A 69,884-nucleotide genomic window follows, 5' to 3' on the forward strand; every position below is an offset into this window, starting at 1 on the left:
GGACTGACACATCTGGGGGACTCTTGGAATGGTGGCATGACCCTGGAGTTCCTCTCGCCTTTCCTGTGGAGAGCGCCTCCTCTTGAGATGCGACGGGAACGCCGGGAATTCTTTCCCTACGAAACAGGGAAAGGATCCCTCATCTCGAGCTAGGAGGCGGAAACGGGGCTCCCCTGGATGTGTGCGGGACACCACGTGCTTCCTCTCGAGTGCAGACGGGTATGTCGGGGAACTTCTTGAGTTGCAGCAAGGGTGTGAAGGACCCTTTGGAAGTTCCAGTGGTTAGATGTGATTGGCCTCGAGAAGCCTCAGCGGAAATGGGCCTCATCTCGCCTGGAGGGCAAAACCTCCTGGATTTTCTCGAGTTGCGGCAGGTGCTCTCGACTTACGACGGGGACCTCAGGGACCCGCTCTGGTGGCCTCAGGAAAGGCCAGTCCCCGTGCGAGTTCCTCGGGGGCCTCTCGGGATTCCTCTCCCGTCGATGCCGGGGCCTAAGACCTTGTGTGGAGTCGGGGCCGGAACCTGAGGATTCCTCTCCAGTGCTGACATGGATCTTGGGGTACTTCTGGAGTCTCCCCAGGGGAGTCAGTCCTCGTCTCGAATGCGGGCATGCACTTGCGCTTTCCTCCAGAGCGGTAGCAGCAGTGTCACGCAGTCCGCCGCGTGGATCAAAGGATCTATGGTTTTCCCTCGAGTCTTTCCCCCGAGGCTTTCCCACGAGGCTTTCCCAAAGGGCTGTCCCACGTGCACACGTGGTGGGAGTCGATCCTCGGCTTGAACGTCAAGGCAGTGCAGGGAAAACAGGTTCCTCTGGAATGGACTGACACATCTGGGGGACTCTTGGAATGGTGGCACGACCCTGGAGTTCCTCTCGCCTTTCCTGTGGAGAGCGCCTCCTCTTGAGATGCGACGGGAACGCCGGGAATTCTTTCCCTCCGAAACAGGGAAAGGATCCCTCATCTCGAGCTAGGAGTCGGAAACGGGGCTCCCCTGGATGTGTGCGGGACCCACGTGCTTCCTCTCGAGTGGAGACGGGTATGTCGGGGAACTTCTTGAGTTGCAGCAAGGGTGTGAAGGACCCTTTGGAAGTTCCAGTGGTTAGACGTGATTAGCCTCGAGAAGCCTCAGCGGAAATGGGCCTCATCTCGCCTGGAGGGCAAAACCTCCTGGATTTTCTCGAGTTGCGGCAGGTGCTCTCGACTTACGACGGGGACCTCAGGGACCCGCTCTGGTGGCCTCAGGAAAGGCCAGTCCCCATGCGAGTTCCTCGGGGGCGTCTCGGGATTCCTCTCCCGTCGATGCCGGGGCCAAAGACCTTGTGTGGAGTCGGGGCCGGAACCTGAGGATTCCTCTCCAGTGCTGACATGGATCTTGGGGTACTTCTGGAGTCTCCCCAGGGGAGTCAGTCCTCGTCTCGAATGCGGGCATGCACTTGCGCTTTCCTCCAGAGCGGTAGCAGCAGTGTCACGCAGTCCGCCGCGTGGATCAAAGGATGTTTGGTTTTCCCTCGAGTCTTTCCCACGAGGCTTTCCCACGAGGCTTTCCCACAGGGCTGTCCCACGTGGACACGTTGTGGGAGTCGATCCTCGGCTTGAACGTCAAGGCAGTGCAGGGAAAACAGGTTCCTCTGGAATGGACTGACACATCTGGGGGACTCTTGGAATGGTGGCATGACCATGGAGTTCCTCTCGCCTTTCCTGTGGAGAGCGCCTCCTCTTGAGATGCGACGGGAACGCCGGGAATTCTTTCCCTACGAAACAGGGAAAGGATCCCTCATCTCGAGCTAGGAGGCGGAAACGGGGCTCCCCTGGATGTGTGCGGGACACCACGTGCTTCCTCTCGAGTGCAGACGGGTATGTCGGGGAACTTCTTGAGTTGCAGCAAGGGTGTGAAGGACCCTTTGGAAGTTCCAGTGGTTAGATGTGATTGGCCTCGAGAAGCCTCAGCGGAAATGGGCCTCATCTCGCCTGGAGGGCAAAACCTCCTGGATTTTCTCGAGTTGCGGCAGGTGCTCTCGACTTACGACGGGGACCTCAGGGACCCGCTCTGGTGGCCTCAGGAAAGGCCAGTCCCCGTGCGAGTTCCTCGGGGGCCTCTCGGGATTCCTCTCCCGTCGATGCCGGGGCCTAAGACCTTGTGTGGAGTCGGGGCCGGAACCTGAGGATTCCTCTCCAGTGCTGACATGGATCTTGGGGTACTTCTGGAGTCTCCCCAGGGGAGTCAGTCCTCGTCTCGAATGCGGGCATGCACTTGCGCTTTCCTCCAGAGCGGTAGCAGCAGTGTCACGCAGTCCGCCGCGTGGATCAAAGGATCTATGGTTTTCCCTCGAGTCTTTCCCCCGAGGCTTTCCCACGAGGCTTTCCCAAAGGGCTGTCCCACGTGCACACGTGGTGGGAGTCGATCCTCGGCTTGAACGTCAAGGCAGTGCAGGGAAAACAGGTTCCTCTGGAATGGACTGACACATCTGGGGGACTCTTGGAATGGTGGCACGACCCTGGAGTTCCTCTCGCCTTTCCTGTGGAGAGCGCCTCCTCTTGAGATGCGACGGGAACGCCGGGAATTCTTTCCCTCCGAAACAGGGAAAGGATCCCTCATCTCGAGCTAGGAGTCGGAAACGGGGCTCCCCTGGATGTGTGCGGGACCCACGTGCTTCCTCTCGAGTGGAGACGGGTATGTCGGGGAACTTCTTGAGTTGCAGCAAGGGTGTGAAGGACCCTTTGGAAGTTCCAGTGGTTAGACGTGATTAGCCTCGAGAAGCCTCAGCGGAAATGGGCCTCATCTCGCCTGGAGGGCAAAACCTCCTGGATTTTCTCGAGTTGCGGCAGGTGCTCTCGACTTACGACGGGGACCTCAGGGACCCGCTCTGGTGGCCTCAGGAAAGGCCAGTCCCCATGCGAGTTCCTCGGGGGCGTCTCGGGATTCCTCTCCCGTCGATGCCGGGGCCAAAGACCTTGTGTGGAGTCGGGGCCGGAACCTGAGGATTCCTCTCCAGTGCTGACATGGATCTTGGGGTACTTCTGGAGTCTCCCCAGGGGAGTCAGTCCTCGTCTCGAATGCGGGCATGCACTTGCGCTTTCCTCCAGAGTGGTAGCAGCAGTGTCACGCAGTCCGCCGCGTGGATCAAAGGATCTATGGTTTTCCCTCGAGTCTTTCCCACGAGGCTTTCCCACGAGGCTTTCCCACAGGGCTGTCCCAAGTGCACACGTGGTGGGAGTCGATCCTCGGCTTGAACGTCAAGGCAGTGCAGGGAAAACAGGTTCCTCTGGTATGGACTGACACATCTGGGGGACTCTTGGAATGGTGGCACGACCCTGGAGTTCCTCTCGCCTTTCCTGTGGAGAGCGCCTCCTCTTGAGATGCCACGGGAACGCCGGGAATTCTTTCCCTACGAAACAGGGAAAGGATCCCTCATCTCGAGCTAGGAGGCGGAAACGGGGCTCCCCTGGATGTGTGCGGGACGCACGTGCTTCCTCTCGAGTGGAGACGGGTATGTCGGGGAACTTCTTGAGTTGCAGCAAGGGTGTGAAGGACCCTTTGGAAGTTCCAGTGGTTAGACGTGATTAGCCTCGAGAAGCCTCAGCGGAAATGGGCCTCATCTCGCCTGGAGGGCAAAACCTCCTGGATTTTCTCGAGTTGCGGCAGGTGCTCTCGACTTACGACGGGGACCTCAGGGAAAGGCTCTGGTGGCCTCAGGAAAGGCCAGTCCCCATGCGAGTTCCTTGGGGGCCTCTCGGGATTCCTCTCCCGTCGATGCCGGGGCCTAAGACCTTGTGTGGAGTCGGGGCCGGAACCTGAGGATTCCTCTCCAGTGCTGACATGGATCTTGGGGTACTTCTGGAGTCTCCCCAGGGGAGTCAGTCCTCGTCTCGAATGCGGGCATGCACTTGCGCTTTCCTCCAGAGCGGTAGCAGCAGTGTCACGCACTCCGCCGCGTGGAGCAAAGGATCTATGGTTTTCCCTCGAGTCTTTCCCACGAGGCTTTCCCACGAGGCTTTCCCACAGGGCTGTCCCACGTGCACACGTGGTGGGAGTCGATCCTCGGCTTGAACGTCAAGGCAGTGCAGGGAAAACAGGTTCCTCTGGAATGGACTGACACATCTGGGGGACTCTTGGAATGGTGGCACGACCCTGGAGTTCGTCTCGCCTTTCCTGTGGAGAGCGCCTCCTCTTGAGATGCGACGGGAACGCCGGGAATTCTTTCCCTACGAAACAGTTAAAGGATCCCTCATCTCGAGCTAGGAGGCGGAAACGGGGCTCCCCTGGATGTGTGCGGGACACCACGTGCTTCCTCTCGAGTGGAGACGGGTATGTCGGGGAACTTCTTGAGTTGCAGCAATGGTGTGAAGGACCCTTTGGAAGTTCCAGTGGTTAGATGTGATTGGCCTCGAGAAGCCTCAGCGGAAATGGGCCTCATCTCGCCTGGAGGGCAAAACCTCCTGGATTTTCTCGAGTTGCGGCAGGTGCTCTCGACTTACGACGGGGACCTCAGGGAAAGGCTCTGGTGGCCTCAGGAAAGGCCAGTCCCCATGCGAGTTCCTCGGGGGCGTCTCGGGATTCCTCTCCCGTCGATGCCGGGGCCTAAGACCTTGTGTGGAGTCGGGGCCGGAAACTGAGGATTCCTCTCCAGTGCTGACATGGATCTTGGGGTACTTCTGGAGTCTCCCCAGGGGAGTCAGTCCTCGTCTCGAATGCGGGCATGCACTTGCGCTTTCCTCCAGAGCGGTAGCAGCAGTGTCACGCAGTCCGCCGCGTGGATCAAAGGATCTATGGTTTTCCCTCGAGTCTTTCCCACGAGGCTTTCCCACAGGGCTGTCCCAAGTGCACACGTGGTGGGAGTCGATCCTCGGCTTGAACGTCAAGGCAGTGCAGGGAAAACAGGTTCCTCTGGAATGGACTGACACATCTGGGGGACTCTTGGAATGGTGTCACGACCCTGGAGTTCCTCTCGCCTTTCCTGTGGAGAGCGCCTCCTCTTGAGATGCGACGGGAACGCCGGGAATTCTTTCCCTACGAATCAGGGAAAGGATCCCTCATCCCGAGCTAGGAGGCGGAAACGGGGCTCCCCTGGATGTGTGCGGGACCCACGTGCTTCCTCTCGAGTGGAGACGGGTATGTCGGGGAACTTCTTGAGTTGCAGCAAGGGTGTGAAGGACCCTTTGGAAGTTCCAGTGGTTAGACGTGATTAGCCTCGAGAAGCCTCAGCGGAAATGGGCCTCATCTCGCCTGGAGGGCAAAACCTCATGGATTTTCTCGAGTTGCGGCAGGTGCTCTCGACTTACGACGGGGACCTCAGGGAAAGGCTCTGGTGGCCTCAGGAAAGGCCAGTCCCCATGCGAGTTCCTCGGGGGCGTCTCGGGATTCCTCTCCCGTCGATGCCGGGGCCTAAGACCTTGTGTGGAGTCGGGGCCGGAACCTGAGGATTCCTCTCCAGTGCTGACATGGATCTTGGGGTACTTCTGGAGTCTCCCCAGGGGAGTCAGTCCTCGTCTCGAATGCGGGCATGCATTGCGCTTTCCTCCAGAGCGGTAGCAGCAGTGTCACGCACTCCGCCGCGTGGAGCAAAGGATCTATGGTTTTCCCTCGAGTCTTTCCCACGAGGCTTTCCCACGAGGCTTTCCCACAGGGCTGTCCCACGTGCACACGTGGTGGGAGTCGATCCTCGGCTTGAACGTCAAGGCAGTGCAGGGAAAACAGGTTCCTCTGGAATGGACTGACACATCAGGGGGACTCTTGGAATGGTGTCATGACCCTGGAGTTTCTCTCGCCTTTCCTGTGGAGAGCGCCTCCTCTTGAGATGCGACGGGAACGCCGGGAATTCTTTCCCTACGAAACAGGGAAAGGATCCCTCATCTCGAGCTAGGAGGCGGAAACGGGGCTCCCCTGGATGTGTGCGGGACACCACGTGCTTCCTCTCGAGTGCAGATGGGTATGTCGGGGAACTTCTTGAGTTGCAGCAAGGGTGTGAGGGACCCTTTGGAAGTTCCAGTGGTTAGATGTGATTGGCCTCGAGAAGCCTCAGCGGAAATGGGCCTCATCTCGCCTGGAGGGCAAAACCTCCTGGATTTTCTCGAGTTGCGGCAGGTGCTCTCGACTTACGACGGGGACCTCAGGGACCCGCTCTGGTGGCCTCAGGAAAGGCCAGTCCCCATGCGAGTTCCTCGGGGGCCTCTCGGGATTCCTCTCACGTCGATGCCGGGGCCTAAGACCTTGTGTGTAGTCGGGGCCGGAACCGGAGGATTCCTCTCCAGTGCTGACATGGATCTTGGGGTACTTCTGGAGTCTCCCCAGGGGAGTCAGTCCTCGTCTCGAATGCGGGCATGCACTTGCGCTTTCCTCCAGAGCGGTAGCAGCAGTGTCACGCAGTCCGCCGCGTGGATCAAAGGATCTATGGTTTTCCCTCGAGTCTTTCCCACGAGGCTTTCCCACGAGGCTTTCCCACAGGGCTGTCCCACGTGCACACGTGGTGGGAGTGGATCCTCGGCTTGAACGTCAAGGCAGTGCAGGGAAAACAGGTTCCTCTGGAATGGACTGACACATCTGGGGGACTCTTGGAATGGTGGCACGACCCTGGAGTTCCTCTCGCCTTTCCTGTGGAGAGCGCCTCCTCTTGAGTTGCGACGGGAACGCCGGGAATTCTTTCCCTACGAAACAGGGAAAGGATCCCTCATCTCGAGCTAGGAGGCGGAAACGGGGCTCCCCTGGATGTGTGCGGGACCCCACGTGCTTCCTCTCGAGTGGAGACGGGTATGTCGGGGAACGTCTTGAGTTGCAGCAAGGGTGTGAAGGACCCTTTGGAAGTTCCAGTGGTTAGACGTGATTAGCCTCGAGAAGCCTCAGCGGAAATGGGGCTCATCTCGACTGGAGGGCAAAACCTCCTGGATTTTCTCGAGTTGCGGCAGGTGCTCTCGACTTATGACGGGGACCTCAGGGACCCGCTCTGGTGGCCTCAGGAAAGGCCAGTCCCCATGCGAGTTCCTCGGGGGCCTCTCGGGATTCCTCTCCCGTCGATGCCGGGGCCTAAGACCTTGTGTGGAGTCGGGGCCGGAACCTGAGGATTCCTCTGCACTGCTGACATGGATTTGAGGTAATTCTGGAGTCTCCCCAGGGGAGTCAGTCCTCGTGTCGAATGCGGGCATGCTCTTGCGCTTTCCTCCAGAGCGGTAGCAGCAGTGTCACGCAGTCCGCCGCGTGGATCAAAGGATCTATGGTTTTCCCTCGAGTCTTTCCCACGAGGCTTTCCCACGAGGCTTTCCCACAGGGCTGTCCCACGTGCACACGTGGTGGGAGTCGATCCTCGGCTTGAACGTCAAGGCAGTGCAGGGAAAACAGGTTCCTCTGGAATGGACTGACACATCTGGGGGACTCTTGGAATGGTGGCATGACCCTGGAGTTCCTCTCGCCTTTCCTGTGGAGAGCGCCTCCTCTTGAGATGCGACGGGAACGCCGGGAATTCTTTCCCTACGAAACAGGGAAAGGATCCCTCATCTTGAGCTAGGAGGCGGAAACGGGGATCCCCTGGATGTGTGCGGGACACCACGTGCTTCCTCTCGAGTGCAAACGGGTATGTTGGGGAACTTCTTGAGTTGCAGCAAGGGTGTGAAGGACCTTTTGGAAGTTCCAGTGGTTAGATGTGATTGGCCTCGAGAAGCCTCAGCGGAAATGGGCCTCATCTCGCCTGGAGGGGAAAACCTCCTAGATTTTCTCGAGTTGCGGCAGGTGCTCTCGACTTACGACGGGGACCTCAGGGACCCGCTCTGGTGGCCTCAGGAAAGGCCAGTCCCCATGCGAGTTCCTCGGGGGCGCCTCGGGATTCCTCTCCCGTCGATGCCGGGGCCTAAGACCTTGTGTGCAGTCGGGGCCGGAACCTGAGGATTCCTCTCCAGTGCTGACATGGATCTTGGGGTACTTCTGGAGTCTCCCCAGGGGAGTCAGTCCTCGTCTCGAATGCGGGCATGCACTTGGGCTTTCCTCCAGAGCGGTAGCAGCAGTGTCACGCAGTCCGCCGCGTGGATCAAAGGATCTATGGTTTTCCCTCGAGTCTTTCCCACGAGGCTTTCCCACGAGGCTTTCCCACAGTTCTGTCCCACGTGCACACGTGGTGGGAGTCGATCCTCGGCTTGAACGTCAAGGCAGTGCAGGGAAAACAGGTTCCTCTGGAATGGACTGACACATCTGGGGGACTCTTGGAATGGTGTCACGACCCTGGACTTCCTCTCGCCTTTCCTGTGGAGAGCGCCTCCTCTTGAGATGCGACGGGAACGCCGGGAATTCTTTCCCTACGAAACAGGGAAAGGATCCCTCATCTCGAGCTAGGAGGCGGAAACGGGGCTCCCCTGGATGTGTGCGGGACACCACGTGCTTCCTCTCGAGTGCAGACGGGTATGTCGGGGAACTTCTTGAGTTGCAGCAAGGGTGTGAAGGACCCTTTGGAAGTTCCAGTGGTTAGATGTGATTGGCCTCGAGAAGCCTCAGCGGAAATGGGCCTCATCTCGCCTGGAGGGCAAAACCTCCTGGATTTTCTCGAGTTGCGGCAGGTGCTCTCGACTTACGACGGGGACCTCAGGGAACCGCTCTGGTGGCCTCAGGAAAGGCCAGCCCCAATGCGAGTTCCTCGGGGGCGTCTCGGGATTCCTCTCCCGTCCATTCCGGGGCCTAAGACCTTGTGTGGAGTCGGGGCCGGATCCTGAGGATTCCTCTCCAGTGCTGACATGGATCTTGGGGTACTTCTGGAGTCTCCCCAGGGGAGTCAGTCCTCGTCTCGAATGCGGGCATGCACTTGCGCTTTCCTCCAGAGCGGTAGCAGCAGTGTCACGCAGTCCGCCGCGTGGATCAAAGGATGTTTGGTTTTCCCTCGAGACTTTCCCACGAGGCTTTCCCACGAGGCTGTCCCACGTGCACACGTGGTGGGAGTCGATCCTCGGCTTGAACGTCAAGGCAGTGCAGGGAAAACAGGTTCCTCTGGAATGGACTGACACATCTGGAGGACTCTTGGAATGGTGTCACGACCCTGGAGTTCCTCTCGCCTTTCCTGTGGAGAGCGCCTCCTCTTGAGATGCGACGGGAACTCCGGGAATTCTTTCCCTTCGAAACAGGGAAAGGATCCCTCATCTCGAGCTCGGAGGCGGAAACGGGGCTCCCCTGGATGTGTGCGGGACCCCACGTGCTTCCTCTCGAGTGCAGACGGGTATGTCGGGGAACTTCTTGAGTTGCAGCAAGGGTGTGAAGGACCATTTGGAAGTTCCAGTGGTTAGATGTGATTGGCCTCGAGAAGCCTCAGCGGAAATGGGGCTCATCTCGCCAGGAGGGCAAAACCTCCTGGATTTTCTCGAGTTGGGGCAGGTGCTCTCGTCTTAAGACGGGGACCACAGGGAACCGCTCTGGTGGCCTCAGGAAAGGCCAGTCCCCATGCGAGTTCCTCGGGGGCGTCTCGGGATTCCTCTCCCGTCGATGCCGGGGCCTAAGACCTTGTGTGGAGTCGGGGCCGGAACCTGAGGATTCCTCTCCAGTGCTGACATGGAACTTGGGGTACTTATGGAGTCTCCCCAGGGGAGTCAGTCCTCGTCTCGAATGCGGGCATGCACCTACGCTTTCCTCCAGAGCGGGAGCAGCAGTGTCACGCAGTCCGCCGCGTGGATCAAAGGATCTATGGTTTTCCCTCGAGTCTTTCCCACGAGGCTTTCCCACGAGGCTTTCCCACAGGGCTCTCCCACGTGCACACGTGGTGGGAGTCGATCCTCGGCTTGAACGTCAAGGCAGTGCAGGGAAAACAGGTTCCTCTGGAATGGACTGACACATCTGGGGGACTCTTGGAATGGTGGCACGACCCTGGAGTTCCTCTCGCCTTTCCTGTGGAGAGCGCCTCCTCTTGAGATGTGACGGGAACGCCGGGAATTCTTTCCCTACGAAACAGGGAAAGGATCCCTCATCTCGAGCTAGGAGGTGGAAACGGGGCTACCCTGGATGTGTGCGGGACCCCACGTGCTTCCTCTCGAGTGGAGACGGGTATGTCCGGGAACTTCTGGAGTTGCAGCAAGGGTGTGAAGGACCCATTGGAATTTCCAGTGGTTAGACGTGATTAGCCTCGAGAAGCCTCAGCGGAAATGGGCCTCATCTCGCCTGGAGGGCAAAACCTCGTGGATTTTCTCGTGTTGCGGCAGGTGCTCTCCACTTACGACGGGGACCTCAGGGACCCGCTCTGGTGGCCTCAGGAAAGGCCCGTCCCCATGCGAGTTCCTCGGGGGCCTCTCGGGATTCCTCTCCCGTCGATGCCGGGGCCTAAGACCTTGTGTGCAGTCGGGGCCGGAACCTGAGGATTCCTCTCCAGTGCTGACATGGATCTTGGGGTACTTCTGGAGTCTCCCCAGGGGAGTCAGTCCTCGTCTCGAATGCGGGCATGCATTGCGCTTTCCTCCAGAGCGGTAGCAGCAGTGTCACGCAGTCCGCCGCGTGGATCAAAGGATCTATGGTTTTCCCTCGAGTCTTTCCCACGAGGCTTTCCCACGAGGCTTTCCCACAGGGCTCTCCCACGTGCACACGTGGTGGGAGTCGATCCTCGGCCTGAACGTCAAGGCAGTGCAGGGAAAACAGGTTCCTCTGGAATGGACTGACACATCTGGGGGACTCTTGGAATGGTGGCACGACCCTGGAGTTCCTCTCGCCTTTCCTGTGGAGAGCGCCTCCTCTTGAGATGCGACGGGAACGCCGGGAATTCTTTCCCTACGAAACAGGGAAAGGATCCCTCATCTCGAGCTAGGAGGCGGAAACGGGGCTCCCCTGGATGTGTGCGGGACACCACGTGCTTCCTCTCGAGTGCAGACGGGTATGTCGGGGAACTTCTTGAGTTGCAGCAATGGTGTGAAGGACCCTTTGGAAGTTCCAGTGGTTAGACGTGATTAGCCTCGAGAAGCCTCAGCGGAAATGGGCCTCATCTCGCCTGGAGGGCAAAACCTCCTGGATTTTCTCGAGTTGCGGCAGGTGCTCTCGACTTACGACGGGGACCTCAGGGAAAGGCTCTGGTGGCCTCAGGAAAGGCCAGTCCCCATGCGAGTTCCTCGGGGGCCTCTCGGGATTCCTCTCCCGTCGATGCCGGGGCCTAAGACCTTGTGTGGAGTCGGGGCCGGAACCTGAGGATTCCTCTCCAGTGCTGACATGGATCTTGGGGTACTTCTGGAGTCTCCCCAGGGGAGTCAGTCCTCGTCTCGAATGCGGGCATGCACTTGCGCTTTCCTCCAGAGCGGTAGCAGCAGTGTCACGCAGTCCGCCGCGTGGATCAAAGGATCTATGGTTTTCCCTCGAGTCTTTCCCACGAGGCTTTCCCACAGGGCTGTCCCAAGTGCACACGTGGTGGGAGTCGATCCTCGGCTTGAACGTCAAGGCAGTGCAGGGAAAACAGGTTCCTCTGGAATGGACTGACACATCTGGGGGACTCTTGGAATGGTGTCACGACCCTGGAGTTCCTCTCGCCTTTCCTGTGGAGAGCGCCTCCTCTTGAGATGCGACGGGAACGCCGGGAATTCTTTCCCTACGAATCAGGGAAAGGATCCCTCATCCCGAGCTAGGAGGCGGAAACGGGGCTCCCCTGGATGTGTGCGGGACGCACGTGCTTCCTCTCGAGTGGAGACGGGTATGTCGGGGAACTTCTTGAGTTGCAGCAAGGCGTGAAGGACCCTTTGGAAGTTCCAGTGGTTAGAGGTGATTAGCCTCGAGAAGCCTCAGCGGAAATGGGCCTCATCTCGCCTGGAGGGCAAAACCTCATGGATTTTCTCGAGTTGCGGCAGGTGCTCTCGACTTACGACGGGGACCTCAGGGAAAGGCTCTGGTGGCCTCAGGAAAGGCCAGTCCCCATGCGAGTTCCTCGGGGGCGTCTCGGGATTCCTCTCCCGTCGATGCCGGGGCCTAAGACCTTGTGTGGAGTCGGGGCCGGAACCTGAGGATTCCTCTCCAGTGCTGACATGGATCTTGGGGTACTTCTGGAGTCTCCCCAGGGGAGTCAGTCCTCGTCTCGAATGCGGGCATGCATTGCGCTTTCCTCCAGAGCGGTAGCAGCAGTGTCACGCAGTCCGCCGCGTGGATCAAAGGATCTATGGTTTTCCCTCGAGTCTTTCCCACGAGGCTTTCCCACGAGGCTTTCCCACAGGGCTGCGCCACGTGCACACGTGGTGGGAGTCGATCCTCGGCTTGAACGTCAAGGCAGTGCAGGGAAAGCAGGTTCCTCTGGAATGGACTGACTCATCTGGGGGACTCTTGGAATGGTGGCACGACCCTGGAGTTCCTCTCGCCTTTCCTGTGGAGAGCGCCTCCTCTTGAGATGCGACGGGAACGCCGGGAATTCTTTCCCTACGAAACAGGGAAAGGATCCCTCATCTCGAGCTAGGAGGCGGAAACGGGGCTCCCCTGGATGTGTGCGTGACCCACGTGCTTCCTCTCGAGTGCAGACGGGTATGTCGGGGAACTTCTTGAGTTGCAGCAAGGGTGTGAAGGACCCTTTGGAAGTTCAATTGGTTAGACGTGATTAGCCTCGAGAAGCCTCAGCGGAAATGGGCCTCATCTCGCCTGGAGGGCAAAACCTCCTGGATTTACTCGAGTTGCGGCAGGTGCTCTCGACTTACGACGGGGACCTCAGGGACCCGCTCTGGTGGCCTCAGGAAAGGCCAGTCCCCATGCGAGTTCCGCGGGGGCCTCTCGGGATTCCTCTCCCGTCGATGCCGGGGCCTAAGACCTTGTGTGGAGTCGGGGCCGGAACCTGAGGATTCCTCTCCAGTGCTGACATGGATCTTGGGGTACTTCTGGAGTCTCCCCAGGGGAGTCAGTCCTCGTCTCGAATGCGGGCATGCACTTGTGCTTTCCTCCAGAGCGGTAGCAGCAGTGTCACGCAGTCCGCCGCGTGGATCAAAGGATCTATGGTTTTCCCTCGAGTCTTTCCCACGAGGCTTTCCCACGAGGCTTTCCCACAGGGCTGTCCCACGTGCACACGTGGTGGGAGTCGATCCTCGGCTTGAACGTCAAGGCAGTGCAGGGAAAACAGGTTCCTCTGGAATGGACTGACACATCTGGGGGACTCTTGGAATGGTGGCACGACCCTGGAGTTCCTCTCGCCTTTCCTGTGGAGAGCGCCTCCTCTTGAGATGCGACGGGAACGCCGGGAATTCTTTCCCTACGAAACAGGGAAATGATCCCTCATCTCGAGCTAGGAGGCGGAAACGGGGCTCCCCTGGATGTGTGCGGGACACCACGTGCTTCCTCTCGAGTGGAGACGGGTATGTCGGGGAACTTCTTGAGTTGCAGCAAGGGTGTGAAGGACCCTTTGGAAGTTCCAGTGGTTAGACGTGATTAGCCTCGAGAAGCCTCAGCGGAAATGGGCCTCATCTCGCCTGGAGGGCAAAACCTCCTGGATTTTCTCGAGTTGCGGCAGGTGCTCTCGACTTACGACGGGGACCTAAGGGAAAGGCTCTGGTGGCCTCAGGAAAGGCCAGTCCCCATGCGAGTTCCTCGGGGGCGTCTCGGGATTCCTCTCCCGTCGATGCCGGGGCCTAAGACCTTGTGTGGAGTCGGGGCCGGAACCTGAGGATTCCTCTCCAGTGCTGACATGGATCTTGGGGTACTTCTGGAGTCTCCCCAGGGGAGTCAGTCCTCGTCTCGAATGCGGGCATACACTTGCGCTTTCCTCCAGAGCGGTAGCAGCAGTGTCATGCAGTCCGCCGCGTGGATCAAAGGATCTATGGTTTTCCCTCGAGTCTTTCCCACGAGGCTTTCCCACGAGGCTTTCCCACAGGGCTGTCCCACGTGCACACGTGGTGGGAGTCGATCCTCGGCTTGAACGTCAAGGCAGTGCAGGGAAAACAGGTTCCTCTGGAATGGACTGACACATCTGGGGGACTCTTGGAATGGTGGCACGACCCTGGAGTTCCTCTCGCCTTTCCTGTGGAGAGCGCCTCCTCTTGAGATGCGACGGGAACGCCGGAAATTCTTTCCCTAAGAAACAGGGAAAGAATCCCTCATCTCGAGCTAAGAGGCGGAAACGGGGCTCCCCTGGATGTGTGCGGGACACCACATGCTTCCTCCCGAGTGGAGACGGGTATGTCGGGGAACTTCTTGAGTTGCAGCAAGGGTGTGAAGGACCCTTTGGAAGTTCCAGTGGTTAGATGTGATTGGCCTCGAGAAGCCTCAGCGGAAATGGGCCTCATCTTGCCTGTAGGGCAAAACCTCCTGGATTTTCTAGAGTTGCGGCAGGTGCTCTCGACTTACGACGGGGACCTCAGGGACCCGCTCTGGTGGCCTCAGGAAAGGCCAGTCCCCATGCGAGTTCCTCAGGGGCGTCTCGGGATTCCTCTCCCGTCGATGCCGGGGCCTAAGACCTTGTGTGGAGTCGGGGCCGGAACCTGAGGATTCCTCTCCAGTGCTGACATGGATCTTGGGGTACTTCTGGAGTCTCCCCAGGGGAGTCAGTCCTCGTCTCGAATGCGGGCATGCACTTGCGCTTTCCTCCAGAGCGGTAGCAGCAGTGTCACGCAGTCCGCCGCGTGGATCAAAGGATGTTTGGTTTTCCCTCGAGTCTTTCCCACGAGGCTTTCCCACGAGGCTTTCCCACAGGGCTGTCCCACGTGGACACGTTGTGGGAGTCGATCCTCGGCTTGAACGTCAAGGCAGTGCAGGGAAAACAGGTTCCTCTGGAATGGACTGACACATCTGGGGGACTCTTGGAATGGTGGCACGACCCTGGAGTTCCTCTCGCCTTTCCTGTGGAGAGCGCCTCCTCTTGAGATGCCACGGGAACGCCGGGAATTCTTTCCCTAAGAAACAGGGAAAGGATCCCTCATCTCGAGCTAGGAGGCGGAAACGGGGCTCCCCTGGATGTGTGCGGGACACCACGTGCTTCCTCTCGAGTGGAGACGGGTATGTCGGGGAACTTCTTGAGTTGCAGCAAGGGTGTGAAGGACCCTTTGGAAGTTCCAGTGGTTAGACGTGATTAGCCTCGAGAAGCCTCAGCGGAAATGGGCCTCATCTCGCCTGGAGGGCAAAACCTCCTGGATTTTCTCGAGTTGCGGCAGGTGCTCTCGACTTACGACGGGGACCTCAGGGACCCGCTCTGGTGGCCTCAGGAAAGGCCAGTCCCCATGCGAGTTCCTCGGGGGCCTCTCGGGATTCCTCTCCCGTCGATGCCGGGGCCTAAGACCTTGTGTGGAGTCGGGGCCGGAACCTGAGGATTCCTCTCCAGTGCTGACATGGATCTTGGGGTACTTCTGGAGTCTCCCCAGGGGAGTCAGTCCTCGTCTCGAATGCGGGCATGCACTTGCGCTTTCCTCCAGAGCGGTAGCAGCAGTGTCACGCAGTCCGCCGCGTGGATCAAAGGATGTTTGGTTTTCCCTCGAGACTTTCCCACGAGGCTTTCCCACGAGGCTGTCCCACGTGCACACGTGGTGGGAGCCGATCCTCGGCTTGAACGTCAAGGCAGTGCAGGGAAAACAGGTTCCTCTGGAATGGACTGACACATCTGGAGGACTCTTGGAATGGTGGCACGACCCTGGAGTTCCTCTCGCCTTTCCTGTGGAGAGCGCCTCCTCTTGAGATGCGACGGGAACTCCGGGAATTCTTTCCCTACGAAACAGGGAAAGGATCCCTCATCTCGAGCTCGGAGGCGGAAACGGGGCTCCCCTGGATGTGTGCGGGACCCCACGTGCTTCCTCTCGAGTGGAGACGGGTATGTCGGGGAACTTCTTGAGTTGCAGCAAGGGTGTGAAGGACCATTTGGAAGTTCCAGTGGTTAGATGTGATTGGCCTCGAGAAGCCTCAGCGGAAATGGGGCTCATCTCGCCAGGAGGGCAAAACCTCCTGGATTTTCTCGAGTTGGGGCAGGTGCTCTCGTCTTAAGACGGGGACCACAGGGAACCGCTCTGGTGGCCTCAGGAAAGGCCAGTCCCCATGCGAGTTCCTCGGGGGCGTCTCGGGATTCCTCTCCCGTCGATGCCGGGGCCTAAGACCTTGTGTGGAGTCGGGGCCGGAACCTGAGGATTCCTCTCCAGTGCTGACATGGAACTTGGGGTACTTCTGGAGTCTCCCCAGGGGAGTCAGTCCTCGTCTCGAATGCGGGCATGCACCTACGCTTTCCTCCAGAGCGGGAGCAGCAGTGTCACGCAGTCCGCCGCGTGGATCAAAGGATCTATGGTTTTCCCTCGAGTCTTTCCCACGAGGCTTTCCCACGAGGCTTTCCCACAGGGCTCTCCCACGTGCACACGTGGTGGGAGTCGATCCTCGGCTTGAACGTCAAGGCAGTGCAGGGAAAACAGGTTCCTCTGGAATGGACTGACACATCTGGGGGACTCTTGGAATGGTGGCACGACCCTGGAGTTCCTCTCGCCTTTCCTGTGGAGAGCGCCTCCTCTTGAGATGTGACGGGAACGCCGGGAATTCTTTCCCTACGAAACAGGGAAAGGATCCCTCATCTCGAGCTAGGAGGTGGAAACGGGGCTACCCTGGATGTGTGCGGGACCCCACGTGCTTCCTCTCGAGTGGAGACGGGTATGTCCGGGAACTTCTTGAGTTGCAGCAAGGGTGTGAAGGACCCATTGGAATTTCCAGTGGTTAGACGTGATTAGCCTCGAGAAGCCTCAGCGGAAATGGGCCTCATCTCGCCTGGAGGGCAAAACCTCGTGGATTTTCTCGTGTTGCGGCAGGTGCTCTCCACTTACGACGGGGACCTCAGGGACCCGCTCTGGTGGCCTCAGGAAAGGCCCGTCCCCATGCGAGTTCCTCGGGGGCCTCTCGGGATTCCTCTCCCGTCGATGCCGGGGCCTAAGACCTTGTGTGCAGTCGGGGCCGGAACCTGAGGATTCCTCTCCAGTGCTGACATGGATCTTGGGGTACTTCTGGAGTCTCCCCAGGGGAGTCAGTCCTCGTCTCGAATGCGGGCATGCATTGCGCTTTCCTCCAGAGCGGTAGCAGCAGTGTCACGCAGTCCGCCGCGTGGATCAAAGGATCTATGGTTTTCCCTCGAGTCTTTCCCACGAGGCTTTCCCACGAGGCTTTCCCACAGGGCTCTCCCACGTGCACACGTGGTGGGAGTCGATCCTCGGCTTGAACGTCAAGGCAGTGCAGGGAAAACAGGTTCCTCTGGAATGGACTGACACATCTGGGGGACTCTTGGAATGGTGGCACGACCCTGGAGTTCCTCTCGCCTTTCCTGTGGAGAGCGCCTCCTCTTGAGATGCGACGGGAACGCCGGGAATTCTTTCCCTACGAAACAGGGAAAGGATCCCTCATCTCGAGCTAGGAGGCGGAAACGGGGCTCCCCTGGATGTGTGCGGGACACCACGTGCTTCCTCTCGAGTGCAGACGGGTATGTCGGGGAACTTCTTGAGTTGCAGCAATGGTGTGAAGGACCCTTTGGAAGTTCCAGTGGTTAGACGTGATTAGCCTCGAGAAGCCTCAGCGGAAATGGGCCTCATCTCGCCTGGAGGGCAAAACCTCCTGGATTTTCTCGAGTTGCGGCAGGTGCTCTCGACTTACGACGGGGACCTCAGGGAAAGGCTCTGGTGGCCTCAGGAAAGGCCAGTCCCCATGCGAGTTCCTCGGGGGCCTCTCGGGATTCCTCTCCCGTCGATGCCGGGGCCTAAGACCTTGTGTGGAGTCGGGGCCGGAACATGAGGATTCCTCTCCAGTGCTGACATGGATCTTGGGGTACTTCTGGAGTCTCCCCAGGGGAGTCAGTCCTCGTCTCGAATGCGGGCATGCACTTGCGCTTTCCTCCAGAGCGGTAGCAGCAGTGTCACGCAGTCCGCCGCGTGGATCAAAGGATCTATGGTTTTCCCTCGAGTCTTTCCCACGAGGCTTTCCCACGAGGCTTTCCCACAGGGCTGTCCCACGTGCACACGTGGTGGGAGTCGATCCTCGGCTTGAACGTCAAGGCAGTGCAGGGAAAACAGGTTCCTCTGGAATGGACTGACACATCTGGGGGACCCTTGGAATGGTGGCACGACCCTGGAGTTCCTCTCGCCTTTCCTGTGGAGAGCGCCTCCTCTTGAGATGCGACGGGAATGCCGGGAATTCTTTCCCTACGAAACAGTTAAAGGATCCCTCATCTCGAGCTAGGAGGCGGAAACGGGGCTCCCCTGGATGTGTGCGGGACACCACGTGCTTCCTCTCGAGTGGAGACGGGTATGTCGGGGAACTTCTTGAGTTGCAGCAATGGTGTGAAGGACCCTTTGGAAGTTCCAGTGGTTAGATGTGATTGGCCTCGAGAAGCCTCAGCGGAAATGGGCCTCATCTCGCCTGGAGGGCAAAACCTCCTGGATTTTCTCGAGTTGCGGCAGGTGCTCTCGACTTACGACGGGGACCTCAGGGACCCGCTCTGGTGGCCTCAGGAAAGGCCAGTCCCCATGCGAGTTCCTCAGGGGCGTCTCGGGATTCCTCTCCCGTCGATGCCGGGGCCTAAGACCTTGTGTGGAGTCGGGGCCGGAACCTGAGGATTCCTCTCCAGTGCTGACATGGATCTTGGGGTACTTCTGGAGTCTCCCCAGGGGAGTCAGTCCTCGTCTCGAATGCGGGCATGCACTTGCGCTTTCCTCCAGAGCGGTAGCAGCAGTGTCACGCAGTCCGCCGCGTGGATCAAAGGATGTTTGGTTTTCCCTCGAGTCTTTCCCACGAGGCTTTCCCACGAGGCTTTCCCACAGGGCTGTCCCACGTGGACACGTTGTGGGAGTCGATCCTCGGCTTGAACGTCAAGGCAGTGCAGGGAAAACAGGTTCCTCTGGAATGGACTGACACATCAGGGGGACTCTTGGAATGGTGGCACGACCCTGGAGTTCCTCTCGCCTTTCCTGTGGAGAGCGCCTCCTCTTGAGATGCCACGGGAACGCCGGGAATTCTTTCCCTAAGAAACAGGGAAAGGATCCCTCATCTCGAGCTAGGAGGCGGAAACGGGGCTCCCCTGGATGTGTGCGGGACACCACGTGCTTCCTCTCGAGTGGAGACGGGTATGTCGGGGAACTTCTTGAGTTGCAGCAAGGGTGTGAAGGACCCTTTGGAAGTTCCAGTGGTTAGACGTGATTAGCCTCGAGAAGCCTCAGCGGAAATGGGCCTCATCTCGCCTGGAGGGCAAAACCTCCTGGATTTTCTCGAGTTGCGGCAGGTGCTCTCGACTTACGACGGGGACCTCAGGGACCCGCTCTGGTGGCCTCAGGAAAGGCCAGTCCCCATGCGAGTTCCTCAGGGGCGTCTCGGGATTCCTCTCCCGTCGATGCCGGGGCCTAAGACCTTGTGTGGAGTCGGGGCCGGAACCTGAGGATTCCTCTCCAGTGCTGACATGGATCTTGGGGTACTTCTGGAGTCTCCCCAGGGGAGTCAGTCCTCGTCTCGAATGCGGGCATGCACTTGCGCTTTCCTCCAGAGCGGTAGCAGCAGTGTCACGCAGTCCGCCGCGTGGATCAAAGGATGTTTGGTTTTCCCTCGAGACTTTCCCACGAGGCTTTCCCACGAGGCTGTCCCACGTGCACACGTGGTGGGAGTCGATCCTCGGCTTGAACGTCAAGGCAGTGCAGGGAAAACAGGTTCCTCTGGAATGGACTGACACATCTGGAGGACTCTTGGAATGGTGTCACGACCCTGGAGTTCCTCTCGCCTTTCCTGTGGAGAGCGCCTCCTCTTGAGATGCGACGGGAACTCCGGGAATTCTTTCCCTACGAAACAGGGAAAGGATCCCTCATCTCGAGCTCGGAGGCGGAAACGGGGCTCCCCTGGATGTGTGCGGGACCCCACGTGCTTCCTCTCGAGTGGAGACGGGTATGTCGGGGAACTTCTTGAGTTGCAGCAAGGGTGTGAAGGACCATTTGGAAGTTCCAGTGGTTAGATGTGATTGGCCTCGAGAAGCCTCAGCGGAAATGGGGCTCATCTCGCCAGGAGGGCAAAACCTCCTGGATTTTCTCGAGTTGGGGCAGGTGCTCTCGTCTTAAGACGGGGACCACAGGGAACCGCTCTGGTGGCCTCAGGAAAGGCCAGTCCCCATGCGAGTTCCTCGGGGGCGTCTCGGGATTCCTCTCCCGTCGATGCCGGGGCCTAAGACCTTGTGTGGAGTCGGGGCCGGAACCTGAGGATTCCTCTCCAGTGCTGACATGGAACTTGGGGTACTTCTGGAGTCTCCCCAGGGGAGTCAGTCCTCGTCTCGAATGCGGGCATGCACCTACGCTTTCCTCCAGAGCGGGAGCAGCAGTGTCACGCAGTCCGCCGCGTGGATCAAAGGATCTATGGTTTTCCCTCGAGTCTTTCCCACGAGGCTTTCCCACGAGGCTTTCCCACAGGGCTCTCCCACGTGCACACGTGGTGGGAGTCGATCCTCGGCTTGAACGTCAAGGCAGTGCAGGGAAAACAGGTTCCTCTGGAATGGACTGACACATCTGGGGGACTCTTGGAATGGTGGCACGACCCTGGAGTTCCTCTCGCCTTTCCTGTGGAGAGCGCCTCCTCTTGAGATGTGACGGGAACGCCGGGAATTCTTTCCCTACGAAACAGGGAAAGGATCCCTCATCTCGAGCTAGGAGGTGGAAACGGGGCTACCCTGGATGTGTGCGGGACCCCACGTGCTTCCTCTCGAGTGGAGACGGGTATGTCCGGGAACTTCTTGAGTTGCAGCAAGGGTGTGAAGGACCCATTGGAATTTCCAGTGGTTAGACGTGATTAGCCTCGAGAAGCCTCAGCGGAAATGGGCCTCATCTCGCCTGGAGGGCAAAACCTCGTGGATTTTCTCGTGTTGCGGCAGGTGCTCTACACTTACGACGGGGACCTCAGGGACCCGCTCTGGTGGCCTCAGGAAAGGCCCGTCCCCATGCGAGTTCCTCGGGGGCCTCTCGGGATTCCTCTCCCGTCGATGCCGGGGCCTAAGACCTTGTGTGCAGTCGGGGCCGGAACCTGAGGATTCCTCTCCAGTGCTGACATGGATCTTGGGGTACTTCTGGAGTCTCCCCAGGGGAGTCAGTCCTCGTCTCGAATGCGGGCATGCATTGCGCTTTCCTCCAGAGCGGTAGCAGCAGTGTCACGCAGTCCGCCGCGTGGATCAAAGGATCTATGGTTTTCCCTCGAGTCTTTCCCACGAGGCTTTCCCACGAGGCTTTCCCACAGGGCTCTCCCACGTGCACACGTGGTGGGAGTCGATCCTCGGCTTGAACGTCAAGGCAGTGCAGGGAAAACAGGTTCCTCTGGAATGGACTGACACATCTGGGGTACTCTTGGAATGGTGGCACGACCCTGGAGTTCCTCTCGCCTTTCCTGTGGAGAGCGCCTCCTCTTGAGATGCGACGGGAACGCCGGGAATTCTTTCCCTACGAAACAGGGAAAGGATCCCTCATCTCGAGCTAGGAGGCGGAAACGGGGCTCCCCTGGATGGGTGCGGGACCCCACGTGCTTCCTCTCGAGTGGAGACGGGTATGTCGGGGAACTTCTTGAGTTGCAGCAATGGTGTGAAGGACCCTTTGGAAGTTCCAGTGGTTAGACGTGATTAGCCTCGAGAAGCCTCAGCGGAAATGGGCCTCATCTCGCCTGGAGGGCAAAACCTCCTGGATTTTCTCGAGTTGCGGCAGGTGCTCTCGACTTACGACGGGGACCTCAGGGAAAGGCTCTGGTGGCCTCAGGAAAGGCCAGTCCCCATGCGAGTTCCTCGGGGGCCTCTCGGGATTCCTCTCCCGTCGATGCCGGGGCCTAAGACCTTGTGTGGAGTCGGGGCCGGAACCTGAGGATTCCTCTCCAGTGCTGACATGGATCTTGGGGTACTTCTGGAGTCTCCCCAGGGGAGTCAGTCCTCGTCTCGAATGCGGGCATGCACTTGCGCTTTCCTCCAGAGCGGTAGCAGCAGTGTCACGCAGTCCGCCGCGTGGATCAAAGGATCTATGGTTTTCCCTCGAGTCTTTCCCACGAGGCTTTCCCACGAGGCTTTCCCACAGGGCTGTCCCACGTGCACACGTGGTGGGAGTCGATCCTCGGCTTGAACGTCAAGGCAGTGCAGGGAAAACAGGTTCCTCTGGAATGGACTGACACATCTGGGGGACTCTTGGAATGGTGGCACGACCCTGGAGTTCCTCTCGCCTTTCCTGTGGAGAGCGCCTCCTCTTGAGATGCGACGGGAATGCCGGGAATTCTTTCCCTACGAAACAGTTAAAGGATCCCTCATCTCGAGCTAGGAGGCGGAAACGGGGCTCCCCTGGATGTGTGCGGGACACCACGTGCTTCCTCTCGAGTGGAGACGGGTATGTCGGGGAACTTCTTGAGTTGCAGCAATGGTGTGAAGGACCCTTTGGAAGTTCCAGTGGTTAGATGTGATTGGCCTCGAGAAGCCTCAGCGGAAATGGGCCTCATCTCGCCTGGAGGGCAAAACCTCCTGGATTTTCTCGAGTTGCGGCAGGTGCTCTCGACTTACGACGGGGAACTAAGGGAAAGGCTCTGGTGGCCTCAGGAAAGGCCAGTCCCCATGCGAGTTCCTCGGGGGCGTCTCGGGATTCCTCTCCCGTCGATGCCGGGGCCTAAGACCTTGTGTGGAGTCGGGGCCGGAAACTGTGGATTCCTCTCCAGTGCTGACATGGATCTTGGGGTACTTCTGGAGTCTCCCCAGGGGAGTCAGTCCTCGTCTCGAATGCGGGCATGCACTTGCGCTTTCCTCCAGAGCGGTAGCAGCAGTGTCACGCAGTCCGCCGCGTGGATCAAAGGATCTATGGTTTTCCCTCGAGTCTTTCCCACGAGGCTTTCCCACAGGGCTGTCCCAAGTGCACACGTGGTGGGAGTCGATCCTCGGCTTGAACGTCAAGGCAGTGCAGGGAAAACAGGTTCCTCTGGAATGGACTGACACATCTGGGGGACTCTTGGAATGGTGTCACGACCCTGGAGTTCCTCTCGCCTTTCCTGTGGAGAGCGCCTCCTCTTGAGATGCGACGGGAACGCCGGGAATTCTTTCCCTACGAATCAGGGAAAGGATCCCTCATCCCGAGCTAGGAGGCGGAAACGGGGCTCCCCTGGATGTGTGCGGGACGCACGTGCTTCCTCTCGAGTGGAGACGGGTATGTCGGGGAACTTCTTGAGTTGCAGCAAGGGCGTGAAGGACCCTTTGGAAGTTCCAGTGGTTAGAGGTGATTAGCCTCGAGAAGCCTCAGCGGAAATGGGCCTCATCTCGCCTGGAGGGCAAAACCTCATGGATTTTCTCGAGTTGCGGCAGGTGCTCTCGACTTACGACGGGGACCTCAGGGAAAGGCTCTGGTGGCCTCAGGAAAGGCCAGTCCCCATGCGAGTTCCTCGGGGGCGTCTCGGGATTCCTCTCCCGTCGATGCCGGGGCCTAAGACCTTGTGTGCAGTCGGGGCCGGAACCTGAGGATTCCTCTCCAGTGCTGACATGGATCTTGGGGTACTTCTGGAGTCTCCCCAGGGGAGTCAGTCCTCGTCTCAAATGCGGGCATGCATTGCGCTTTCCTCCAGAGCGGTAGCAGCAGTGTCACGCAGTCCGCCGCGTGGATCAAAGGATCTATGGTTTTCCCTCGAGTCTTTCCCACGAGGCTTTCCCACGAGGCTTTCCCACAGGGCTGCGCCACGTGCACACGTGGTGGGAGTCGATCCTCGGCTTGAACGTCAAGGCAGTGCAGGGAAAACAGGTTCCTCTGGAATGGACTGACTCATCTGGGGGACTCTTGGAATGGTGGCACGACCCTGGAGTTCCTCTCGCCTTTCCTGTGGAGAGCGCCTCCTCTTGAGATGCGACGGGAACGCCGGGAATTCTTTCCCTACGAAACAGGGAAAGGATCCCTCATCTCGAGCTAGGAGGCGGAAACGGGGCTCCCCTGGATGTGTGCGTGACCCACGTGCTTCCTCTCGAGTGCAGACGGGTATGTCGGGGAACTTCTTGAGTTGCAGCAAGGGTGTGAAGGACCCTTTGGAAGTTCAATTGGTTAGACGTGATTAGCCTCGAGAAGCCTCAGCGGAAATGGGCCTCATCTCGCCTGGAGGGCAAAACCTCCTGGATTTACTCGAGTTGCGGCAGGTGCTCTCGACTTACGACGGGGACCTCAGGGACCCGCTCTGGTGGCCTCAGGAAAGGCCAGTCCCCATGCGAGTTCCGCGGGGGCCTCTCGGGATTCCTCTCCCGTCGATGCCGGGGCCTAAGACCTTGTGTGGAGTCGGGGCCGGAACCTGAGGATTCCTCTCCAGTGCTGACATGGATCTTGGGGTACTTCTGGAGTCTCCCCAGGGGAGTCAGTTCTCGTCTCGAATGCGGGCATGCACTTGTGCTTTCCTCCAGAGCGGTAGCAGCAGTGTCACGCAGTCCGCCGCGTGGATCAAAGGATCTATGGTTTTCCCTCGAGTCTTTCCCACGAGGCTTTCCCACGAGGCTTTCCCACAGGGCTGTCCCACGTGCACACGTGGTGGGAGTCGATCCTCGGCTTGAACGTCAAGGCAGTGCAGGGAAAACAGGTTCCTCTGGAATGGACTGACACATCTGGGGGACTCTTGGAATGGTGGCACGACCCTGGAGTTCCTCTCGCCTTTCCTGTGGAGAGCGCCTCCTCTTGAGATGCGACGGGAACGCCGGGAATTCTTTCCCTACGAAACAGGGAAATGATCCCTCATCTCGAGCTAGGAGGCGGAAACGGGGCTCCCCTGGATGTGTGCGGGACACCACGTGCTTCCTCTCGAGTGGAGACGGGTATGTCGGGGAACTTCTTGAGTTGCAGCAAGGGTGTGAAGGACCCTTTGGAAGTTCCAGTGGTTAGACGTGATTAGCCTCGAGAAGCCTCAGCGGAAATGGGCCTCATCTCGCCTGGAGGGCAAAACCTCCTGGATTTTCTCGAGTTGCGGCAGGTGCTCTCGACTTACGACGGGGACCTAAGGGAAAGGCTCTGGTGGCCTCAGGAAAGGCCAGTCCCCATGCGAGTTCCTCGGGGGCGTCTCGGGATTCCTCTCCCGTCGATGCCGGGGCCTAAGACCTTGTGTGGAGTCGGGGCCGGAACCTGAGGATTCCTCTCCAGTGCTGACATGGATCTTGGGGTACTTCTGGAGTCTCCCCAGGGGAGTCAGTCCTCGTCTCGAATGCGGGCATACACTTGCGCTTTCCTCCAGAGCGGTAGCAGCAGTGTCATGCAGTCCGCCGCGGGGATCAAAGGATCTATGGTTTTCCCTCGAGTCTTTCCCACGAGGCTTTCCCACGAGGCTTTCCCACAGGGCTGTCCCACGTGCACACGTGGTGGGAGTCGATCCTCGGCTTGAACGTCAAGGCAGTGCAGGGAAAACAGGTTCCTCTGGAATGGACTGACACATCTGGGGGACTCTTGGAATGGTGGCACGACCCTGGAGTTCCTCTCGCCTTTCCTGTGGAGAGCGCCTCCTCTTGAGATGCGACGGGAACGCCGGAAATTCTTTCCCTAAGAAACAGGGAAAGAATCCCTCATCTCGAGCTAAGAGGCGGAAACGGGGCTCCCCTGGATGTGTGCGGGACACCACATGCTTCCTCCCGAGTGGAGACGGGTATGTCGGGGAACTTCTTGAGTTGCAGCAAGGGTGTGAAGGACCCTTTGGAAGTTCCAGTGGTTAGATGTGATTGGCCTCGAGAAGCCTCAGCGGAAATGGGCCTCATCTCGCCTGGAGGGCAAAACCTCCTGGATTTTCTAGAGTTGCGGCAGGTGCTCTCGACTTACGACGGGGACCTCAGGGACCCGCTCTGGTGGCCTCAGGAAAGGCCAGTCCCCATGCGAGTTCCTCAGGGGCGTCTCGGGATTCCTCTCCCGTCGATGCCGGGGCCTAAGACCTTGTGTGGAGTCGGGGCCGGAACCTGAGGATTCCTCTCCAGTGCTGACATGGATCTTGGGGTACTTCTGGAGTCTCCCCAGGGGAGTCAGTCCTCGTCTCGAATGCGGGCATGCACTTGCGCTTTCCTCCAGAGCGGTAGCAGCAGTGTCACGCAGTCCGCCGCGTGGATCAAAGGATGTTTGGTTTTCCCTCGAGTCTTTCCCACGAGGCTTTCCCACGAGGCTTTCCCACAGGGCTGTCCCACGTGGACACGTTGTGGGAGTCGATCCTCGGCTTGAACGTCAAGGCAGTGCAGGGAAAACAGGTTCCTCTGGAATGGACTGACACATCAGGGGGACTCTTGGAATGGTGGCACGACCCTGGAGTTCCTCTCGCCTTTCCTGTGGAGAGCGCCTCCTCTTGAGATGCCACGGGAACGCCGGGAATTCTTTCCCTACGAAACAGGGAAAGGATCCCTCATCTCGAGCTAGGAGGCGGAAACGGGGCTCCCCTGGATGTGTGCGGGACACCACGTGCTTCCTCTCGAGTGGAGACGGGTATGTCGGGGAACTTCTTGAGTTGCAGCAAGGGTGTGAAGGACCCTTTGGAAGTTCCAGTGGTTAGACGTGATTAGCCTCGAGAAGCCTCAGCGGAAATGGGCCTCATCTCGCCTGGAGGGCAAAACCTCCTGGATTTTCTCGAGTTGCGGCAGGTGCTCTCGACTTACGACGGGGACCTCAGGGACCCGCTCTGGTGGCCTCAGGAAAGGCCAGTCCCCATGCGAGTTCCTCGGGGGCCTCTCGGGATTCCTCTCCCGTCGATGCCGGGGCCTAAGACCTTGTGTGGAGTCGGGGCCGGAACCTGAGGATTCCTCTCCAGTGCTGACATGGATCTTGGGGTACTTCTGGAGTCTCCCCAGGGGAGTCAGTCCTCGTCTCGAATGCGGGCATGCACTTGCGGTTTCCTCCAGAGTGGTAGCAGCAGTGTCACGCAGTCCGCCGCGTGGATCAAAGGATCTATGGTTTTCCCTCGAGTCTTTCCCACGAGGCTTTCCCACGAGGCTTTCCCACAGGGCTGTCCCAAGTGCACACGTGGTGGGAGTCGATCCTCGGCTTGAACGTCAAGGCAGTGCAGGGAAAACAGGTTCCTCTGGAATGGACTGACAGATCTGGGGGACTCTTGGAATGGTGGCACGACCCTGGAGTTCCTCTCGCCTTTCCTGTGGAGAGCGCCTCCTCTTGAGATGCCACGGGAACGCCGGGAATTCTTTCCCTACGAAACAGGGAAAGGATCCCTCATCTCGAGCTAGGAGGCGGAAACGGGGCTCCCCTGGATGTGTGCGGGACCCACGTGCTTCCTCTCGAGTGGAGACGGGTATGTCGGGGAACTTCTTGAGTTGCAGCAAGGGTGTGAAGGACCCTTTGGAAGTTCCAGTGGTTAGACGTGATTAGCCTCGAGAAGCCTCAGCGGAAATGGGCCTCATCTCGCCTGGAGGGCAAAACCTCCTGGATTTTCTCGAGTTGCGGCAGGTGCTCTCGACTTACGACGGGGACCTCAGGGAAAGGCTCTGGTGGCCTCAGGAAAGGCCAGTCCACATGCGAGTTCCTCGGGGGCGACTCGGGATTCCTCTCCCGTCGATGCCGGGGCCTAAGACCTTGTGTGCAGTCGGGGCCGGAACCTGAGGATTCCTCTCCAGTGCTGACATGGATCTTGGGGTACTTCTGGAGTCTCCCCAGGGGAGTCAGTCCTCGTCTCGAATGCGGGCATGCACTTGCGCTTTCCTCCAGAGCGGTAGCAGCAGTGTCACGCAGTCCGCCGCGTGGATCAAAGGATCTATGGTTTTCCCTCGAGTCTTTCCCACGAGGCTTTCCCACGAGGCTTTCCCACAGGGCTGTCCCACGTGCACACGTGGTGGGAGTGGATCCTCGGCTTGAACGTCAAGGCAGTGCAGGGAAAACAGGTTCCTCTGGAATGGACTGACACATCTGGGGGACTCTTGGAATGGTGGCATGACCCTGGAGTTCCTCTCGCCTTTCCTGTGGAGAGCGCCTCCTCTTGAGATGCGACGGGAACGCCGGGAATTCTTTCCCTACGAAACAGGGAAAGGATCCCTCATCTCGAGCTAGGAGGCGGAAACGGGGCTCCCCTGGATGTGTGCGGGACCCCACGTGCTTCCTCTCGAGTGGAGACGGGTATGTCGGGGAACTTCTTGAGTTGCAGCAAGGGTGTGAAGGACCCTTTGGAAGTTCCAGTGGTTAGACGTGATTAGCCTCGAGAAGCCTCAGCGGAAATGGGCCTCATCTCGACTGGAGGGCAAAACCTCCTGGATTTTCTCGAGTTGCGGCAGGTGCTCTCGACTTATGACGGGGACCTCAGGGACCCGCTCTGGTGGCCTCAGGAAAGGCCAGTCCCCATGCGAGTTCCTCGGGGGCCTCTCGGGATTCCTCTCCCGTCGATGCCGGGGCCTAAGACCTTGTGTGGAGTCGGGGCCGGAACCTGAGGATTCCTCTGCACTGCTGACATGGATTTGAGGTAATTCTGGAGTCTCCCCAGGGGAGTCAGTCCTCGTGTCGAATGCGGGCATGCTCTTGCGCTTTCCTCCAGAGCGGTAGCAGCAGTGTCTCGCAGTCCGCCGTGTGGATCAAAGGATCTATGGTTTTCCCTCGAGTCTTTCCCACGAGGCTTTCCCACGAGGCTTTCCCACAGGGCTGTCCCACGTGCACACGTGGTGGGAGTGGATCCTCGGCTTGTACGTCAAGGCAGTGCAGGGAAAACAGGTTCCTCTGGAATGGACTGACACATCTGGGGGACTCTTGGAATGGTGGCACGACCCTGGAGTTCCTCTCGCCTTTCCTGTGGAGAGCGCCTCCTCTTGAGATGCGACGGGAACGCCGGGAATTCTTTCCCTATGAAACAGTTAAAGGATCCCTCATCTCGAGCTAGGAGGCGGAAACGGGGCTCCCCTGGATGGGTGCGGGACCCCACGTCCTTCCTCTCGAGTTGAGACGGGTATGTCGCGGAACTGCTTAAGTTGCAGCAATGGTGTGAAGGACCCTTTGGAAGTTCCAGTGGTTAGACGTGATTAGCCTCGAGAAGCCTCAGCGGAAATGGGCCTCATCTCGCCTGGAGGGCAAAACCTCCTGGATTTTCTCGAGTTGCGGCAGGTGCTCTCGACTTACGATGGCGACCTCAAGGACCCGCTCTGGTGGCCTCAGGAAAGGCCAGTCCACATGCGAGTTCCTCGGGGGCCTCTCGGGATTCCTCTCCCGTCGATGCCGGGGCCTAAGACCTTGTGTGAAGTCGGGGCCGGAACCTGAGGATTCCTCTCCAGTGCTGACATGGATCTTGGGGTACTTCTGGAGTCTCCCCAGGGGAGTCAGTCCTCGTCTCGAATGCGGGCATGCACTTGCGCTTTCCTCCAGAGCGGTAGCAGCAGTGTCACGCAGTCCGCCGCGTGGATCAAAGGATCTATGGTTTTCCCTCGAGTCTTTCCCACGAGGCTTTCCCACGAGGCTTTCCCACAGGGCTGTCCCACGTGCACACGTGGTGGGAGTGGATCCTCGGCTTGAACGTCAAGGCAGTGCAGGGAAAACAGGTTCCTCTGGAATGGACTGACACATCTGGGGGACTCTTGGAATGGTGGCACGACCCTGGAGTTCCTCTCGCCTTTCCTGTGGAGAGCGCCTCCTCTTGAGATGCGACGGGAACGCCGGGAATTCTTTCCCTACGAAACAGGGAAAGGATCCCTCATCTCGAGCTAGGAGGCGGAAACGGGGCTCCCCTGGATGTGTGCGGGACCCCACGTGCTTCCTCTCGAGTGGAGACGGGTATGTCGGGGAACTTCTTGAGTTGCAGCAAGGGTGTGAAGGACCCTTTGGAAGTTCCAGTGGTTAGACGTGATTAGCCTAAAGAAGCCTCAGCGGAAATGGGCCTCATCTCGCCTGGAGGGCAAAACCTCCAGGATTTTCTCGAGTTGCGGCAGGTGCTCTCGACTTACGACGGGGACCTCAGGGACCCGCTCTGGTGGCCTCAGGAAAGGCCATTCCCCATGCGAGTTCCTCCGGGGCCTCTCGGGATTCCTCTCCCGTTGATGCCGGGGCCTAAGACCTTGTGTGGAGTCGGGGCCGGAACCTGAGGATTCCTCTCCAGTGCTGACATGGATCTTGGGGTACTTCTGGAGTCTCCCCAGGGGAGTCAGTCCTCGTCTCGAATGCGGGCATGCTCTTGCGCTTTCCTCCAGAGCGGTAGCAGCAGTGTCTCGCAGTCCGCCGTGTGGATCAAAGGATCTATGGTTTTCCCTCGAGTCTTTCCCACGAGGCTTTCCCACGAGGCTTTCCCACAGGGCTGTCCCACGTGCACACGTGGTGGGAGTCGATCCTCGGCTTGAACGTCAAGGCAGTGCAGGGAAAACAGGTTCCTCTGGAATGGACTGACACATCTGGGGGACTCTTGGAATGGTGGCACGACCCTGGAGTTCCTCTCGCCTTACCTGTGGAGAGTGCCTCCTCTTGAGATGCTATGGGAACGCCGGGAATTCTTTCCCTACGAAACAGGGAAAGGATCCCTCATCTCGAGCTAGGAGGCGGAAACGGGGCTCCCCTGGATGTGTGCGGGACCCACCGTGCTTGATCTCGAGTGGAGACGGGTATGTCGGGGAACTTCTTGATTTGCAGCAAGGGTGTGAAGGACCCTTTGGAAATTCCAGTGGTTAGACGTAATTAGCCTCGAGAAGCCTCAGCGGAAATGGGCCTCATCTCGCCTGGAGGGCAAAACCTCCTGGATTTTCTCAAGTTGCGGCACTTGCTCTCGACTTACGACGGGGACCTCAGGGACCCGCTCTGGTGGCCTCAGGAAAGGCCAGTCCCCATGCGAGTTCCTCGGGGGCCTCTCGGGATTCCTCTCCCGTCGATGCCGGGGCCTAAGACCTTGTGTGGAGTCGGGGTCGGAACCTGAGGATTCCTCTCCGGTGCTGACATGGATCTTGGGGTACTTCTGGAGTCTCCCCAGGGGAGTCAGTCCTCGTCTCGAATGCGGGCATGCACTTGCGCTTTCCTCCAGAGCGGTAGCAGCGGTGTCACGCAGTCCGCCGCGTGGATCAAAGGATCTATGGTTTTCCCACGAGTCTTTCCCACGAGGCTTTCCCACGAGGCTTTCCCACAGGGCTATTCCACGTGCACACGTGGTGGGAGTCGATCATCGGCTTGAACGTCAAGGCAGTGCAGGGAAAACAGGTTCCTCTGGAATGGACTGACACATCTGGGGGACTCTTGGAATGGTGGCACGACCCTGGAGTTCCTCTCGCCTTTCCAGTGGAGAGCGCCTTCTCTTGAGATGGGACGGGAACGCCGGGAATTCTTTCCCTACGAAACAGGGAAAGGATCCCTCATCTCGAGCTAGGAGGCGGAAACGGGGCTCCCCTGGATGTGTGCGGGACCCCACGTGCTTCCTCTCGAGTGGAGACGGTTATGTCGGGGAACATCTTGAGGTGCAGCAAGGGTGTGAAGGACCCTTTGGAAGTTCCAGTGGTTAGACGTGATTAGCCTCGAGAAGCCTCAGCGGAAATGGGCCTCATCTCGCCTGGAGGGCAAAACCTCCTGGATTTTCTCGAGTTGCGGCAGGTGCTCTCGACTTACGACGGGGACCTCAGGGACTCGCTCTGGTGGCCTCAGGAAAGGCCAGTCCCCATGCGAGTTCCTCGGGGGCGTCTCGGGATTCCTCTCCCGTCGATGCCGGGGCCTAAGACCTTGTGTGGAGTCGGGGCCGGAACCTGAGGATTCCTCTCCAGTGCTGACATGGATCTTGGGGTACTTCTGGAGTCTCCCCAGGGGAGTCAGTCCTCGTCTCGAATGCGGGCATGCACTTGCGCTTTCCTCCAGAGCGGTAGCAGCAGTGTCACCCAGTCCGCCGGGTGGATCGAAGGATCTATGGTTTTCCCTCGAGTCTTTCCCACGAGGCTTTCCCACGAGGCTTTCCCACAGGGCTGTCCCACGTGCACACGTGGTGGGAGTCGATCCTCGGCTTGAACGTCAAGGCAGTGCAGGGAAAACAGGTTCCTCTGGAATGGACTGACACATCTGGGGGACTCTTGGAATGGTGGCACGACCCTGGAGTTCCTCTCGCCTTTCCTGTGGAGAGCGCCTCCTCTTGAGATGCGACGGGAACGCCGGGAATTCTTTCCCTACGAAACAGGGAAAGGATCCCTCATCTCGAGCTAGGAGGCAAAAACGGGGCTCCCATGGATGTGTGCGGGACCTTCGTGTTTCCTCTCGAGTGGAGACGGGTATGTCGGGGAACTTCTTGAGTTGCAGCAAGGGTGTGAAGAACCCTTTGGAAGTTCCAGTGGTTAGATGTGATTGGCCTCGAGAAGCCTCAGCGGAAATGGGCCTCATCTCGCCTGGAGGGCAAAACCTCCTGGATTTTCTCGAGTTGCGGCAGGTGCTCTCGACTTACGACAGGGACCTCAGGGACCCGCTCTGGTGGCCTCAGGAAACTCCAGTCCCCATGCGACTTCCTCAGGGGCCTCTCGGGATTCCTCTCCCGTCGATGCCGGGGCCTAAGACCTTGTGTGGAGTCGGGGTCGGAACCTGAGGATTCCTCTCCGGTGCTGACATGGATCTTGGGGTACTTCTGGAGTCTCCCCAGGGGAGTCAGTCCTCGTCTCGAATGCGGGCATGCACTTGCGCTTTCCTCCAGAGCGGTAGCAGCAGTGTCACGCAGTCCGCCGCGTGGATCAAAGGATCTATGGTTTTCCCACGAGTCTTTCCCACGAGGCTTTCCCACGAGGCTTTCCCACAGGGCTATTCCACGTGCACACGTGGTGGGAGTCGATCATCGGCTTGAACGTCAAGGCAGTGCAGGGAAAACAGGTTCCTCTGGAATGGACTGACACATCTGGGGGACTCTTGGAATGGTGGCACGACCCTGGAGTTCCTCTCGCCTTTCCAGTGGAGAGCGCCTTCTCTTGAGATGGGACGGGAACGCCGGGAATTCTTTCCCTACAAAACAGGGAAAGGATCCCTCATCTCGAGCTAGGAGGCGGAAACGGGGCTCCCCTGGATGTGTGCGGGACCCCACGTGCTTCCTCTCGAGTGGAGACGGGTATGTCGGGGAACATCTTGAGGTGCAGCAAGGGTGTGAAGGACCCTTTGGAAGTTCCAGTGGTTAGACGTGATTAGCCTCGAGAAGCCTCAGCGGAAATGGGCCTCATCTCGCCTGGAGGGCAAAACCTCCTGGATTTTCTCGAGTTGCGGCAGGTGCTCTCGACTTACGACGGGGACCTCAGGGACTCGCTCTGGTGGCCTCAGGAAAGGCCAGTCCCCATGCGAGTTCCTCGGGGGCGTCTCGGGATTCCTCTCCCGTCGATGCCGGGGCCTAAGACCTTGTGTGGAGTCGGGGCCGGAACCTGAGGATTCCTCTCCAGTGCTGACATGGATCTTGGGGTACTTCTGGAGTCTCCCCAGGGGAGTCAGTCCTCGTCTCGAATGCGGGCATGCACTTGCGCTTTCCTCCAGAGCGGTAGCAGCAGTGTCACCCAGTCCGCCGGGTGGATCGAAGGATCTATGGTTTTCCCTCGAGTCTTTCCCACGAGGCTTTCCCACGAGGCTTTCCCACAGGGCTGTCCCACGTGCACACGTGGTGGGAGTCGATCCTCGGCTTGAACGTCAAGGCAGTGCAGGGAAAACAGGTTCCTCTGGAATGGACTGACACATCTGGGGGACTCTTGGAATGGTGGCACGACCCTGGAGTTCCTCTCGCCTTTCCTGTGGAGAGCGCCTCCTCTTGAGATGCGACGGGAACGCCGGGAATTCTTTCCCTACGAAACAGGGAAAGGATCCCTCATCTCGAGCTAGGAGGCAAAAACGGGGCTCCCCTGGATGTGTGCGGGACCTTCGTGTTTCCTCTCGAGTGGAGACGGGTATGTCGGGGAACTTCTTGAGTTGCAGCAAGGGTGTGAAGAACCCTTTGGAAGTTCCAGTGGTTAGATGTGATTGGCCTCGAGAAGCCTCAGCGGAAATGGGCCTCATCTCGCCTGGAGGGCAAAACCTCCTGGATTTTCTCGAGTTGCGGCAGGTGCTCTCGACTTACGACGGGGACCTCAGGGACCCGCTCTGGTGGCCTCAGGAAACTCCAGTCCCCATGCGACTTCCTCAGGGGCCTCTCGGGATTCATCTCCTGTCGATGCCGGGGCCTAAGACCTTGTGTGGAGTCGGGGCCGGAACCTGAGGATTCCTCTCCAGTGCTGACATGGATCTTGGGGTACTTCTGGAGTCTCCCCAGGGGAGTCAGTCCTCGTCTGGAATGCGGGCATGCACTTGCGCTATCCTCCACAGCAGTAGCAGCAGTGTCACGCAGTCCGCCGCGTGGATCAAAGGATCTATGGTTTTCCCTCGAGTCTTTCCCACGAGGCTTTCCCACGAGGCTTTCCCACAGGGCTGTCCCACGTGCACACGTGGTGGGAGTCGATCCTCGGCTTGAACGTCAAGGCAGTGCAGGGAAAACAGGTTCCTCTGGAATGGACTGACACATCTGGGGGATTCTTGGAATGGTGGCACGACCCTGGAGTTCCTCTCGCCTTTCCTGTGGAGAGCGCCTCCTCTTGAGATGCGACGGGAACGCCGGGAATTCTTTCCCTACGAAACAGGGAAAGGATCCCTCATCTCGAGCTAGGAGGCGAAAACGGGGCTCCCCTGGATGTGTGCGGGACATTCGTGTTTCCTCTCGAGTGGAGACGGGTATGTCGGGGAACTTCTTGAGTTGCAGCAAGGGTGTGAAGGACACTTTGGAAGTTCCAGTGGTTAGATGTGATTAGCCTCGAGAAGCCTCAGCGGAAATGGGCCTCATCTCGCCTGGAGGGCAAAACCTCCTGGATTTTCTCGAGTTGTGGCAGGTGCTCTCGACTTACGACGGGGACCTCAGGGACCCGCTCTGGTGGCCTCAGGAAACGCCAGTCCCCATGCGACCTCCTCAGGGGCCTCTCGGGATTCCTCTCCCTTCGATGCCGGGGCCTAAGACCTTGTGTGGAGTCGGGGCCGGAACCTGAGGATTCCTCTCCAGTGCTGACATGGATCTTGGGGTACTTCTGGAGTCTCCCCAGGGGAGTCAGTCCTCGTCTGGAATGCGGGCATGCACTTGCGCTATCCTCCAGAGCAGTAGCAGCAGTGTCACGCAGTCCGCCGCGTGGATTAAAGGATCTATGGTTTTCCCTCGAGTCTTTCCCACTAGGCTTTCCCACGAGGCTTTCCCACAGGGCTGTCCCACGTGCACACGTGACGGGAGTCGATCCTCGGCTTGAACGTCAAGGCAGTGCAGGGAAAACAGGTTCCTCTGGAATGGACTGACATATCTGGGGGACTCCTGGAATGGTGGCACGACCTGGAGTTCCTCTCGCCTTTCCTGTGGAGAGCGCCTCCTCTTGAAATGCGAAGGGAACGCCGGGAAATCTTTCCCTACAAAGCAGTGAAAGGATCCCTCATCTCGAGCTGGGAGGCGGAAACGGGGCTCCCCTGGATGTGTGCAGCATCCTCGTGCTTCCTCTCGAGTGGAGACGGGTATGTCGGGGAACTTCTTGAGTTGCAGCAAGGGTGTGAAGGACCCTTTGGAATTTCCAGTGGTTAGATGTGATTAGCCTCGAGAAGCCTCAGCGGAAATGGGCCTCATCTCGCCTGGAGGGCAAAACCTCCTGGATTTTCTCGAGTTGCGGCAGGTGCACTCAACTTACGACGGGGACCTCAGGGACCCGCTCTGGTGGCCTCAGGAAAGGCCAGTCCCCATGCGAGTTCCTCGGGGGCCTCTCGGGATTCCTCTCCCGTCGATGCCGGGGCCGAAGACCTTGTGTGGATTCGGGACCGGAACCTGAGGATTCCTCTCCAGTGCTGACATGGATCTTGGGGTACTTCTGGAGTCTCCCCAGGGGAGTCAGTCCTCGTCTCGAATGCGGGCATGCACTTGCGCTTTCCTCCAGAGCGGTAGCAGCAGTGTCACGCAGTCCGCCGCGTGGATCAAAGGATCTATGGTTTTCCCTCGAGTCTTTCCCACGAGTCTTTCCCACGAGGCTTTCCCACAGGGCTGTCCCACGTGCACAAGTGGTGGGAGTCGATCCTCGGCTTGAACGTCAAGGCAGTGCAGGGAAAACAGGTTCCTCTGGAATGGACTGACACATCTGGGGGACTTATGGAATGGTGGCACGACCCTGGAGTTCCTCTCGACTTTCCTGTGCAGAGCGCCTCCTCTTGAGATGCGACGGGAACGCCGGGAATTCTTTCCCTACGAAACAGGGAAAGGATCCCTCATCTCGAGCTAGGAGGCGGAAACGGTGCTCCCCTGGATGTGTGCGGGACCCCACGTGCTTCCTCTGGAGTGTAGACGGGTATGTCGGGGAACTTCTTGAGTCGCAGCAAGGGTGTGAAGGACCCGTTGGAAGTTCCAGTATTTAGACGTGATTAGCCTCGAGAAGCCTCAGCGGAAATGGGCCTCATCTCGCCTGGAGGGCAAAACCTCCTGGATTTTCGCGAGTTGCGCCAGGTGCTCTCGACTTACGACGAGGACCTCAGGGACCCGCTCTGGTGGCCTCAGGAAAGGCCAGTCCCCATGCGAGTTCCTCGGGGGCCTCTCGGGATTCCTCTCCCGTCGATGACGGGGCCTACGACCTTGTGTGGAGTCGGGGTCCGAACGTGAGGATTTCTCTCCAGTGCTGACATGGATCTTGGGGTACTTCTGGAGTCTCCCCAGGGGAGTCAGTCCTCGTCTCGAATGAGGGCATGCACTTGCGCTTTCCTCCAGAGCGGTAGCAGCAGTGTCACGCAGTCCGCCGCGTGCATCAAAGGATGTATGGTTTTCCCTCGAGTCTTTCCCACGAGGCTTTCCCACCAGGCTTTCCCACAGGGCTGTCTAACGTGCAAATGTGGTGGGAGTCGATCCTCGGCTTGAACGTCAAGGCAGTGCAGGGCAAACAGGTTCCTCTGGAATGGACTGACACATCTGGGGGACTCTTGGAATGGTGGCACGACCCTGGAGTTCCTCTCGCCTTTCCTGTGGAGAGCGCCTCCTCTTGAGATGAGACGGGAACGCCGGGAATTCTTTCCCTACGAAACAGGGAAAGGATCCCTCATCTCGAGGTGGGAGGCGGAAACGGGGCTTCCCTGGATGTGTGCGGGACGCTTGTGCTTCCTCTCGAGGGGAGACGGGTATGTCGGGGAACTTCTTGAGTTGTAGCAAGGGTGTGAAGGACCCTTTGGAAATTCCAGTGGTTAGATGTGATTAGCCTCGAGAAGCCTCAGCGGAAATGGGCCTCATCTCGCCTGGAGGTGAAAACCTCCTGGATTTTCTCGAGTTGCGGCAGGTGCTCTCGACTTACGACGTGGACTACAGGGACCCACTCTGGTGGCCTCAGGAAAGCCCAGTCCCCATGCAAGTTCTTCGGGGGCCTCTCGGGATTCCTCTTCCGTCGATGCCGGGGCCTAAGACCTTGTGTGGAGTCGGGGCCGGAACCTGAGGATTCCTCTGCACTGCTGACATGGATTTGGGGTACTTCTGGAGTCTCCCCAGGGGAGTCAGTCCTCGTCTCGAATGCGGGCATGCACTTGCGCTTTCCTCCAGAGCGGTAGCAGCAGTGTCACGCAGTCTTCCGCGTGGATCACAGGATCTATGGTTTTCCCTCGAGTCTTTCCCACGAGGCTTTCGCACGAGGCTTTCCCACAGGGCTGTCCCACGTGCAGACGTGGTGGGAGTGGATCCTCAGCTTGAACGTCAAGGCAGTGCAGGGAAAACAGGTTCCTCTGTAATGGACTGACACATCTGGGCGTCTCTTGGAATGGTGACACGACCCTGGAGTTCCTCTCCCCTCTCCTGTGGAGAGCGCCTCCTCTTGAGATGCGACGGGAACGCCCGGAATTCTTTCCCTAAGAAACAGGGAAAGGATCCCTCATCTCGAGCTAGGAGGCGGAAACGGGGCTCCCCTGGATGTGTGCGGGACCCCACGTGCTTCCTCTCGAGTGGAGACGGGTATGTCGGGGAACTTCTTGAGTTGCAGCCAGGGTGTGAAGGACCCTTTGGAAGTTCCAGTGGTTAGATGTGATTAGCCTCGAGAAGCCTCAGCGGAAATGGGCCTCATCTCGCCTGGAGGGCAAAACCTCCTGGATTTTCTCGAGTTGCGGCATGTGCTCTCGACTTACGACGGGGACCTCGGGGACCCGCTCTGGTGGCCTCAGGAAAGGCCAGTCCCCATGCGAGTTCCTCGGGGGCCGCTCGGGATTCCTCTCCCATCGATGCCGGGGCCTAAGACCTTGTGTGGAGTCGGGGCCAGAACCTGACGATTCCTCTCCAGTGCTGACATGGATCTTGGGGTACTTCTGGAGTCTCCCCAGGGGAGTCAGTCCTCGTCTCGAATGCGGGCATGCACTTGCGCTTTCCTCCAGAGCGGTAGCAGCAGTGTCACGCAGTCCGCCGCGTGGATCAAAGGATCTATGGTTTTCCCTCGAGTCTTTCCCACGAGGCTTTCCCACGAGGCTTTCCCACAGGGCTGTCCCACGTGCACACGTGGTGGGAGTCGATCCTCGGCTTGAATGTCAAGGCAGTGCAGGGAAAACAGGTTCCTCTGGAATGGACTGACACATCTGGGGGACTCTTGGAATGGTGGCGGGACCCTGGAGTTCCTCTTGCCTTTCCTGTGGAGAGCGGCTCCTCTTGAGATGCAACGGGAACGCCGGGAATTCTTTCCCTACGAAACAGGGAAAGGATCCCTCATCTCGAGATAGGAGGCGGAAACGGGTCTCCCCTGGATGTTTGCGGGACCCTCGTGCTTCCTCTCGAGTGGAGACGGGTATGTCGGGGAACTTCTTGAGTTGCAGTAGGGGTGTGAAGGACCCTTTGGAAGTTCCAGTGGTTAGATGTGATTAGCCTCGAGAAGCTTCAGCGGAAATGGGCCTCATCTCGCCTGGAGGTCAAAACCTCCTGGATTTTCTCGAGTTGCGGTAGGTGCTCTGGACTTACGACGGGGACCTCGGGAACCCGCTCTGGTGGCCTCAGGAAAGGCCAGTCCACATGCGAGTTCCTCGGGGGCCTCTCGGGATTCCTCTCCCGTCGATGCCGGGTCCTAAGACCTTGTGTGGAGTCGGGGCCGGAACCTGAGGATTCCTCTCCAGTGCTGACATGGATCTTGGGGTACTTCTGGAGTCTCCCCAGGGGAGTCAGTCCTCGTCTCGAATGCGGGCATGCACTTGCGCTTTCCTCCAGAGCGGTAGCAGCAGTGTCACGCAGTCCGCCGCGTGGATCAAAGGATCTATGGTTTTCCCTCGAGTTTTTCCACGAGGCTTTCCCACGAGGCTTTCCCACAGGGCTGTCCCACGTGGACACGTTGTGGGAGTCGATCCCCGGCTTGAACGTCAAGGCAGTGCAGGGAAAACAGGTTCCTCTGGAATGGACTGACACATCAGGGGGACTATTGCAATGGTGGCACGACCCTGGAGTTCCTCTCGCCTTTCCTGTGGAGAGCGCCTCCTTTTGAGATGCGACGGGAACGCCGGGAATTCTTTCCCTACGAAACAGGGAAAGGATCCCTCATCTCGAGCTAGGAGGCGGAAACGGGGCTCCCCTGGATGTGTGCGGGACACCACGTGCTTCCTCTCGAGTGGAGACGGGTATGTCGGGGAACTACTTGAGTTGCAGCAAGGGTGTGAACGATCCTTTGGAAGTTCCAGTGGTTAGATGAGATTGGCCTCGAGAAGCCTCATCGGAAATGGGCCTCATCTCGCCTGGAGGGCAAAACCTCCTGGATTTTCTCGAGTTGCGGCAGGTGCTCTCGACTTACGACGGGGACCTCAGGGACCCGGTCTGGTGGCCTCAGGAAAGGCCAGTCCCCATGCGAGTTCCTCGGGGGCGTCTCGGGATTCCTCTCCCGTCGATGCCGGGGCCTAAGACCTTGTGTGGAGTCGGGGCCGGAACCTGAGGATTCCTCTCCAGTGCTGACATGGATCTTGGGGTACTTCTGGAGTCTCCCCAGGGGAGTCAGTCCTCGTCTCGAATGCGGGAATGCACTTGCGCTTTCCTCCAGAGCGGTTGCAGCAGTGTCACGCAGTCCGCCGCGTGGATCAAAGGATCTATGGTTTTCCCTCGAGTCTTTCCCACGAGGCGTTCCCACGAGGCTTTCCCACAGGGCTGTCCCACGTGCACACGTGGTGGGAGTCGATCCTCGGCTTGAACGTCAAGGCAGTGCAGGGAAAACAGTTTCCTCTGGAATGGACTGACACATCTGGGGGACTCTTGGAATGGTGGCACGACCTGGAGTTCCTCTCGCCTTTCCTGTGGAGAGCGCCTCCTCTTGAGATGCGACGGGAACGCCGGGAATTCTTTCCCTACGAAACAGGGAAAGGATCCCTCATCTCGAGCTAGGAGGCGGAAACGGGGCTCCCCTGGATGTGTGCGGGACACCACGTGCTTCCTCTCGAGTGGAGATGGGTATGTCGGGGAACTTCTTGAGTTGCAGCAAGGGTGTGAAGGACCCTTTGGAAGTTCCAGTGGTTAGATGTGATTGGCATCGAGAAGCCTCAGCGGAAATGGGCCTCATCTCGCCTGGAGGGCAAAAGCTCCTGGATTTTCTCGAGTTGCGGCAGGTGCTCTCGACTTACGACGGGGACCTCAGGGACCCGCTCTGGTGGCCTCAGGAAAGGCCAGTCCCCATGCGAGTTCCTCCGGGGCCTCTCGGGATTCCTCTCCCGTCGATGCCGGGGCCTAAGACCTTGTGTGGAGTCGGGGCCGGAACCTGAGGATTCCTCTCCAGTGCTGACATGGATCTTGGGGTACTTCTGGAGTCTCCCCAGGGGAGTCAGTCCTCGTCTCGAATGCGGGCATGCACTTGCGCTTTCCTCCAGAGCGGTAGCAGCAGTGTCACGCAGTCCGCCGCGTGGATCAAAGGATCTATGGTTTTCCCTCGAGTCGTTCCCACGAGGCTTTCCCACAGGGCTGTCCCACGTGCACACGTGGTGGGAGTCGATCCTCGGCTTGAACGTCAAGGCAGTGCAGGGAAAACAGGTTCCTCTGGAATGGACTGACACATCTGGGGGACTCTTGGAATGGTGGCACGACCCTGGAGTTCCTCTCGCCTTTCCTGTGGAGAGCGCCTCCTCTTGAGATGCGACGGGAACGCCGGGAATTCTTTCCCTCCGAAACAGGGAAAGGATCCCTCATCTCGAGCTAGGAGGCGGAAACGGGGCTCCCCTGGATGTGTGCGGGACCCCACGTGCTTCCTCTCGAGTGGAGACGGGTATGTCGGGGAACTTCTTGAGTTGCAGCAATGGTGTGAAGGACCCTTTGGAAGTTCCAGTGGTTAGATGTGATTGTCCTCGAGAAGCCTCAGCGGAAATGGGCCTCATCTCGCCTGGAGGGCAAAACCTCCTGGATTTTCTCGAGTTGAGGCAGGTGCTCTCGACTTACGACGGGGACCTCAGGGACCCGCTCTGGTGGCCTCAGGAAAGGCCAGTCCCCATGCGAGTTCCTCGGGGGCGTCTCGGGATTCCTCTCCCGTCGATGCCGGGGCCTAAGACCTTGTGTGGAGTCGGGGCCGGAACCTGAGGATTCCTCTCCAGTGCTGACATGGATCTTGGGGTACTTCTGGAGTCTCCCCAGGGGAGTCAGTCCTCGTCTCGAATGCGGGCATGCACTTGCGCTTTCCTCCAGAGCGGTAGCAGCAGTGTCACGCAGTCCGCCGCGTGGATCAAAGGATCTATGGTTTTCCCTCGAGTCGTTCCCACGAGGCTTTCCCACGAGGCTTTCCCACAGGGCTGTCCCACGTGCACACGTGGTGGGAGTCGATCCTCGGCTTGAACGTCAAGGCAGTGCAGGGAAAACAGGTTCCTCTGGAATGGACTGACACATCTGGGGGACTCTTGGAATGGTGGCATGACCCTGGAGTTCCTCTCGCCTTTCCTGTGGAGAGCGCCTCCTCTTGAGATGCGACGGGAACGCCGGGAATTCTTTCCCTACGAAACAGGGAAAGGATCCCTCATCTCGAGCTAGGAGGCGGAAACGGGGCTCCCCTGGATGTGTGCGGGACCCCACGTGCTTCCTCTCGAGTGGAGACGGGTATGTCGGGGAACTTCTTGAGTTGCAGCAAGGGTGTGAAGGACCCTTTGGAAGTTCCAGTGGTTAGATGTGATTGTCCTCGAGAAGCCTCAGCGGAAATGGGCCTCATCTCGCCTGGAGGGCAAAACCTCCTGGATTTTCTCGAGTTGCGGCAGGTGCTCTCGACTTACGACGGGGACCTCAGGGACCCGCTCTGGTGGCCTCAGGAAAGGCCAGTCCCCATGCGAGTTCCTCGGGGGCCTCTCGGGATTCCTCTCCCGTCGATGCCGGGGCCTAAGACCTTGTGTGGAGTCGGGGCCGGAACCTGAGGATTCCTCTCCAGTGCTGACATGGATCTTGGGGTACTTCTGGAGTCTCCCCAGGGGAGTCAGTCCTCGTCTCGAATGCGGGCATGCACTTGCGCTTTCCTCCAGAGCGGTAGCAGCAGTGTCACGCAGTCCGCCGCGTGGATCAAAGGATCTATGGTTTTCCCTCGAGTTTTTCCACGAGGCTTTCCCACGAGGCTTTCCCACAGGGCTGTCCCACGTGGACACGTTGTGGGAGTTGATCCCCGGCTTGAACGTCAAGGCAGTGCAGGGAAAACAGGTTCCTCTGGAATGGACTGACACATCAGGGGGACTATTGCAATGGTGGCACGACCCTGGAGTTCCTCTCGCCTTTCCTGTGGAGAGCGCCTCCTTTTGAGATGCGACGGGAACGCCGGGAATTCTTTCCCTACGAAACAGGGAAAGGATCCCTCATCTCGAGCTAGGAGGCTGAAACGGGGCTCCCCTGGATGTGTGCGGGACACCACGTGCTTCCTCTCGAGTGGAGACGGGTATGTCGGGGAACTACTTGAGTTGCAGCAAGGGTGTGAACGATCCTTTGGAAGTTCCAGTGGTTAGATGAGATTGGCCTCGAGAAGCCTCAGCGGAAATGGGCCTCATCTCGCCTGGAGGGCAAAACCTCCTGGATTTTCTCGAGTTGCGGCAGGTGCTCTCGACTTACGACGGGGACCTCAGGGACCCGCTCTGGTGGCCTCAGGAAAGGCCAGTCCCCATGCGAGTTCCTCGGGGGCGTCTCGGGATTCCTCTCCCGTCGATGCCGGGGCCTAAGACCTTGTGTGGAGTCGGGGCCGGAACCTGAGGATTCCTCTCCAGTGCTGACATGGATCTTGGGGTACTTCTGGAGTCTCCCCAGGGGAGTCAGTCCTCGTCTCGAATGCGGGCATGCACTTGCGCTTTCCTCCAGAGCGGTTGCAGCAGTGTCACGCAGTCCGCCGCGTGGATCAAAGGATCTATGGTTTTCCCTCGAGTCTTTCCCACGAGGCGTTCCCACGAGGCTTTCCCACAGGGCTGTCCCACGTGCACACGTGGTGGGAGTCGATCCTCGGCTTGAACGTCAAGGCAGTGCAGGGAAAACAGGTTCCTCTGGAATGGACTGACACATCTGGGGGACTCTTGGAATGGTGGCACGACCCTGGAGTTCCTCTCGCCTTTCCTGTGGAGAGCGCCTCCTCTTGAGATGCGACGGGAACGCCGGGAATTCTTTCCCTACGAAACAGGGAAAGGATCCCTCATCTCGAGCTAGGAGGCGGAAACGGGGCTCACCTGGATGTGTGCGGGACACCACGTGCTTCCTCTCGAGTGGAGATGGGTATGTCGGGGAACTTCTTGAGTTGCAGCAAGGGTGTGAAGGACCCTTTGGAAGTTCCAGTGGTTAGATGTGATTGGCCTCGAGAAGCCTCAGCGGAAATGGGCCTCATCTCGCCTGGAGGGCAAAACTTCCTGGATTTTCTCGAGTTGCGGCAGGTGCTCTCGACTTACGACGGGGACCTCAGGGACCCGCTCTGGTGGCCTCAGGAAAGGCCAGTCCCCATGCGAGTTCCTCGGGGGCCTCTCGGGATTCCTCTCCCGTCGATGCCGGGGCCTAAGACCTTGTGTGGAGTCGGGGCCGGAACCTGAGGATTCCTCTCCAGTGCTGACATGGATCTTGGGGTACTTCTGGAGTCTCCCCAGGGGAGTCAGTCCTCGTCTCGAATGCGGGCATGCACTTGCGCTTTCCTCCAGAGCGGTAGCAGCAGTGTCACGCAGTCCGCCGCGTGGATCAAAGGATCTATGGTTTTCCCTCGAGTCTTTCCCACGAGGCTTTCCCCCGAGGCTTTCCCACAGGGCTGTCCCACGTGCACACGTGGTGGGAGTCGATCCTCGGCTTGAACGTCAAGGCAGTGCAGGGAAAACAGGTTCCTCTGGAATGGACTGACACATCTGGGGGACTCTTGGAATGGTGGCACGACCCTGGAGTTCCTCTCGCCTTTCCTGTGGAGAGCGCCTCCTCTTGAGATGCGACGGGAACGCCGGGAATTCTTTCCCTACGAAACAGGGAAAGGATCCCTCATCTCGAGCTAGGAGGCGGAAACGGGGCTCCCCTGGATGTGTGCGGGACACCACGTGCTTCCTCTCGAGTGGAGATGGGTATGTCGGGGAACTTCTTGAGTTGCAGCAAGGGTGTGAAGGACCCTTTGGAAGTTCCAGTGGTTAGATGTGATTGGCCTCGAGAAGCCTCAGCGGAAATGGGCCTCATCTCGCCTGGAGGGCAAAACCTCCTGGATTTTCTCGAGTTGCGGCAGGTGCTCTCGACTTACGACGGGGACCTCAGGGACCCGCTCTGGTGGCCTCAGGAAAGGCCAGTCCCCATGCGAGTTCCTCGGGGGCCTCTCGGGATTCCTCTCCCGTCGATGCCGGGGCCTAAGACCTTGTGTGGAGTCGGGGCCGGAACCTGAGGATTCCTCTCCAGTGCTGACATGGATCTTGGGGTACTTCTGGAGTCTCCCCAGGGGAGTCAGTCCTCGTCTCGAATGCGGGCATGCACTTGCGCTTTCCTCCAGAGCGGTAGCAGCAGTGTCACGCAGTCCGCCGCGTGGATCAAAGGATGTATGGTTTTCCCTCGAGTTTTTCCCACGAGGCTATCCCACGAGGCTTTCCCACAGGGCTGTCCCACGTGGACACGTTGTGGGAGTCGATCCTCGGCTTGAACGTCAAGGCAGTGCAGGGAAAACAGGTTCCTCTGGAATGGACTGACACATCAGGGGGACTATTGGAATGGTGGCACGACCCTGGAGTTCCTCTCGCCTTTCCTGTGGAGAGCGCCTCCTCTTGAGATGCGACGGGAACACCGGGAATTCTTTCCCTACGAAACAGGGAAAGGATCCCTCATCTCGAGCTAGGAGGCGGAAACGGGGCTCCCCTGGATGTGTGCGGGACCCCACGTGCTTCCTCTCGAGTGGAGACGGGTATGTCGGGGAACTTCTTGAGTTGCAGCAAGGGTGTGAAGGACCCTTTGGAAGTTCCAGTGGTTAGATGTGATTGGCCTCGAGTAGCCTCAGAGGAAATGGGCCTCATCTCGCCTGGAGGGCAAAACCTCCTGGATTTTCTCGAGTTGCGGCAGATGCTCTCGACTTTCGACGGGGACCTCAGGGACCCGCTCTGGTGGCCTCAGGAAAGGCCAGTCCCCATGCGAGTTCCTCGGGGGCCTCTCGGGATTCCTCTCCCGTCGATGCCGGGGCCTAAGACCTTGTGTGGAGTCGGGGCCGGAACCTGAGGATTCCTCTCCAGTGCTGACATGGATCTTGGGGTACTTCTGGAGTCTCCCCAGGGGAGTCAGTCCTCGTCTCGAATGCGGGCATGCACTTGCGCTTTCCTCCAGAGCGGTAGCAGCAGTGTCACGCAGTCCGCCGCGTGGATCAAAGGATGTATGGTTTTCCCTCGAGTTTTTCCCACGAGGCTATCCCACGAGGCTTTCCCACAGGGCTGTCCCACGTGGACACGTTGTGGGAGTCGATCCTCGGCTTGAACGTCAAGGCAGTGCAGGGAAAACAGGTTCCTCTGGAATGGACTGACACATCAGGGGGACTATTGGAATGGTGGCACGACCCTGGAGTTCCTCTCGCCTTTCCTGTGGAGAGCGCCTCCTCTTGAGATGCGACGGGAACGCCGGGAATTCTTTCCCTACGAAACAGGGAAAGGATCCCTCCTCTCGAGCTAGGAGGCGGAAACGGGGCTCCCCTGGATGTGTGCGGGACCCCACGTGCTTCCTCTCGAGTGGAGACGGGTATGTCGGGGAACTTCTTGAGTTGCAGCAAGGGTGTGAAGGACCCTTTGGAAGTTCCAGTGGTTAGATGTGATTGGCCTCGAGTAGCCTCAGAGGAAATGGGCCTCATATCGCCTGGAGGGCAAAACCTCCTGGATTTTCTCGAGTTGCGGCAGGTGCTCTCGACTTACGACGGGGACCTCAGGGACCCGCTCTGGTGGCCTCAGGAAAGGCCAGTCCCCATGCGAGTTCCTCGGGGGCCTCTCGGGATTCCTCTCCCGTCGATGCCGGGGCCTAAGACCTTGTGTGGAGTCGGGGCCGGAACCTGAAGATTCCTCTCCAGTGCTGACATGGATCTTGGGGTACTTCTGGAGTCTCCCCAGGGGAGTCAGTCCTCGTCTCAAATGCGGGCATGCACTTGCGCTTTCCTCCAGAGCGGTAGCAGCAGTGTCACGCAGTCCGCCGCGTGGATCAAAGGATGTATGGTTTTCCCTCGAGTTTTTCCCACGAGGCTTTCCCACGAGGCTTTCCCACAGGGCTGTCCCACGTGCACACGTGGTGGGAGTCGATCCTCGGCTTGAACGTCAAGGCAGTGCAGGGAAAACAGGTTCCTCTGGAATGGACTGACACATCTGGGGGACTCTTGGAATGGTGGCACGACCCTGGAGTTCCTCTCGCCTTTCCTGTGGAGAGCGCCTCCTCTTGAGATGCGACGGGAACGCCGGGAATTCTTTCCCTACGAAACAGGGAAAGGATCCCTCATCTCGAGCTAGGAGGCGGAAACGGGTCTCACCTGGATGTGTGCGGGACCCACGTGCTTCCTCTCGAGTGGAGACGGGTATGTCGGGGAACTTCTAGAGTTGCAGCAAGGGTGTGAAGGACCCTTTGGAAGTTCCAGTGGTTAGACGTGATTAGCCTCGAGAAGCCTCAGCGGAAATGGGCCTCATCTCGCCTGGAGGGCAAAACCTCCTGGATTTTCTCGAGTTGCGGCAGGTGCTCTCGACTTACGACGGGGACCTCAGGGACCCGCTCTGGTGGCCTCAGGAAAGGCCAGTCCCCATGCGAGTTCCTCGGGGGCCTCTCGGGATTCCTCTCCCGTCCATGCCGGGGCCTAAGACCTTGTGTGGAGTCGGGGCCGGAACCTGAGGATTCCTCTCCAGTGCTGACATGGATCTTGGGGTACTTCTGGAGTCTCCCCAGGGGAGTCAGTCCTCGTCTCGAATGCGGGCATGCACTTGCGCTTTCCTCCAGAGCGGTAGCAGCAGTGTCACGCAGTCCGCCGCGTGGATCAAAGGATCTATGGTTTTCCCTCGAGTCGTTCCCACGAGGCTTTCCCACGAGGCTTTCCCACAGGGCTGTCCCAGGTGCACACGTGGTGGGAGTCGATCCTCGGCTTGAACGTCAAGGCAGTGCAGGGAAAACAGGTTCCTCTGGAATGGACTGACACATCTGGGGGACTCTTGGAATGGTGGCATGACCCTGGAGTTCCTCTCGCCTTTCTTGTGGAGAGCGCCTCCTCTTGAGATGCGACGGGAACGCCGGGAATTCTTTCCCTACGAAACAGGGAAAGGATCCCTCATCTCGAGCTAGGAGGCGGAAACGGGGCTCCCCTGGATGTGTGCGGGACACCACGTGCTTCCTCTCGAGTGGAGACGGGTATGTCGGGGAACTTCTTGAGTTGCAGCAATGGTGTGAAGGACCCTTTGGAAGTTCCAGTGGTTAGACGTGATTGGCCTCGAGAAGCCTCAGCGGAAATGGGCCTCATCTCGCCTGGAGGGCAAAAGCTCCTGGATTTTCTCGAGTTGCGGCAGGTGCTCTCGACTTTCGACGGGGACCTCAGGGACCCGCTCTGGTGGCCTCAGGAAAGGCCAGTCCCCATGCGAGTTCCTCGGGGGCCTCTCGGGATTCCTCTCCCGTCGATGCCGGGGCCTAAGACCTTGTGTGGTGTCGGGGCCGGAACCTGAGGATTCCTCTCCAGTGCTGACATGGATCTTGGGGTACTTCTGGAGTCTCCCCAGGGGAGTCAGTCCTCGTCTCGAATGCGGGCATGCACTTGCGCTTTCCTCCAGAGCGGTAGCAGCAGTGTCACGCAGTCCGCCGCGTGGATCAAAGGATGTATGGTTTTCCCTCGAGTTTTTCCCACGAGGCTATCCCACGAGGCTTTCCCACAGGGCTGTCCCACGTGGACACGTTGTGGGAGTCGATCCTCGGCTTGAACGTCAAGGCAGTGCAGGGAAAACAGGTTCCTCTGGAATGGACTGACACATCAGGGGGACTATTGGAATGGTGGCACGACCCTGGAGTTCCTCTCGCCTTTCCTGTGGAGAGCGCCTCCTCTTGAGATGCGACGGGAACGCCGGGAATTCTTTCCCTACGAAACAGGGAAAGGATCCCTCATCTCGAGCTAGGAGGCGGAAACGGGGCTCCCCTGGATGTGTGCGGGACACCACGTGCTTCCTCTCGAGTGGAGACGGGTATGTCGGGGAACTACTTGAGTTGCAGCAAGGGTGTGAACGATCCTTTGGAAGTTCCAGTGGTTAGATGAGATTGGCCTCGAGAAGCCTCAGCGGAAATGGGCCTCATCTCGCCTGGAGGGCAAAACCTCCTGGATTTTCTCGAGTTGCGGCAGGTGCTCTCGACTTACGACGGGGACCTCAGGGACCCGCTCTGGTGGCCTCAGGAAAGGCCAGTCCCCATGCGAGTTCCTCGGGGGCCTCTCGGGATTCATCTCCCGTCGATGCCGGGGCCTAAGACCTTGTGTGGAGTCGGGGCCGGAACCTGAGGATTCCTCTCCAGTGCTGACATGGATCTTGGGGTACTTCTGGAGTCTCCCCAGGGGAGTCAGTCCTCGTCTCGAATGCGGGCATGCACTTGCGCTTTCCTCCAGAGCGGTAGCAGCAGTGTCACGCAGTCCTCCGTGTGGATCAAAGGATCTATGGTTTTCCCTCGAGTCTTTCCCACGAGGCTTTCCCACGAGGCTTTCCCACAGGGCTGTCCCACGTGCACACGTGGTGGGAGTCGATCCTCGGCTTGAATGTCAAGGCAGTGCAGGGAAAACAGGTTCCTCTGGAATGGACTGACACATCTGGGGGACTCTTGGAATGGTGTCACGACCCTGGAGTTCCTCTCGCCTTTCCTGTGGAGAGCGCCTCCTCTTGAGATGCGACGGGAACGCCGGGAATTCTTTCCCTACGAAACAGGGAAAGGATCCCTCCTCTCGAGCTAGGAGGCGGAAACGGGGCTCCCCTGGATGTGTGCGGGACCCCACGTGCTTCCTCTCGAGTGGAGACGGGTATGTCGGGGAACTTCTTGAGTTGCAGCAAGGGTGTGAAGGACCCTTTGGAAGTTCCAGTGGTTAGATGTGATTGGCCTCGAGTAGCCTCAGAGGAAATGGGCCTCATATCGCCTGGAGGGCAAAACCTCCTGGATTTTCTCGAGTTGCGGCAGGTGCTCTCGACTTACGACGGGGACCTCAGGGACCCGCTCTGGTGGCCTCAGGAAAGGCCAGTCCCCATGCGAGTTCCTCGGGGGCCTCTCGGGATTCCTCTCCCGTCCATGCCGGGGCCTAAGACCTTGTGTGGATTCGGGGCCGGAACCTGAGGATTCCTCTCCAGTGCTGACATGGATCTTGGGGTACTTCTGGAGTCTCCCCAGGGGAGTCAGTCCTCGTCTCGAATGCGGGCATGCACTTGCGCTTTCCTCCAGAGCGGTAGCAGCAGTGTCACGCAGTCCGCCGCGTGCATCAAAGGATCTATGGTTTTCCCTCGAGTCTTTCCCACGAGGCTTTCCCACGAGGCTTTCCCACAGGGCTGTCCCACGTGCACACGTGGTGGGAGTCGATCCTCGGCTTGAACGTCAAGGCAGTGCAGGGAAAACAGGTTCCTCTGGAATGGACTGACACATCTGGGGGACTCTTGGAATGGTGGCACGACCCTGGAGTTCCTCTCGCCTTTCCTGTGGAGAGCGCCTCCTCTTGAGATGCGACGGGAACGCCGGGAATTCTTTCCCTATGGAACAGGGAAAGGATCCCTCATCTCGAGCTAGGAGGCGGAAACGGGGCTCCCCTGGATGTGTGCGGGACCCCACATGCTTCCTCTCGAGTGGAGACGGGTATGTCGGGGAACTTCTTGAGTTGCAGCAAGGGTGTGAAGGACCCTTTGGAAGTTCCAGTGGTTAGATGTGATTGGCCTCGAGAAGCCTCAGCGGAAATGGGCCTCATCTCGCCTGGAGGGCAAAACCTCCTGGATTTTCTCGAGTTGCGGCTGGTGCTCTCGACTTACGACCGGGACCTCAGGGACCCGCTCTGGTGGCCTCAGGAAAGGCCAGGCCCCATGCGAGTTCCTCGTGGGCCTCTCGGGATTCCTCTCCCGTCGATGCCGGGGCCTAAGACCTTGTGTGGAGTCGGGGCCGGAACCTGAGGATTCCTCTCCAGTGCTGACATGGATCTTGGGGTACTTCTGGAGTCTCCCCAGGGGAGTCAGTCCTCGTCTCGAATGCGGGCATGCACTTGCGCTTTCCTCCAGAGCGGTAGCAGCAGTGTCACGCAGTCCGCCGCGTGGATCAAAGGATGTATGGTTTTCCCTCGAGTTTTTCCCACGAGGCTATCCCACGAGGCTTTCCCACAGGGCTGTCCCACGTGGACACGTTGTGGGAGTCGATCCTCGGCTTGAACGTCAAGGCAGTGCAGGGAAAACAGGTTCCTCTGGAATGGACTGACACATCAGGGGGACTATTGGAATGGTGGCACGACCCTGGAGTTCCTCTCGCCTTTCCTGTGGAGAGCGCCTCCTCTTGAGATGCGACGGGAACACCGGGAATTCTTTCCCTACGAAACAGGGAAAGGATCCCTCATCTCGAGCTAGGAGGCGGAAACGGGTCTCACCTGGATGTGTGCGGGACCCCACGTGCTTCCTCTCGAGTGGAGACGGGTATGTCGGGGAACTTCTTGAGTTGCAGCAAGGGTGTGAAGGACCCTTTGGAAGTTCCAGTGGTTAGATGTGATTGGCCTCGAGTAGCCTCAGAGGAAATGGGCCTCATCTCGCCTGGAGGGCAAAACCTCCTGGATTTTCTCGAGTTGCGGCAGATGCTCTCGACTTTCGACGGGGACCTCAGGGACCCGCTCTGGTGGCCTCAGGAAAGGCCAGTCCCCATGCGAGTTCCTCGGGGGCCTCTCGGGATTCCTCTCCCGTCGATGCCGGGGCCTAAGACCTTGTGTGGAGTCGGGGCCGGAACCTGAGGATTCCTCTCCAGTGCTGACATGGATCTTGGGGTACTTCTGGAGTCTCCCCAGGGGAGTCAGTCCTCGTCTCGAATGCGGGCATGCACTTGCGCTTTCCTCCAGAGCGGTAGCAGCAGTGTCACGCAGTCCGCCGCGTGGATCAAAGGATGTATGGTTTTCCCTCGAGTTTTTCCCACGAGGCTATCCCACGAGGCTTTCCCACAGGGCTGTCCCACGTGGACACGTTGTGGGAGTCGATCCTCGGCTTGAACGTCAAGGCAGTGCAGGGAAAACAGGTTCCTCTGGAATGGACTGACACATCAGGGGGACTATTGGAATGGTGGCACGACCCTGGAGTTCCTCTCGCCTTTCCTGTGGAGAGCGCCTCCTCTTGAGATGCGACGGGAACGCCGGGAATTCTTTCCCTACGAAACAGGGAAAGGATCCCTCATCTCGAGCTAGGAGGCGGAAACGGGGCTCCCCTGGATGTGTGCGGGACACCACGTGCTTCCTCTCGAGTGGAGACGGGTATGTCGGGGAACTACTTGAGTTGCAGCAAGGGTGTGAAGGACCCTTTGGAAGTTCCAGTGGTTAGATGTGATTGGCCTCGAGAAGCCTCAGCGGAAATGGGCCTCATCTCGCCTGGAGGGCAAAAGCTCCTGGATTTTCTCGAGTTGCGGCAGGTGCTCTCGACTTACGACGGGGACCTCAGGGACCCGCTCTGGTGGCCTCAGGAAAGGCCAGTCCCCATGCGAGTTCCTCGGGGGCCTCTCGGGATTCCTCTCCCGTCGATGCCGGGGCCTAAGACCTTGTGTGGAGTCGGGGCCGGAACCTGAGGATTCCTCTCCAGTGCTGACATGGATCTTGGGGTACTTCTGGAGTCTCCCCAGGGGAGTCAGTCCTCGTCTCAAATGCGGGCATGCACTTGCGCTTTCCTCCAGAGCGGTAGCAGCAGTGTCACGCAGTCCGCCGCGTGGATCAAAGGATCTATGGTTTTCCCTCGAGTTTTTCCCACGAGGCTTTCCCACGAGGCTTTCCCACAGGGCTGTCCCACGTGCACACGTGGTGGGAGTCGATCCTCGGCTTGAACGTCAAGGCAGTGCAGGGAAAACAGGTTCCTCTGGAATGGACTGACACATCTGGGGGACTCTTGGAATGGTGGCACGACCCTGGAGTTCCTCTCGCCTTTCCTGTGGAGAGCGCCTCCTCTTGAGATGCGACGGGAACGCCGGGAATTCTTTCCCTACGAAACAGGGAAAGGATCCCTCATCTCGAGCTAGGAGGCGGAAACGGGTCTCACCTGGATGTGTGCGGGACCCACGTGCTTCCTCTCGAGTGGAGACGGGTATGTCGGGGAACTTCTAGAGTTGCAGCAAGGGTGTGAAGGACCCTTTGGAAGTTCCAGTGGTTAGACGTGATTAGCCTCGAGAAGCCTCAGCGGAAATGGGCCTCATCTCGCCTGGAGGGCAAAACCTCCTGGATTTTCTCGAGTTGCGGCAGGTGCTCTCGACTTACGACGGGGACCTCCGGGACCCGCTCTGGTGGCCTCAGGAAAGGCCAGTCCCCATGCGAGTTCCTCGGGGGCCTCTCGGGATTCCTCTCCCGTCCATGCCGGGGCCTAAGACCTTGTGTGGAGTCGGGGCCGGAACCTGAGGATTCCTCTCCAGTGCTGACATGGATCTTGGGGTACTTCTGGAGTCTCCCCAGGGGAGTCAGTCCTCGTCTCGAATGCGGGCATGCACTTGCGCTTTCCTCCAGAGCGGTAGCAGCAGTGTCACGCAGTCCGCCGCGTGGATCAAAGGATCTATGGTTTTCCCTCGAGTCGTTCCCACGAGGCTTTCCCACGAGGCTTTCCCACAGGGCTGTCCCAGGTGCACACGTGGTGGGAGTCGATCCTCGGCTTGAACGTCAAGGCAGTGCAGGGAAAACAGGTTCCTCTGGAATGGACTGACACATCTGGGGGACTCTTGGAATGGTGGCATGACCCTGAAGTTCCTCTCGCCTTTCTTGTGGAGAGCGCCTCCTCTTGAGATGCGACGGGAACGCCGGGAATTCTTTCCCTACGAAACAGGGAAAGGATCCCTCATCTCGAGCTAGGAGGCGGAAACGGGGCTCCCCTGGATGTGTGCGGGACACCACGTGCTTCCTCTCGAGTGGAGACGGGTATGTCGGGGAACTTCTTGAGTTGCAGCAATGGTGTGAAGGACCCTTTGGAAGTTCCAGTGGTTAGACGTGATTGGCCTCGAGAAGCCTCAGCGGAAATGGGCCTCATCTCGCCTGGAGGGCAAAAGCTCCTGGATTTTCTCGAGTTGCGGCAGGTGCTCTCGACTTATGACCGGGACCTCAGGGACCCGCTCTGGTGGCCTCAGGAAAGGCCAGTCCCCATGCGAGTTCCTCGGGGGACTCTCGGGATTCCTCTCCCGTCCATGCCGGGGCCTAAGACCTTGTGTGGATTCGGGGCCGGAACCTGAGGATTCCTCTCCAGTGCTGACATGGATCTTGGGGTACTTCTGGAGTCTCCCCAGGGGAGTCAGTCCTCGTCTCGAATGCGGGCATGCACTTGCGCTTTCCTCCAGAGCGGTAGCAGCAGTGTCACGCAGTCCGCCGCGTGGATCAAAGGATCTATGGTTTTCCCTCGAGTCTTTCCCACGAGGCTTTCCCACGAGGCTTTCCCACAGGGCTGTCCCACGTGCACACGTGGTGGGAGTCGATCCTCGGCTTGAACGTCAAGGCAGTGCAGGGAAAACAGGTTCCTCTGGAATGGACTGACACATCTGGGGGACTCTTGGAATGGTGGCACGACCCTGGAGTTCCTCTCGCCTTTCCTGTGGAGAGCGCCTCCTCTTGAGATGCGACGGGAACGCCGGGAATTCTTTCCCTATGGAACAGGGAAAGGATCCCTCATCTCGAGCTAGGAGGCGGAAACGGGGCTCCCCTGGATGTGTGCGGGACCCCACATGCTTCCTCTCGAGTGGAGACGGGTATGTCGGGGAACTTCTTGAGTTGCAGCAAGGGTGTGAAGGACCCTTTGGAAGTTCCAGTGGTTAGATGTGATTGGCCTCGAGAAGCCTCAGCGGAAATGGGCCTCATCTCGCCTGGAGGGCAAAACCTCTTGGATTTTCTCGAGTTGCGGCTGGTGCTCTCGACTTACGACCGGGACCTCAGGGACCCGCTCTGGTGGCCTCAGGAAAGGCCAGGCCCCATGCGAGTTCCACGTGGGCCTCTCGGGATTCCTCTCCCGTCGATGCCGGGGCCTAAGACCTTGTGTGGAGTCGGGGCCGGAACCTGAGGATTCCTCTCCAGTGCTGACATGGATCTTGGGGTACTTCTGGAGTCTCCCCAGGGGAGTCAGTCCTCGTCTCGAATGCGGGCATGCACTTGCGCTTTCCTCCAGAGCGGTAGCAGCAGTGTCACGCAGTCCGCCGCGTGGATCAAAGGATCTATGGTTTTCCCTCGAGTCTTTCCCACGAGGCTTTCCCACGAGTCTTTCCCACAGGGCTGTCCCACGTGCACACGTGGTGGGAGTCGATCCTCGGCTTGAACGTCAAGGCAGTGCAGGGAAAACAGGTTCCTCTGGAATGGACTGACACATCTGGGGTCTCTTGGAATGGTGGCACGACCCTGGAGTTCCTCTCGCCTTTCCTGTGGAGAGCGCCTCCTCTTGAGATGCGACGGGAACGCCGGGAATTCTTTCCCTACGAAACAGGGAAAGGATCCCTCATCTCGAGCTAGGAGGCGGAAACGGGGCTTCCCTGGATGTGTGCGGGACCCACGTGCTTCCTCTCGAGTGGAGACGGGTATGTCGGGGAACTTCTTGAGTTGCAGCAAGGGTGTGAAGGACCCTTTGGACGTTCCAGTGGTTAGACGTGATTAGCCTCGAGAAGCCTCAGCGGAAATGGGCCTCATCTCGCCTGGAGGGCAAAACCTCCTGGATTTTCTCGAGTTGCGGCAGGTGCTCTCGACTTACGACGGGGACTTCAGGGACCCGCTCTGGTGGCCTCAGGAAAGGCCAGTCCCCATGCGAGTTCCTCGGGGGCCTCTCGGGATTCCTCTCCCGTCGATGCCGGGGCCTAAGACCTTGTGTGGAGTCGGGGCCGGAACCTGAGGATTCCTCTCCAGTGCTGACATGGATCTTGGGGTACTTCTGGAGTCTCCCCAGGGGAGTCAGTCCTCGTCTCGAATGCGGGCATGCACTTGCGCTTTCCTCCAGAGCGGTAGCAGCAGTGTCACGCAGTCCGCCGCGTGGATCAAAGGATCTATGGTTTTCCCTCGAGTCTTTCCCACGAGGCTTTCCCCCGAGGCTTTCCCACAGGGCTGTCCCACGTGCACACGTGGTGGGAGTCGATCCTCGGCTTGAACGTCAAGGCAGTGCAGGGAAAACAGGTTCCTCTGGAATGGACTGACACATCTGGGGGACTCTTGGAATGGTGGCACGACCCTGGAGTTCCTCTCGCCTTTCCTGTGGAGAGCGCCTCCTCTTGAGATGCGACGGGAACGCCGGGAATTCTTTCCCTACGAAACAGGGAAAGGATCCCTCATCTCGAGCTAGGAGGCGGAAAAGGGGCTCCCCTGGATGTGTGCGGGACCCACGTGCTTCCTCTCGAGTGGAGACGGGTATGTCGGGGAACTTCCTGAGTTGCAGCAAGGGTGTGAAGGACCCTTTGGAAGTTCCAGTGGTTAGATGTGATTGGCCTCGAGAAGCCTCAGCGGAAATGGGCCTCATCTCGCCTGGAGGGCAAAACCTCCTGGATTTTCTCGAGTTGCGTTTAGTGCTCTCGACTTACGACGGGGACCTCAGGGAACCGCTCTGGTGGCCTCAGGAAAGGCCAGTCCCCATGCGAGTTCCTCGGGGGCATCTCGGGATTCCTCTCCCATCGATGCCGGGGCCTAAGACCTTGTGTGGAGTCGGGGCCGGAACCTGATTATTCCTCTCCAGTGCTGACATGGATCTTGGGGTACTTCTGGAGTCTCCCCAGGGGAGTCAGTCCTCGTCTCGAATGCGGGCATGCACTTGGGCTTTCCTCCAGAGCGGTAGCAGCAGTGTCACGCAGTCCGCCGCGTGGATCAAAGGATCTATGGTTTTCCCTCGAGTCTTTCCCACGAGGCTTTCCCACGAGGCTTTCCCACAGTTCTGTCCCACGTGCACACGTGGTGGGAGTCGATCCTCGGCTTGAACGTCAAGGCAGTGCAGGGAAAACAGGTTCCTCTGGAATGGACTGACACATCTGGGCTCTCTTGGAATGGTGTCACGACCCTGGAGTTCCTCTCGCCTTTCCTGTGGAGAGCGCCTCCTCTTGAGATGCGACGGGAACGCCGGGAATTCTTTCCCTACGAAACAGGGAAAGGATCCCTCATCTCGAGCTAGGAGACCGAAACGGGGCTCCCCTGGATGTGTGCGGGACCCCACGTGCTTCCTCTTGAGTGGAGACGGGTATGTCGGGGAACTTCTTGAGTTGCAGGAATGGTGTGAAGGACCCTTTAGAAGTTCCAGTGGTTAGATGTGATTGGCCTCGAGAAGCCTCAGCGGAAATGGGCCTCATCTCGCCTGGAGGGCAAAACCTCCTGGATTTTCTCGAGTTGCGGCAGGTGCTCTCGACTTACGACGGGGACCTCAGGGATTCGCTCTGGTGGCCTCAGGAAAGGCCAGTCCCCATGCGAGTTCCTCGGGGGCCTCTCGGGATTCCCCTCCCGTCGATGCTGGGGCCTAAGACCTTGTGTGGAGTCGGGGCCGGAACCTGAGGATTCCTCTCCAGTGCTGACATGGATCTTGGGGTACTTCTGGAGTCTCCCCAGGGGAGTCAGTCCTCGTCTCGAATGCGGGCATGCACTTGCGCTTTCCTCCAGAGCGGTAGCAGCAGTGTCACGCAGTCCGCCGCGGGGATCAAAGGATCTATGGTTTTCCCTCGAGTCTTTCCCACGAGGCTTTCCCACGAGGCTTTCCCACAGGGCTGTCCCACGTGCACACGTGGTGGGAGTCGATCCTCGGCTTGAACGTCAAGGCAGTGCAGGGAAAACAGGTTCCTCTGGAATGGACTGACACATCTGGGGTCTCTTGGAATGGTGGCACGACCCTGGAGTTCCTCTCGCCTTTCCTGTGGAGAGCGCCTCCTCTTGAGATGCGACGGGAACGCCGGGAATTCTTTCCCTACGAAACAGGGAAAGGATCCCTCATCTCGAGCTAGGAGGCGGAAACGGGGCTCCCCTGGATGTGTGCGGGACCCACGTGCTTCCTCTCGAGTGGAGACGGGTATGTCGGAGAACTTCTTGAGTTGCAGCAAGGGTGTGAAGGACCCTTTGGACGTTCCAGTGGTTAGACTTGATTAGCCTCGAGAAGCCTCAGCTTGAAATGGGCCTCATCTCGCCTGGAGGGCAAAACCTCCTTGATTTTCTCGAGTTGCGGCAGGTGCTCTCGACTTACGACGGGGACTTCAGGGACCCGCTCTGGTGGCCTCAGGAAAGGCCAGTCCCCATGCGAGTTCCTCGGGGGCCTCTCGGGATTCCTCTCCCGTCGATGCCGGGGCCTAAGACCTTGTGTGGAGTCGGGGCCGGAACCTGAGGATTCCTCTCCAGTGCTGACATGGATCTTGGGGTACTTCTGGAGTCTCCCCAGGGGAGTCAGTCCTCGTCTCGAATGCGGGCATGCACTTGCGCTTTCCTCCAGAGCGGTAGCAGCAGTGTCACGCAGTCCTCCGTGTGGATCAAAGGATCTATGGTTTTCCCTCGAGTCTTTCCCACGAGGCTTTCCCACGAGGCTTTCCCACAGGGCTGTCCCACGTGCACACGTGGTGGGAGTCTATCCTCGGCTTGAACGTCAAGGCAGTGCAGGGAAAACAGGTTCCTCTGGAATGGACTGACACATCTGGGGGACTCTTGGAATGGTGGCTCGACCCTGGAGTTCCTCTCGCCTTTCCTGTGGAGAGCGCCTCCTCTTGAGATGCGACGGGAACGCCGGGAATTCTTTCTCTACGAAACAGGGAAAGGATCCCTCATCTCGAGCTAGGAGGCGGAAACGGGGCTCCCCTGGATGTGTGCGGGACCCCACGTGCTTCCTCTCTAGTGGAGACGGGTATGTCGGGGAACTTCTTGAGTTGCAGCAAGGGTGTGAAGGACCCTTTGGAAGTTCCAGTGGTTAGATGTGATTGGCCTCGAGAAGCCTCAGCGGAAATGGGCCTCATCTCGCCTGGAGGGCAAAACCTCCTGGATTTTCTCGAGTTGCGGCAAGTGCTCTCGACTTACGACGGGGACCTCAGGGAACCGCTCTGGTGGCCTCAGGAAAGGCCAGTCCCCATGCGAGTTCCTCGGGGGCCTCTCGGGATTCCTCTCCCGTCGATGCCGGGGCCTAAGACCTTGTGTGGAGTCGGGGCCGGAAACTGAGGATTCCTCTCCAGTGCTGACATGGATCTTGGGGTACTTCTGGAGTCTCCCCAGGGGAGTCAGTCCTCGTCTCGAATGCGGGCATGCACTTGGGCTTTCCTCCAGAGCGGTAGCAGCAGTGTCACGCAGTACGCCGCGTGGATCAAAGGATCTATGGTTTTCCCTCGAGTCTTTCCCACGAGGCTTTCCCACGAGGCTTTCCCACAGGGCTGTCCCACGTGCACACGTGGTGGGAGTCGATCCTCGGCTTGAACGTCAAGGCAGTGCAGGGAAAACAGGTTCCTCTGGAATGGACTGACACATCTGGGCTCTCTTGGAATGGTGTCACGACCCTGGAGTTCCTCTCGCCTTTCCTGTGGAGAGCGCCTCCTCTTGAGATGCGACGGGAACGCCGGGAATTCTTTCCCTACGAAACAGGGAAAGGATCCCTCATCTCGAGCTAGGAGGCGGAAACGGGGCTCCCCTGGATGTGTGCGGGACCCCACGTGCTTCCTCTTGAGTGGAGACGGGTATGTCGGGGAACTTCTTGAGTTGCAGGAATGGTGTGAAGGACCCTTTGGAAGTTCCAGTGGTTAGATGTGATTGGCCTCGAGAAGCCTCAGCGGAAATGGGCCTCATCTCGCCTGGAGGGCAAAACCTCCTGGATTTTCTCGAGTTGCGGCAGGTGCTCTCGACTTACGACGGGGACCTCAGGGATTCGCTCTGGTGGCCTCAGGAAAGGCCAGTCCCCATGCGAGTTCCTCGGGGGCCTCTCGGGATTCCTCTCCCGTCGATGCTGGGGCCTAAGACCTTCTGTGGAGTCGGGGCCGGAACCTGAGGATTCCTCTCCAGTGCTGACATGGATCTTGGGGTACTTCTGGAGTCTCCCCAGGGGAGTCAGTCCTCGTCTCGAATGCGGGCATGCACTTGCGCTTTCCTCCAGAGCGGTAGCAGCAGTGTCACGCAGTCCGCCGCGGGGATCAAAGGATCTATGGTTTTCCCTCGAGTCTTTCCCACGAGGCTTTCCCACGAGGCTTTCCCACAGGGCTGTCCCACGTGCACACGTGGTGGGAGTCGATCCTCGGCTTGAACGTCAAGGCAGTGCAGGGAAAACAGGTTCCTCTGGAATGGACTGACACATCTGGGGGACTCTTGGAATGGTGTCACGACCCTGGAGTTCCTCTCGCCTTTCCTTTGGAGAGCGCCTCCTCTTGAGATGCGACGGGAACGCCGGGAATTCTTTCCCTACGAAACAGGGAAAGGATCCCTCATCTCGAGCTAGGAGGCGGAAACGGGGCTCCCCTGGATGTGTGCGGGACCCCACGTGCTTCCTCTCGAGTGGAGACGGGTATGTCGGGGAACTTCTTGAGTTGCAGCAAGGGTGTGAAGGACCCTTTGGAAGTTCCAGTGGTTAGACGTGATTAGCCTCGAGAAGCCTCAGCGGAAATGGGCCTCATCTCGCCTGGAGGGCAAAACCTCCTGGATTTTCTCGAGTTGCGGCAGGTGCTCTCGACTTACGACGGGGACCTCAGGGACCCGCTCTGGTGGCCTCAGGAAAGGCCAGTCCCCATGCCAGTTCCTCGGGGGCCTCTCGGGATTCCTCTCCCGTCGATGCCGGGGCCTAAGACCTTGTGTGGAGTCGGGGCCGGAACCTGATTATTCCTCTCCAGTGCTGACATGGATCTTGGGGTACTTCTGGAGTCTCCCCAGGGGAGTCAGTCCTCGTCTCGAATGCGGGCATGCACTTGGGCTTTCCTCCAGAGCGGTAGCAGCAGTGTCACGCAGTCCGCCGCGTGGATCAAAGGATCTATGGTTTTCCCTCGAGTCTTTCCCACGAGGCTTTCCCACGAGGCTTTCCCACAGTTCTGTCCCACGTGCACACGTGGTGGGAGTCGATCCTCGGCTTGAACGTCAAGGCAGTGCAGGGAAAACAGGTTCCTCTGGAATGGACTGACACATCTGGGCTCTCTTGGAATGGTGTCACGACCCTGGAGTTCCTCTCGCCTTTCCTGTGGAGAGCGCCTCCTCTTGAGATGCGACGGGAACGCCGGGAATTCTTTCCCTACGAAACAGGGAAAGGATCCCTCATCTCGAGCTAGGAGGCGGAAACGGGGCTCCCCTGGATGTGTGCGGGACCCCACGTGCTTCCTCTTGAGTGGAGACGGGTATGTCGGGGAACTTCTTGAGTTGCAGGAATGGTGTGAAGGACCCTTTGGAAGTTCCAGTGGTTAGATGTGATTGGCCTCGAGAAGCCTCAGCGGAAATGGGCCTCATCTCGCCTGGAGGGCAAAACCTCCTGGATTTTCTCGAGTTGCGGCAGGTGCTCTCGACTTACGACGGGGACCTCAGGGATTCGCTCTGGTGGCCTCAGGAAAGGCCAGTCCCCATGCGAGTTCCTCGGGGGCCTCTCGGGATTCCTCTCCCTTCGATGCTGGGGCCTAAGACCTTGTGTGGAGTCGGGGCCGGAACCTGAGGATTCCTCTCCAGTGCTGACATGGATCTTGGGGTACTTCTGGAGTCTCCCCAGGGGAGTCAGTCCTCGTCTCGAATGCGGGCATGCACTTGCGCTTTCCTCCAGAGCGGTAGCAGCAGTGTCACGCAGTCCGCCGCGTGGATCAAAGGATCTATGGTTTTCCCTCGAGTCTTTCCCACGAGGCTTTCCCACGAGGCTTTCCCACAGGGCTGTCCCACGTGCACACGTGGTGGGAGTCGATCCTCGGCTTGAACGTCAAGGCAGTGCAGGGAAAACAGGTTCCTCTGGAATGGACTGACACATCTGGGGGACTCTTGGAATGGTGGCACGACCCTGGAGTTCCTCTCGCCTTTCCTGTGGAGAGCGCCTCCTCTTGAGATGCGACGGGAACGCCGGGAATTCTTTCCCTACGAAACAGGGAAAGGATCCCTCATCTCGAGCTAGGAGGCGGAAAAGGGGCTCCCCTGGATGTGTGCGGGACCCACGTGCTTCCTCTCGAGTGGAGACGGGTATGTCGGGGAACTTCCTGAGTTGCAGCAAGGGTGTGAAGGACCCTTTGGAAGTTCCAGTGGTTAGATGTGATTGGCCTCGAGAAGCCTCAGCGGAAATGGGCCTCATCTCGCCTGGAGGGCAAAACCTCCTGGATTTTCTCGAGTTGCGTTTAGTGCTCTCGACTTACGACGGGGACCTCAGGGAACCGCTCTGGTGGCCTCAGGAAAGGCCAGTCCCCATGCGAGTTCCTCGGGGGCATCTCGGGATTCCTCTCCCATCGATGCCGGGGCCTAAGACCTTGTGTGGAGTCGGGGCCGGAACCTGATTATTCCTCTCCAGTGCTGACATGGATCTTGGGGTACTTCTGGAGTCTCCCCAGGGGAGTCAGTCCTCGTCTCGAATGCGGGCATGCACTTGGGCTTTCCTCCAGAGCGGTAGCAGCAGTGTCACGCAGTCCGCCGCGTGGATCAAAGGATCTATGGTTTTCCCTCGAGTCTTTCCCACGAGGCTTTCCCACGAGGCTTTCCCACAGTTCTGTCCCACGTGCACACGTGGTGGGAGTCGATCCTCGGCTTGAACGTCAAGGCAGTGCAGGGAAAACAGGTTCCTCTGGAATGGACTGACACATCTGGGCTCTCTTGGAATGGTGTCACGACCCTGGAGTTCCTCTCGCCTTTCCTGTGGAGAGCGCCTCCTCTTGAGATGCGACGGGAACGCCGGGAATTCTTTCCCTACGAAACAGGGAAAGGATCCCTCATCTCGAGCTAGGAGACCGAAACGGGGCTCCCCTGGATGTGTGCGGGACCCCACGTGCTTCCTCTTGAGTGGAGACGGGTATGTCGGGGAACTTCTTGAGTTGCAGGAATGGTGTGAAGGACCCTTTAGAAGTTCCAGTGGTTAGATGTGATTGGCCTCGAGAAGCCTCAGCGGAAATGGGCCTCATCTCGCCTGGAGGGCAAAACCTCCTGGATTTTCTCGAGTTGCGGCAGGTGCTCTCGACTTACGACGGGGACCTCAGGGATTCGCTCTGGTGGCCTCAGGAAAGGCCAGTCCCCATGCGAGTTCCTCGGGGGCCTCTCGGGATTCCCCTCCCGTCGATGCTGGGGCCTAAGACCTTGTGTGGAGTCGGGGCCGGAACCTGAGGATTCCTCTCCAGTGCTGACATGGATCTTGGGGTACTTCTGGAGTCTCCCCAGGGGAGTCAGTCCTCGTCTCGAATGCGGGCATGCACTTGCGCTTTCCTCCAGAGCGGTAGCAGCAGTGTCACGCAGTCCGCCGCGGGGATCAAAGGATCTATGGTTTTCCCTCGAGTCTTTCCCACGAGGCTTTCCCACGAGGCTTTCCCACAGGGCTGTCCCACGTGCACACGTGGTGGGAGTCGATCCTCGGCTTGAACGTCAAGGCAGTGCAGGGAAAACAGGTTCCTCTGGAATGGACTGACACATCTGGGGTCTCTTGGAATGGTGGCACGACCCTGGAGTTCCTCTCGCCTTTCCTGTGGAGAGCGCCTCCTCTTGAGATGCGACGGGAACGCCGGGAATTCTTTCCCTACGAAACAGGGAAAGGATCCCTCATCTCGAGCTAGGAGGCGGAAACGGGGCTCCCCTGGATGTGTGCGGGACCCACGTGCTTCCTCTCGAGTGGAGACGGGTATGTCGGAGAACTTCTTGAGTTGCAGCAAGGGTGTGAAGGACCCTTTGGAAGTTCCAGTGGTTAGACTTGATTAGCCTCGAGAAGCCTCAGCTTGAAATGGGCCTCATCTCGCCTGGAGGGCAAAACCTCCTGGATTTTCTCGAGTTGCGGCAGGTGCTCTCGACTTACGACGGGGACTTCAGGGACCCGCTCTGGTGGCCTCAGGAAAGGCCAGTCCCCATCTGAGTTCCTCGGGGGCCTCTCGGGATTCCTCTCCCGTCGATGCCGGGGCCTAAGACCTTGTGTGGAGTCGGGGCCGGAACCTGAGGATTCCTCTCCAGTGCTGACATGGATCTTGGGGTACTTCTGGAGTCTCCCCAGGGGAGTCAGTCCTCGTCTCGAATGCGGGCATGCACTTGCGCTTTCCTCCAGAGCGGTAGCAGCAGTGTCACGCAGTCCTCCGTGTGGATCAAAGGATCTATGGTTTTCCCTCGAGTCTTTCCCACGAGGCTTTCCCACGAGGCTTTCCCACAGGGCTGTCCCACGTGCACACGTGGTGGGAGTCTATCCTCGGCTTGAACGTCAAGGCAGTGCAGGGAAAACAGGTTCCTCTGGAATGGACTGACACATCTGGGGGACTCTTGGAATGGTGGCTCGACCCTGGAGTTCCTCTCGCCTTTCCTGTGGAGAGCGCCTCCTCTTGAGATGCGACGGGAACGCCGGGAATTCTTTCTCTACGAAACAGGGAAAGGATCCCTCATCTCGAGCTAGGAGGCGGAAACGGGGCTCCCCTGGATGTGTGCGGGACCCCACGTGCTTCCTCTCTAGTGGAGACGGGTATGTCGGGGAACTTCTTGAGTTGCAGCAAGGGTGTGAAGGACCCTTTGGAAGTTCCAGTGGTTAGATGTGATTGGCCTCGAGAAGCCTCAGCGGAAATGGGCCTCATCTCGCCTGGAGGGCAAAACCTCCTGGATTTTCTCGAGTTGCGGCAAGTGCTCTCGACTTACGACGGGGACCTCAGGGAACCGCTCTGGTGGCCTCAGGAAAGGCCAGTCCCCATGCGAGTTCCTCGGGGGCCTCTCGGGATTCCTCTCCCGTCGATGCCGGGGCCTAAGACCTTGTGTGGAGTCGGGGCCGGAAACTGAGGATTCCTCTCCAGTGCTGACATGGATCTTGGGGTACTTCTGGAGTCTCCCCAGGGGAGTCAGTCCTCGTCTCGAATGCGGGCATGCACTTGGGCTTTCCTCCAGAGCGGTAGCAGCAGTGTCACGCAGTACGCCGCGTGGATCAAAGGATCTATGGTTTTCCCTCGAGTCTTTCCCACGAGGCTTTCCCACGAGGCTTTCCCACAGGGCTGTCCCACGTGCACACGTGGTGGGAGTCGATCCTCGGCTTGAACGTCAAGGCAGTGCAGGGAAAACAGGTTCCTCTGGAATGGACTGACACATCTGGGCTCTCTTGGAATGGTGTCACGACCCTGGAGTTCCTCTCGCCTTTCCTGTGGAGAGCGCCTCCTCTTGAGATGCGACGGGAACGCCGGGAATTCTTTCCCTACGAAACAGGGAAAGGATCCCTCATCTCGAGCTAGGAGGCGGAAACGGGGCTCCCCTGGATGTGTGCGGGACCCCACGTGCTTCCTCTTGAGTGGAGACGGGTATGTCGGGGAACTTCTTGAGTTGCAGGAATGGTGTGAAGGACCCTTTGGAAGTTCCAGTGGTTAGATGTGATTGGCCTCGAGAAGCCTCAGCGGAAATGGGCCTCATCTCGCCTGGAGGGCAAAACCTCCTGGATTTTCTCGAGTTGCGGCAGGTGCTCTCGACTTACGACGGGGACCTCAGGGATTCGCTCTGGTGGCCTCAGGAAAGGCCAGTCCCCATGCGAGTTCCTCGGGGGCCTCTCGGGATTCCTCTCCCGTCGATGCTGGGGCCTAAGACCTTCTGTGGAGTCGGGGCCGGAACATGAGGATTCCTCTCCAGTGCTGACATGGATCTTGGGGTACTTCTGGAGTCTCCCCAGGGGAGTCAGTCCTCGTCTCGAATGCGGGCATGCACTTGCGCTTTCCTCCAGAGCGGTAGCAGCAGTGTCACGCAGTCCGCCGCGGGGATCAAAGGATCTATGGTTTTCCCTCGAGTCTTTCCCACGAGGCTTTCCCACGAGGCTTTCCCACAGGGCTGTCCCACGTGCACACGTGGTGGGAGTCGATCCTCGGCTTGAACGTCAAGGCAGTGCAGGGAAAACAGGTTCCTCTGGAATGGACTGACACATCTGGGGGACTCTTGGAATGGTGTCACGACCCTGGAGTTCCTCTCGCCTTTCCTTTGGAGAGCGCCTCCTCTTGAGATGCGACGGGAACGCCGGGAATTCTTTCCCTACGAAACAGGGAAAGGATCCCTCATCTCGAGCTAGGAGGCGGAAACGGGGCTCCCCTGGATGTGTGCGGGACCCCACGTGCTTCCTCTCGAGTGGAGACGGGTATGTCGGGGAACTTCTTGAGTTGCAGCAAGGGTGTGAAGGACCCTTTGGAAGTTCCAGTGGTTAGACGTGATTAGCCTCGAGAAGCCTCAGCGGAAATGGGCCTCATCTCGCCTGGAGGGCAAAACCTCCTGGATTTTCTCGAGTTGCGGCAGGTGCTCTCGACTTACGACGGGGACCTCAGGGACCCGCTCTGGTGGCCTCAGGAAAGGCCAGTCCCCATGCCAGTTCCTCGGGGGCCTCTCGGGATTCCTCTCCCGTCGATGCCGGGGCCTAAGACCTTGTGTGGAGTCGGGGCCGGAACCTGATTATTCCTCTCCAGTGCTGACATGGATCTTGGGGTACTTCTGGAGTCTCCCCAGGGGAGTCAGTCCTCGTCTCGAATGCGGGCATGCACTTGGGCTTTCCTCCAGAGCGGTAGCAGCAGTGTCACGCAGTCCGCCGCGTGGATCAAAGGATCTATGGTTTTCCCTCGAGTCTTTCCCACGAGGCTTTCCCACGAGGCTTTCCCACAGTTCTGTCCCACGTGCACACGTGGTGGGAGTCGATCCTCGGCTTGAACGTCAAGGCAGTGCAGGGAAAACAGGTTCCTCTGGAATGGACTGACACATCTGGGCTCTCTTGGAATGGTGTCACGACCCTGGAGTTCCTCTCGCCTTTCCTGTGGAGAGCGCCTCCTCTTGAGATGCGACGGGAACGCCGGGAATTCTTTCCCTACGAAACAGGGAAAGGATCCCTCATCTCGAGCTAGGAGGCGGAAACGGGGCTCCCCTGGATGTGTGCGGGACCCCACGTGCTTCCTCTTGAGTGGAGACGGGTATGTCGGGGAACTTCTTGAGTTGCAGGAATGGTGTGAAGGACCCTTTGGAAGTTCCAGTGGTTAGATGTGATTGGCCTCGAGAAGCCTCAGCGGAAATGGGCCTCATCTCGCCTGGAGGGCAAAACCTCCTGGATTTTCTCGAGTTGCGGCAGGTGCTCTCGACTTACGACGGGGACCTCAGGGATTCGCTCTGGTGGCCTCAGGAAAGGCCAGTCCCCATGCGAGTTCCTCGGGGGCCTCTCGGGATTCCTCTCCCGTCGATGCTGGGGCCTAAGACCTTGTGTGGAGTCGGGGCCGGAACCTGAGGATTCCTCTCCAGTGCTGACATGGATCTTGGGGTACTTCTGGAGTCTCCCCAGGGGAGTCAGTCCTCGTCTCGAATGCGGGCATGCACTTGCGCTTTCCTCCAGAGCGGTAGCAGCAGTGTCACGCAGTCCGCCGCGTGGATCAAAGGATCTATGGTTTTCCCTCGAGTCTTTCCCCCGAGGCTTTCCCACGAGGCTTTCCCACAGGGCTGTCCCACGTGCACACGTGGTGGGAGTCGATCCTCGGCTTGAACGTCAAGGCAGTGCAGGGAAAACAGGTTCCTCTGGAATGGACTGACACATCTGGGGGACTCTTGGAATGGTGTCACGACCCTGGAGTTCCTCTCGCCTTTCCTTTGGAGAGCGCCTCCTCTTGAGATGCGACGGGAACGCCGGGAATTCTTTCCCTACGAAACAGGGAAAGGATCCCTCATCTCGAGCTAGGAGGCGGAAACGGGGCTCCCCTGGATGTGTGCGGGACCCCACGTGCTTCCTCTCGAGTGGAGACGGGTATGTCGGGGAACTTCTTGAGTTGCAGCAAGGGTGTGAAGGACCCTTTGGAAGTTCCAGTGGTTAGACGTGATTAGCCTCGAGAAGCCTCAGCGGAAATGGGCCTCATCTCGCCTGGAGGGCAAAACCTCCTGGATTTTCTCGAGTTGCGGCAGGTGCTCTCGACTTACGACGGGGACCTCAGGGACCCGCTCTGGTGGCCTCAGGAAAGGCCAGTCCCCATGCCAGTTCCTCGGGGGCCTCTCGGGATTCCTCTCCCGTCCATGCCGGGGCCTAAGACCTTGTGTGGAGTCGGGGCCGGAACCTGAGGATTCCTCTCCAGTGCTGACATGGATCTTGGGGTACTTCTGGAGTCTCCCCAGGGGAGTCAGTCCTCGTCTCGAATGCGGGCATGCACTTGCGCTTTCCTCCAGAGCGGTAGCAGCAGTGTCACGCAGTCCGCCGCGTGCATCAAAGGATCTATGGTTTTCCCTCGAGTCTTTCCCACGAGGCTTTCCCACGAGGCTTTCCCACAGGGCTGTCCCACGTGCACACGTGGTGGGAGTCGATCCTCGGCTTGAACGTCAAGGCAGTGCAGGGAAAACAGGTTCCTCTTGAATGGACCGACACATCTGGGGGACTCTTGGAATGGTGGCACGACCCTGGAGTTCCTCTCGCCTTTCCTGTGGAGAGCGCCTCCTCTTGAGATGCGACGGGAACGCCGGGAATTCTTTCCCTACGAAACAGGGAAAGGATCCCTCATCTCGAGCTAGGAGGCGGAAACGGGGCTCCCCTGGATGTGTGCGGGACCCCACGTGCTTCCTCTCTAGTGGAGACGGGTATGTCGGGGAACTTCTTGAGTTGCAGCAAGGGTGTGAAGGACCCTTTGGAAGTTCCAGTGGTTAGATGTGATTGGCCTCGAGAAGCCTCAGCGGATATGGGCCTCATCTCGCCTGGAGGGCAAAACCTCCTGGATTTTCTCGAGTTGCGGCAGGTGCTCTCGACTTACGACGGGGACCTCAGGGACCCGCTCTGGTGGCCTCAGGAAAGGCCAGTCCCCATGCGAGTTCCTCGGGGGCCTCTCGGGATTCCTCTCCCGTCGATGCCGGGGCCTAAGACCTTGTGTGGAGTCGGGGCCGGAACCTGAGGATTCCTCTCCAGTGCTGACATGGATCTTGGGGTACTTCTGGAGTCTCCCCAGGGGAGTCAGTCCTCGTCTCGAATGCGGGCATGCACTTGCGCTTTCCTCCAGAGCGGTAGAAGCAGTGTCACGCAGTCCGCCGCGTGGATCAAAGGATCTATGGTTTTCCCTCGAGTCTTTCCCACGAGGCTTTCCCACGAGGCTTTCCCACAGGGCTGTCCCACGTGCACACGTGGTGGGAGTCGATCCTCGGCTTGAACGTCAAGGCAGTGCAGGGAAAACAGGTTCCTCTGGAATGGACTGACACATCTGGGGGACTCTTGGAATGGTGGCATGACCCTGGAGTTCCTCTCGCCTTTCCTGTGGAGAGCGCCTCCTCTTGAGATGCGACGGGAACGCCGGGAATTCTTTCCCTACGAAACAGGGAAAGGATCCCTCATCTCGAGCTAGGAGGCGGAAACGGGGCTCCCCTGGATGTGTGCGGGACCCCACGTGCTTCCTCTCGAGTGGAGACGGGTATGTCGGGGAACTTCTTGAGTTGCAGCAATGGTGTGAAGGACCCTTTGGAAGTTCCAGTGGTTAGATGTGATTGGCCTCGAGAAGCCTCAGCGGAAATGGGCCTCATCTCGCCTGGAGGGCAAAACCTCCTGGATTTTCTCGAGTTGCGGCAGGTGCTCTCGACTTACGACGGGGACCTCAGGGATTCGCTCTGGTGGCCTCAGGAAAGGCCAGTCCCCATGCGAGTTCCTCGGGGGCCTCTCGGGATCCCTATCCCGTCGATGCCAGGGCCTAAGACCTTGTGTGGAGTCGGGGCTGGAACCTGAGGATTCCTCTCCAGTGCTGACATGGATCTTGGGGTACTTCTGGAGTCTCCCCAGGGGAGTCAGTCCTCGTCTCGAATGCGGGCATGCACTTGCGCTTTCCTCCAGAGCGGTAGCAGCAGTGTCACGCAGTCCGCCGCGTGGATCAAAGGATCTATGGTTTTCCCTCGCGTCTTTCCCACGAGGCTTTCCCACGAGGCTTTCCCACAGGGCTGTCCCACGTGCACACGTGGTGGGAGTCGATCCTCGGCTTGAACGTCAAGGCAGTGCAGGGAAAACAGGTTCCTCTGGAATGGACTGACACATCTGGGGGACTCTTGGAATGGTGGCACGACCCTGGAGTTCCTCTCGCCTTTCCTGTGGAGAGCGCCTCCTCTTGAGATGCGACGGGAACGCCGGGAATTCTTTCCCTACGAAACAGGGAAAGGATCCCTCATCTCGTGCTAGGAGGCGGAAACGGGGCTCCCCTGGATGTGTGCGGGACACCACGTGCTTCCTCTCGAGTGCAGACGGGTATGTCGGGGAACTTCTTGAGTTGCATCAAGGGTGTGAAGGACCCTTTTGAAGGTCCAGTGGTTAGATGTGATTGGCCTCGAGAAGCCTCAGCGGAAATGGGCCTCATCTCGCCTGGAGGGCAAAACCTCCTGGATTTTCTCGAGTTGCGGCAGGTGCTCTCGACTTAGGACGGGGACCTCAGGGACCCGCTCTGGTGGCCTCAGGAAAGGCCAGTCCCCATGCGAGTTCCTCGGGGGCCTCTCGGGATTCCTCTCCCGTCGATGCCA

The sequence above is a fragment of the Ovis canadensis genome, chromosome 16, assembly GCF_042477335.2.
Source record: "Ovis canadensis isolate MfBH-ARS-UI-01 breed Bighorn chromosome 16, ARS-UI_OviCan_v2, whole genome shotgun sequence".
In the NCBI taxonomy this organism is placed as follows: Eukaryota; Metazoa; Chordata; class Mammalia; order Artiodactyla; family Bovidae; genus Ovis; species Ovis canadensis.